At 33.4% G+C, this 72,089-nt stretch overlaps 2 long non-coding RNA genes across 2 annotated transcripts; one reads left to right on the plus strand and one right to left on the minus strand.

Annotated features, from left to right (window-relative positions):
* Positions 1-10,675: 10,675 nt before the first annotated feature.
* Positions 10,676-53,595, minus strand: LOC309636728. Its single transcript, XR_014250182.1, has 2 exons — positions 53,391-53,595; positions 10,676-11,000 (listed from the first exon to the last, which is right to left on the minus strand). It is a non-coding gene; the product is annotated as an uncharacterized lncRNA (long non-coding RNA).
* LOC309636713 lies at positions 17,841-24,456 on the plus strand. Its single transcript, XR_014250167.1, has 2 exons — positions 17,841-21,193; positions 22,655-24,456. It is a non-coding gene; the product is annotated as an uncharacterized lncRNA (long non-coding RNA).
* Positions 53,596-72,089: the final 18,494 nt, after the last annotated feature.

Raw genomic sequence — 72,089 nt, forward strand, 5'->3', positions numbered from 1 at the left:
ATTCATCATTGAATTCGTAGCACAGCGCCTTGAACAAAGAACCCTAATGAATATTGGGTACAGGACTATCTATAAACGCGTGTCAACTTCTAAACTGTAGGGAAAGATAATGCGGTTTATATATAATAACAAGTTGCAAGACAGATCAAAGTTTATGGGTAAAAGACCTAGAATTACTTGTCATCTGCTTGGTAAAAGCCTGCCTCAAAGTGCTATTGCATATAAAGCAGGAAATATTTCGTTTTCATTATGATTAGGTTAATACCCAAAGGAAAAACAATCCTTTACTCAAAACATGGTGGCTTTGCACTTAAAAAGTAAGCGCTTTCTTATCACTTGTGTGGAGGAATTTCAGGAAAGCAAAATTACTCATGTAATTAAGGATACATTGAAGTGATCATCGAAGAATAACCTAGAATAATTATGAATCACTTTGGATGAAATACTGGGAGATAACTGTACTTAGTCCATGAGAAGAGTCATTAAGATCCACGAGTATTCTCTGAGAGTGAAAGAGTTACAGTGTAATTAATACTAATTTTCAGACAATAAAAGTGATACTTAAGGTTTCAGGGATCTAATGCTGCAGAAACTTGATATAATATTAAAATCATTTATTGAGCCCTGCTCAATTTTATTGATGAAAATCAAAATATCTATTTTCAAAACAGGGCTAGAATAAACTCAGGTGTATGGAAAACTTTTAAATATTTCCTGTCCTTCCTTCCATCATTTCTTCTCCTGAGCAAAATTATTCTATACTTATAATTTCTTTCCTTTTGATCCAGTTTTTGTGATGAGTATTTTCTTTAGAATAGTCTTGCTATATACATATATTAGTCCCTACTGTCCCACTAATTTTCACACCAAATATAAATTTTATCAAGAGTTCCTTTGGGTAAGACAAACATGCAGATGTAGACTGTCCATGGAAATGTAGGAGAACGATTACAGAAGGCTAGAGAATATAGAATAGTATTGAAAACTGTAAAGTCTTTGATACTTTTTCCTTCTCTGAGTCAAACTTGAGAAACATTCATGATATGATAAATGCTGAAATTAATAAAATGTCCTTTTTCTGTGATTCAGAGCATCTCTGTGTTTTGCAAGTGACTCCATGAATTTAAGGAGCCAAGGATATATGCTAGTCTATGAATAGAAATCTATAACAATATTAGAAAAGCATCCAATCTACTCAGGATAGCTAGTTCCAGGGAGACATCAACTATTAATATGTAATTAGTATGGCTAAGCGTGTTAACCTAAGCAATTGACAATGAAACAGGTTCAAACGAGTCTGGAATAGAAAACCCAAGCTATATTAGTTTGATAGTGATTGTCTCGTACTGGTTAATAGGAATAGACTCAGGGAGTCTAGCTTATTAAAGAGGTAGGCATTATTGTGAAACTTCTTCAATATTTAGATGAGATAGGCCTACTATCTAACCATCTTTGATGATTCCACATCCACAATTTTAAATGTCAGTGTTCTTTTACCTGTAAAATTGCTTCCATAGTTTAATCTATCTCATAGCCTTATGAGAATTAGAGAAGATGGTGCATATAAAGGGCTTAGCACAGTGTCTGAGAAACCCTTGGTAAATGGTAATTATGTACTCATAACATGCTAAAAATAATTTACCATATATTTATTAGTAGTAGTAGTAGTACTGATACTACTTTACTGATACTACTTTACTGATACTGTAAATTTACTGATACTATAAATTATATGAACTCTATTGCACCGCATTTGCTATACACAACAAACCTATGGGATACATATCTCTATTTTACAAACGTGGAAACACATATTAATTCAAAGCTGGCTGAATCCAAAATTCTTCATCTTTATTGCATGTTGCCTGATATGTACTAGAGAGTACTCTAACAGATAAGAGCATTCCAAGCATTAGATAACTATATCTACTTCCTGCTTTAAAAAAATATATGAAAGGATTTAAGAAAAAATTTAGCCATTTGTGTTCAGCAAGTGATTCCTTAGAACAAATTCAAGCATCACATGGGTGATTTAACATATAACTTTAGAGTGTCTCCCAATCCTGGTATTAAATATGTGTGTAATTGTGTGGTCCACAGATTTTTCTTGAGTGGATATAAAACTCTGGAAGATATTAACCAAGGATATAGCCCAGGCATGGCAAGCTGTTTTACAGTGTTTATTGAGTGCTGAAGATGGACCAGGCAGGAAAAGAAAAAAAACATAATAAAATAAAAAAAATCGAAAGTTTCTGGTTTGTGTGTGCCAGATACTGATCTGAGTCTAATCTTATTTCTAAAACCTCTCAGTAATTTCAAGAAGTTCTCATGAATACCATTTACTAAAAAGAAAACTAACTCCAGGAGGTAAGTAAACTTTCCAAAGACAGAATTACTGCCAAGGAATTTAATGACCCATATTATCTCCAAGTATCTCCAGAGTAGGCACTCACCTTTTTAATGATGTATACTATATGGAGAATCATAGAATAAATATGCTGTGCTTTCTTGAACTTGAATTTTATTTTATATGATGGTAAAATGTCTATCATAACAAAGTCAATTATCAAATTAATAATTGTCAATGATATTTAAGATCTAAAAAGTGAGATATTTTCCATTGATCTGTGAAATAGTTTAGCTTATGCCCAGCACACTCTTTATGTGTCTCCTGATTTTAATGCCCTTGGCAGAAAACTGGTAAAATATATGTTAATATAACATAAACAAAATTACATTACTATAAATCTATCAGTAAGTGTAAGGCAAGCATTTGGGATACCTTCAAAAGTAACTTGTTAACATTGAAACTAAAATTGTTATGCATATATCATTATTACTTTCATAAAAGATGTCACAGCTAATGGCAAGCTAGGAATCCAGAACCAGGAATTAATTACTTCACTGCATAATTTACAATATTTATATATTAAATTATAATTATTGCATGTATGACATTGTATTTATATAATTATTTACATTTTCCAAAGTAACTTTTACATCTAGATGTATTTATGCTCCCTGCAGTGAAATGTAGATTGCATTTTTCTTTTAAACGAAGAGTCAAACATAGAGAAAATTACAAAAATTCATTGTCTAAATCTCAAAGATAGGCAGAATGTTTGTGTTGTTTTTCATTGTTTTATTTTTATTTTCCTATATTCTGAATATGATTAAAATAATTGTTCCTACTTAAGAAGCCATCAGAAATTTCCCTAGGAAAAACACTGATTAAAATGAAACCAGAATAAAAAATGTCAGGTACTCAAATCTTTATGAACTACCTTCATTATGTGTCATAGTTAACTACCAGTCCAAAGGCCTTTGGCGTTTATAATCATTATCATTTCTCTTTTAGACATGCCTTTTAACCTATTCTGTCTACAAAGTAGAAACTATTTGATCTCGTATTTAATACAGAGGACAAATTACCATGTCCCTTAAAGTAGGGGTTAATGCTAGTGGATGAACCAAATACAATCCATCTCTTCCTCTCCCTTCTGCTGCTTAAACTTATGATGACCCATTGTTCCTGGAGGTTAGAGAGTTTCCTATAAATCTAGAAAAAAAATTTACATTCCCACAATAACTTCTAACAGTCTTTCAGTCAGTCCCCTTCTAAGAATTCATCTACTTTAGGAGTTTGGGATTAACATATACACACTACTATATATAAAATAGATAACCAACAAGGACCTACTACATAGCACAGGGAACTCTACTCAATATTTTGTAATAACTTATAAGGGAAAAGAACCTGAAATATATATATGTATATAAAACTGAATCACTTTGCTGTATGCCTTAAACTAATACAACATTGTAAACCAAGTATATTTCAATAAAAAATAAATAAAAGAAGAATTCATCTACAGGATATATTTTGCTTCATTTAAATATGGTAGTGAATTAGAGTATTTCCATATCAGATACTTCATTTGGAATAGTGATGTAGCAATTGGGAGCGTCTTTAATTCCAGTAGACTTTTAAAGATACTGACATTTTGATTTATATTGACCCAAGATCTCTTATTGAAACCCTTTGGGTATATATTTCCAAGTGAGAAGTTTTCAGATTTTGGAAATATACTACAGTTTACCTGATAATGCATACTATTCTCAGCATGGGCTTGGAGAGCAGTTCCTACTTATATTAAACTGTTCAAAAATATTAATTAAAATATTAATTATAAAGATAGAATTCAAATAGTCATATTTCAAATTATGTTTTCCACCAAATGAGTTTAGGCAAGTCAGATTTTGCATTGAAAGGAATTTTTTAAAGTTTTTCTGCTTTGTCAAAGAAAATTTTAGAATTTAATATTGAGGATGAGAGATTTTATACTATGTATAAATATTTGATATGTGGTCACAAGGTCTAAAACTCAGTTGCTTTTTAAATGCAAAATAACAGCAACCAAACAACAGCAACTAAATTACCAGTCAATACCCTAACAAGCCCTACCCTGTACCCAGGAATTTCCAAAGTGTACTTTTTTACAATACAAGGAAAATGCTAATTGACTGCCAAAAGAAAAAATCTTTTGTCTTTCAAGAATTGCGTTTAGATCTACATTTCATCCAGAGTTTTAAAATTTGAGTAATGCATCTGTCATAAACAATTGAGTTTTATTTTGTTGTTGTTGTATTTTTGGGTTTAGAGTATAGAATACTTTTGTATGCACTATATTATTCATCTTCCTTTTTGCCCTATGTGTCAGGTAACATGAATTATGTGTCCGAGTCTTAGAAAGACTGTAACCTTTCCAAGTCTATTCAGTCATTACATAAGAGAGTCAGAATTAGAAATGCCAGAGAACTGAATAAATGTATTTTTCAGTCTTATGCTTTACCTATAGTATTAGAATATAAGGAGGCAAGGTAACATGGTTTAAAAAATAAAAATAAAAAATAAGAGGAGGTTGTGGAGTCATGATTACCTGGATTTGAATTTAGATCTATATCTTTGAAACTGTATAACCTTGGTTAAGTTACTCCTGCTCACTTTATCTTATTCTGTTCCTTCCTTTTACTCTTTGAACATTTTAATCACAACCTATTTTAAAATCCCCTTCACATGCTTTTATTATATATCGTCCCTTCCCTTTTAATTTTCTCATTTCTTTCAACTTTCAAATTTATTTCATATCTGTGGTTTCCTGATGTGCTTTGTCATTTTATCTGTGAGATCAGCAACGTGGAAGTTGCTCTCTGATGAAGAAATTAGTCCTTCCATAAGTCATCACTGCAAATCAGTAGCTAGAAGGAGAAATGATTGGATGTTAATGTTTCACTGGACAAAACCCGAAATCTTTACATCGTGCTATTCAAACTCCTTTCAAATAGCTTTTTAAAATTTTGCTAAATTAGGCTGCAAATCCGACCCTCTCCTCACTTGTTGACCATCCCTAAATCTTCTTCACTCTACCAAAGTTTCATGAGGTTCTTTCTTCTTTGCTGACCCCATGGCAATTTGTTGAGGATATTCTAGGTTGTACCTATATATAAAAGAAAAGCTGCAAATGTAATAAAGGAAAAGTTTCAATTCACTGATTTGTAAGCATGTTTATCAGTTTTCTTATGCTATTCATTTTAAAGTAAATATATATGTAAAATTAGGAGTCTGTGGTTTTATTTTCCATAACACTTTCATGGGAGTAAAGCATATATCATGAGATGTGAAGTTTTTGGCCTATAGAAGTTACTTATTTCATATTTATTTTGCAAGATTCTACGGGTTTCATGAGTTGTGGATCTCTCTCTTTCTCTCTCTCATTTATGGATTGTTTTGTTTGTGTTTTGGTTTTGACTCAGAATTTCTGTGCTGGCAAGTGGTAATCAGGATTCAAAAGCTATTCAAAGAGTAGACTTGGAGTTCCTTTTTCTTCTTTTCTTTAACTCTTTATTTGAAAGAAAATCCAACTTACAAAAAAATTTTGCAAAAACATCACAAAGAACACTTTTTTCTTCTACCATTTTCAAGTAAGTTGCCAACATAAAGCCATATCATTTTCAAATATATTTTAGTGTGTAGTTCTTAAGTACTAGGACATTATGCTGCATAATCAAAATGTAAGCAACAAAGCCAGGAAATTAATATTGATACAATACGTCTTCACAGATTTTCCCAATAATGTCTTTAAAACAAAAGTATCCAGGCAAGAATCACGTTTGTATTTAGTTTTCATGTCCTTGCGTCTTCTTTAAATATGCAATAGTTTCTCAGTTTTTTGTCTTTCATGATCTTGACAGTTTTACTGGTTACAGGCTACCTGTAGAATATTTCTCAGGCTGGTTTGTCACAGTTAGACACAAATTTTGCATCTTTAGCAGTAACATCACACAATGATGCTGTATTCTTCTCATTGCATTATATAGGTAGCATGAGATTGTGTATTTGTTTTTATCCTATTATCAGTGTTAATTTTGAAGACTTGATTTGGCAAATATATTCACATAGTTCAAAAAGTACATTATAAAGGTTTCCCATAAGATGGTTATCTGCACAGGAAGAAATCTGGGCATCAAATGTCCTTTGCTCACTCAGCAGGCTTTGAATTCAATCATCTTTTTCCTACTTACAAGGCCCCCAGATTCTTCTGCTAATCCAGGTAAAGATTTGTGATTGATCTAAACCGCTTATGCTAATACATATATCTAGGCATGAACATGTGATTTGATTCTGGCTAATAAGAAGTAAGAAAAGGCTTCTTGGCAGGTATTTTGGGAAAGTTCTTGCTTTCTTGAAAAAAGAAAGGTAAGGAGCACAGCATTCAGATTTTTCCCTTCTCTCTTACTTTCTTCCTGTTTGGAAGGCTTATTTCATGGTTGGAGGTGTAACAGATGTCTTGAAACATTGACCAAGGAAACCAATAAGGTTGTAGAGCAGAAAGACAGACCTTAAGACCTCTCTGAAATCAATGTTTCATATCTACCTGTGATAGTTCTAAACTTGTTTTTACAAGATTCAAACACTCAAAAAACATCCACAAATAATTATTGAAAATTTAAATGAGCTAATCCACTTAAATTGAATTTTCAGTGTACTTGACACATGCTACATAATCAATATATGTTAGCTGTTGTATTATTGTTGTTATTCTAGCCTATGAGTTATCATAAATAGAATAAATAGCTTAAAAGACTAACATTCCATAGAAATATCAGAAATGAAATAAAATGCACAAAAATATAATACTTGCCCTTAATGAACCACAATTTAATGAATATTGATTGGAATATTTAAATCAAATTATAAACAGTTTTCTTTCTTTCACCCATACTTCTGTTTGAGGCTACCACTTCTACTGATATTACCTGTTGTTGGTTCATAGTTACCCAAAGGTCATATTTTGCCTAAAGCATTTTCTTATAGAACTATAACATCTTCCAACTATACAACGGGATGAAAACTGCTGTACTTACAACCTAACACTTCCTGACTTTGCCATAGAGTGGGCTGTTGATTTCAACATACTTTGCTGTATTTTTTAAAATTTTACATCTGAACTTAACACACCAAAGAATTTATCAGTAATCCCAAGCCCCCTTAGTAGAGGTTTGCCAGGCAACCTACCCCATCATCCTGACTTCTAATACTATCTATTTTTATAATACATACAAATGGAATTACGGAATTTATATTTGTTTATATCTGGCTTCTCTCAACATCATGTTTGTGAAATTCATTCATATTAGTGCAGGTAGTTGCTAATTCATTCTCATTACTATATAAAGTCCGTTTTCTAAATGCACACAAAATGTATCCATTCTACTCTTGATGGATACTTGGGTGGTTTCCGCTTTTCAGATATTGCAAATCCTGTCACCATAAACATCCTAGTACACCTCTCTCAGTGAACATATGCTTGCATGTATATTGGATATAAGAATATTTAATGTATTCATATATATACATACATATATTCATATACATGGAATTGCTAGGTCACAAATTTATATATATTACTGTTTAATAGACACTGCTAAACCCTTTCTTAAGCAGTTATCAATTTATCCTCCAATGAATTGTGTATGAGGGTTTTAGTGTCTCAACACATTTGCCAACATTCGAGGTTGACAGCTTTTATAATTTGATTTTGTTTTTGTTCATTCCTATTTTTTGTTCTTTGACATTGTAGTTTTAATGTGCATTTTTCTAATGATAAAATATTAAAAGGTTAAAAAAATGACAGGGACAATTACATAGTGAATGTATGTCAAATACTTTATTATTTTTATTAGTTAATGAGGGAAAAAGTAGACTATTGAAACCAGTTCAAAGTTCATTTGAGCTGCACTGGTAATCTAATAAAAAATATTAGGATAAAATTAGATTTTTAGATCCAAAACTGGTTGATGTCATTTAGGACAATGTACTATAATCTTTAGACTTATCTTTTTTAGCAGACATACATTTTTTTGTATCTTTACCTGTAAATAATCTAGAAAATAAATCTGCCTTACAGAAAGTAAAATAAGCCAGTCAGCAGAAAATCAATCAAAAGTGGAAGACCAGAAATGTCCTAAAGGAATAACTAGTAATCTCCTCTGTTATTTCCAGAAAAACAGAATTAAGAGAGTTGTCAGAGAATATATGATCCCTTGATGAAGAATCATGAGTGCAAATGAAAGCACTTCATTGTAATAAAAGTGAGTCAGAATCATTTAAAATAAAAAGAGGAAGACAACATAAATGTTAGAAAACTTAGTTTTTGATAGCAAGGACACTTTGTTCTGTGCTTTTTGTTTTACAAAAAAATTAAGGAAATGGTAAGGTCAACACAAGCAGATAAAATTATCCTTCTGCTGAGATATAGAATCTTTGCTATCTGGACAGATTATACATAAGGGTTACATAAAGTATTACATTTTACTTCCCCTGAATTAAAAGCTCTGTAACCAATACATCATTTTAACAAAGAGAAAACTAAATTCCAATTTTACACTATTATACTATTTGACAGGAAAGTTGTCCTTAATTACATAAACTTGATTTAAAAGTATTTCTGAGCTAGTGGTCTTAATAAAAATATATTTTTCTTTCAAGTCTAGCAAATTTAATATTAAAGGTTTAACTTTCTTATTTTCTGTTACTTTGAGGAATGTTAAATTTATATACCCACTGATTTATTTCTATAAACATATAGAAATCTTTTAACTTAGACATATAAAATTTAATTTATGAATACTCTCCATAGATAGAAAAGACTTTACATTGAGGTTAAAGATTTTCTGAGTTGAAAGCAGAGACAAACAGAAACTTAAAATGCTTGTAGCTTCATTTCTACAACTTCAGTTGATTTCAAAAGTAGAAACAAAAATGCAAAAGCTCAAGATTCCAGATACCAAAGAACTATTCTAATTGAGCACAAAATGTTTTCTTAATTGATTTCTGTTCACAAATATACAAAGAAACAAACAAAAAGACTAAAAAGTAGATGTTCTATCACCTCTCACTTGATAGGGTATAGATCTTCATCATTCATATAACAAAAATCTCCAAATTATCAGACTAAAAACCAAATTCTGAATCACACCAACATTGGGAAATAAGTTACTGGCGTGCGTCAACTAGCAGCAAACAACAAAAGAGAAAATCAATAGTAGTAAGGATGGTAGAGGGAAACAAGGAGATAGGTAGAGCAAAATTCCATTTCTTCTTGGATTTACTTCTGGAAGCCAAGAAAGAAATGATGTCTCTGAACTTAAGTGGCCTATGAGGTGCTCTTTTTAAGCAACAAATATTACTTAACCCCATCAGATAACTCCATTATGGTAACTAAATAGGATATACAAAACTGAAGACATAAAATGAACGTGTATCAAAAATTTTATTTAAATAATGTATTAATAAGGGAGATGTTAAAACCAGTTAAAATGTTCAAATGTTCAAAATCAATGTTTTACAATTTTCAGAGTTTAGATCTTTCTTCTCCTTGGTTAAGTTTATTATTAGGTAGTTTATTCTTTTTGATGTGGTTATAAATGGGAGAGTTACTTTAATATCTCTTTCTGATAGTTCATTATTAGTGAATAGAAAAGCAAAAGATTTCTGTATATTAATCTTGTATCCTCCAACTTTACTGAATTCATTTATTAGTTCTAATAGATTTTAGGTGGAGACTTTAGGTTTTTTATGTATAGTATCATGTCACCTGCAAATAGTGAGAGTTTTCATATTTCCCTTCTGATTTGCATGCCTTTTATTTATCCAGTAAAGAGCTGGATATTTAGAGATAATTCAATAAATGCATATTGAGACAATAAACAATAATAATTTAGATTATATTTCCAAGTGGCAGAAAATATTTGAATTTTGTTTGCTTGTTAAAAATTTAAAACTTAACTCTGATTCTATTGACTTATAAAATATGTAAACCTATCAAAGTTGCAAACACAGTATTGCACTTCACTTCAAGAAAATTGAACAATGTCTTTGGCTTATTTCCACATTTCAGATTATTTTTCAGGCAATCTTTTTATTAAATTACTGTTTATCAATTTATCCTCCATGAAAAAGTGTCCAAGGTTTTTGTCTGTTATATTTCAGTTTCAGTCTCTATATTTTTCATATTGATTTTTAGAATGAATATATGTGTACATGTATGTATATACATTTCTTTTTTGTTTGTTTTTGTTTGTCCTTTTCCTTTCATTTTTTTTTTCACACACACACACACACACTGTATTTTATTTTTACAAGAGATAAATAGACTGACACCAAGCATTGTACATGGATGAACACAACAAAATCAACAATGATTGCAATTACCAAACATGAAACACACACTCATACTATGTCATAATATTGACATTCAGTCCAGTAATCCTCCACTGTAACAGCTCCTTTACTTTACAGTGAAAATTGATTTGTATATTCTTTGCCTCTGATTCCTTGTGGGATTTTTTTTTTTAATTCAGACAGAAAGTCACAAAAATTATACTCATTCTCATCAGTTCACTCAGTCCCATGTAATTAATTTTTTTTTCATCTTGATCTTTTGTTAGCACTTTTATGAGTTCATCAGTTTTTCATTAGAGTTCTGAAAATGCTTATTCATTCAGTTCAGCAGTACAGTCAGTTACCAGAAACCTGTACTTGCCAGAGTCTTTTCCATGAATTTCTTGAAGATGAAACCCTTTTATAGGAACATATTTGCAAAATCATCAGAGTACACCCAGAACTGTCTGTAAATGACAAAAGACTTAAAAATGACCACTGTTAAAGATTTGATGAAAGTTCATAATAATGCAGTTGACAAGAAAATTAGTTATTTCTGAGATATACATTTTAAAGTAATAACTAGGATTATTACATATAACATTATACCAGAACATATAAGATTTTTAGAAATTTCATGTAATGTCTGAAACATATTAACATATTTCCATACATATTTCCATACACATACAAATATAAGATTTTTAGAAATTTCATGTAATGTCTGAAACATTTATATTAACATATTTCCATACAAAATCTGTACCATTTTTCTAGGTTCCACATACATGCATTAATATACGATATTTGTTTTTCTCTTTCTGACTTACTTCACTCTGTATGACAGTCTCTAGATCCATCCACGTCTCAACAAATGACTCAATTTCGTTCCTTTTTATGGCTGAGTAATATTCCATTGTGTATATGTACCACTACTTCTTTATCCATTCGTCTGTTGATGGGCATTTAGGTTGCTTCCATGACCTGGCTATTGTAAATAGTGCTGCAATGAACATTCGGGTGCATGTGTCTTTTTGAATTACGGTTTTCTCTGGGTATATGCCCAGTAGTGGGATTGCTGGGTCATATGGTAATTCTATTTTTAGTTTTTTAAGGAACCTCCATATTGTTCTCCATAGTGGCTGTATCAATTTACATTCCCACCAACAGTGCAAGAGGGTTCCCTTTTCTCCACACCCTCTCCAGCATTTGTTGTTTGTAGATTTTCTGATGATGCCCATTCTAACAGGAGTGAGGTGATACCTCATTGTAGTTTTGATTTGCATTTCTCTAATAATTAGTGAGGTTGAGCATCTTTTCATGTGCTTCATGGCCGTCTGTATGTCTTCATTGGAGAAATGTCTATTTAGGTCTTCTGCCCATTTTTGGATTGGGGTGTTTGTTTCTTTAATATTGAGCTGCATGAGCTGTTTATATATTTTGGAGATTAATCCTTTGTCCATTGATTCATTTGCAAATATTTTCTCCCATTCTGAGGGTTGTCTTTTCGTCTTGTTTATGGTTTCCTTTGCTGTGCAAAAGCTTTGAAGTTTCATTAGGTCCCACTTGTTTATTTTTGTTTTTATTTCCATTACTCTAGGAGGTGGATCAAAAAAGATCTTGCTGTGATTTATGTCAAAGAGTGTTCTTCCTATGTTTTCCTCTAAGAGTTTTATAGTGTCCAGTCTTATATTTAGGTCTCTAATCCATTTTGAGTTTATTTTTGTGTATGGTGTTAGGGAGTATTCTAATTTCATTCTTTTCCATGTAGCTGTCCAGTTTTCCCAGCACCACTTATTGAAGAGACTGTCTTTTCTCCATCGTATATCTTTGCCTCCTTTGTCATAGATTAGTTGACCATAGGTGCATGGGTTTATCTCTGGGCTTTCTATCTTGTTCCATTGATCTATGTTTCTGTTTTTGTGCCAGTACCATATTGTCTTGATTACTGTAGCTTTGTAGTATAGTCTGAAGTCAGGGAGTCTGATTCCTCCAGCTCCGTTTTTTTCCCTCAAGACTGCTTTGGCTATTCGGGGTCTTTTGTGTCTCCATACAAATTTTAAGATGATTTGTTCTAGCTCCGTAAAAAATGCCATTGGTAATTTGATAGGGATTGCATTGAATCTGTAGATTGCTTTGGATAGTATACTCATTTTCACAATGTTGATTCTTCCAATCCAAGAACATGGTATATCTCTCCAACTGTTGGTATCATCTTTAATTTCTTTCATCAGTGTCTTATAGTTTTCTGCATACAGGTCTTTTGTCTCCCTAGGTAGGTTTATTCCTAGGTATTTTATTCTTTTTGTTGCAGTGGTAAATGGGAGTGTTTCCTTAATTTCTCTTTCAGATTTTTCATCATTAGTGTATAGGAATGCAAGAGATTTCTGTGCATTAATTTTGTATCCTGCAACTTGACCATATTCATTGATTAGCTCTAGCAGTTTTCTGGTGGCAGTTTTAGGATTCTCTATGTATAGTATCATGTCATCCGCAAACAGTGACAGTTTTACTTCTTCTTTTCCAATTTGTATTCCTTTTATTTCTTTTTCTTCTCTGATTGCCGTGGCTAGGACTTCCAGAACTATGTTGAATAATAGTGGTGAGAGTGGACATCCTTGTCTCATTCCTGATCTTAGAGGAAATGCTTTCAGTTTTTCACCATTGAGAATGATGTTTGCTGTGGGTTTGTCATATATGGCCTTTATTATGTTGAGGTAGGTTCCCTCTATGCCCACTTTCTGGAGAGTTTTTATCAGAAATGGCTGTTGAATTTTGTCAAAAGCTTTTTCTGCATCTATTGAGATGATCATATGGTTTTTCTTCTTCAATTTGTTAATATGGTGTATCACATTGATTGATTTGCGTATATTGAAGAATCCTTGCATCCCTGGGATAAATCCCACTTGATCGTGGTGTATGATCCTTTTAATGTGTTGTTGGATTCTGTTTGCTAGTATTTTGTTGAGGATTTTTGCATCTGTATTCATCAGTGATATTGGTGTGTAATTTTCTTTTTTTGTAGTGTCTTTGTCTGGTTTTGGTATCAGGGTGATGGTGGCCTCATAGAATGAGTTTGGGAGTGTTCCTTCCTCTGCAATTTTTTGGAAGAGTTTGAGAAGGATGGGTGTTAGCTCTTCTCTAAATGTTTGATAGAATTCACCTGTGAAGCCATCTGGTCCTGGACTTTTGTTTGTTGGAAGATTTTTAATCACAGTTTCAATTTCATTACTTGTGATTGGTCTGTTCATATTTTCTGTTTCTTCCTGGTTCAGTCTTGGAAGTTTATACCTTTCTAAGAATTTGTCCATTTCTTCCAGGTTGTCCATTTTATTGGCATAAAGTTGCTTGTAGTAGTCTCTTAGGATGCTTCGTATTTCTGCAGTGTCTGTTGTAACTTCTCCTTTTTCATTTCTGATTTTATTGATTTGAGTCCTCTCCCTCTTTTTCTTGATGAGTCTGGCTAATGGCTTATCAATTTTGTTTATCTTCTCAAAGAACCAACTTTTAGTTTTATTGATCTTTGCTATTGTTTTCTTTGTTTCTATCTCATTTATTTCTGCTCTGATCTTTATGATTTCTTTCCTTCTGCTAACTTTGGGTTTTGTTTGTTCTTCTTTCTCTAGTTTCTTTAGGTGTAAGGTTAGATTGTTTACTTGAGATTTTTCTTGTTTCTTTAGGTAGGCTTGTATAGCTATAAACTTCCCTCTTAGAACCGCTTTTGCTGCATCCCATAGGTTTTGGGTCGTCGTGTTTTCATTGTCATTTGTCTCTAGGTATTTTTTTATTTCCTCTTTGATTTCTTCAGTGATCTCTTGGTTATTTAGTAACGTATTGTTTAGCCTCCATGTGTTTGTGTTTTTTACGTTTTTTTCCCTGTAATTCATTTCTAATCTCATAGCGTTGTGGTCAGAAAAGATGCTTGGTATGATTTCAATTTTCTTAAATTTACTGAGGCTTGATTTTTGATCCAAGATGTGATCTATCCTGGAGAATGTTCCGTGCGCACTTGAGAAGAACGTGTAATCTGCTGTTTTTGGATGGAATGTCCTATATATATCAATTAAATCTATCTGGTCTATTGTGTCATTTAAAGCTTCTGTTTCCTTATTTATTTTCATTTTGGATGATCTGTCCATTGGTGTAAGTGAGGTGTTAAAGTCCCCCACTATTACTGTGTTACTGTCGATTTCCTCTTTTATAGCTGTTAGCAGTTGCCTTATGTATTGAGGTGCTCCTATGTTGGGTGCATATATATTTATAATTGTTATATCTTCTTCTTGGATTGATCCCTGGATCATTATGTAGTGTCCTTCCTTGTCTCTTGTAACATTCTTTATTTTAAAGTCTATTTTATCTGATATGAGTATAGCTACTCCAGCTTTCTTTTGATTTCCATTTGCATGGGATATCTTTTTCCATCCCCTCACTTTCAGTCTGTATGTGTCCCTAGGTCTAAAGTGGGTCTCTTGTAGACAGCATATATATGGGTCTTGTTTTTGTATCCATTCAGCCAGTCTATGTCTTTTGGTTGGGGCATTTAATCCATTCACGTTTAAGGTAATTATCGATATGTATGTTCCTATGACCATTTTCTTAATTGTTTTGGGTTTGTTTTTGTAGGTCCTTTTCTTCTCTTGTGTTTCCCACTTAGAGAAGTTCCTTTAGCATTTGTTGTAGAGCTGGTTTGGTGGTGCTGAATTCTCTTATCTTTTGCGTGTCTGTAAAGCTTTTGATTTCTCCATCAAATCTAAATGAGATCCTTGCTGGGTAGAGTAATCTTGGTTGTAGGTTCTTCCCTTTCATCACTTTAAATATATCATGCCACTCCCTTCTGGCTTGCAGAGTTTCTGCTGAGAAGTCAGCTGTTAACCTTATGGGAGTTCCCTTGTATGTTATTTGTCGTTTTTCCCTTGCTGCTTTCAATAATTTTTCTTTGTCTTTAATTTTTGCCACTTTGATTACTATGTGTCTCGGCGTGTTTCTCCTTGGGTTTATTCTGTATGGGACTCTCTGCGCTTCCTGGACTTGGGTGGCTATTTCCTTTCCCATGTTAGGGAAGTTTTCAACTATAATCTCTTCAAATATTTTCTCTGGCCCTTTCTCTCTCTCTTCTCCTTCTGGGACCCCTATAATGCGAATGTTGTTGCGTTTAATGTTGTCCCAGAGGTCTCTTAGGCTGTCTTCATTTCTTTTCATTCTTTTTTCTTTAGTCTGTTCCGCAGCAGTGAATTCCACCATTCTGTCTTCCAGGTCACTTATCCGTTCTTCTGCCTCAGTTATTCTGCTATTGATTCCTTCTAGTGTAGTTTTCATTTCAGTTATTGTATTGGTCATCTCTGTTTGTTTGTTCTTTAATTCTTCTAGGTCTTTGTTAATCATTTCTTACATCTTCTCAATCTTTGCCTCCATTCTTATTCCGAGGTCCTGGATCATCTTCACTATCATTATTCTGAATTCTTTTTCTGGAAGGTTGCCTATCTCCACTTCATTTAGTTGTTTTTCTGGGGTTTTTTCTTGTTCCTTCATCTGGTACATAGCCCTCTGCCTTTTCATCTTCTCTATCTTTCTGTAACTGTGGTTTTTGGTCCACAGGCTGCAGGATTGTAGTTTTTCTTGCTTCTGCTGTCTGCCCTCTGGTGGTTGAGGCTATCTAAGAGGCTTGATGGGAGGCTCTGGTGGTGGGTAGAGCTGACTGTTGCTCTCCTTTCATTTTTAAAATTAAAAAAAATGTTTAATTGAAGTAGTTGATTTACAATATTATATTAGTTTTAGGTATACAACATAGTGATTCAATATTTTTATAGGTTATACTCCATTTAAAGTTATTACAAAATAATGGCTATATATCCCTGTGCTGCACAATACATAACCTTGTTGTTTCTTAATTTTATACATAGTAGTTTATGTCTCTCAATCCCATACTCCTATTTCACCCTTCCCCCTTTCTTTCTCCCCACTGGTAGCCACTAGCTTGTTCTCTATAACCGAGTCTCTTCGTTTTGTTATATACATTCATTCATTTTTTTTTTTACACTCCACATGTAAGTGTTAATACAGTATTTGTCTTTTTCTGACTTATTTCACTATAATAATGATTTCTAGGTTCATCCATGTTGCAAATGGCAGAATTTTAATTTTTTATGGCTGTGTAATAGTCCATTGTGTGTGTGTGTATCACATCTTGTTTATCCATTCATCTAATCTAGGTTGATGGGCACTTAGGTTACTTCCATACCTTGGGTATTATAAATAATGCTGCTATGAACATTGGGGTACAAATATCTTTTTGAATTAGTATTTTCTTTTTTTTCTAGATATATACCCAGGAGAGAAATTGCTGGATCGTATGGTAGTTCTATTTTTTTTGTTGTTTTTGAGGAAACTCCATACTGTTTTCCTTAGTGGCTACACCAATTTACAACCCCACCAACACTGGACTAGGGTTCCCTTTTCTCCACATCCTCACCAACATCTATTATTTGTAGGCATTTTAATGATAACCATTTTGACAGGTATGAAGGGAATATCACGGTGCTTTTGACTTGTATTTCTCTGATGATTAGTGATGTTGAACATTTTTTCACATGCCTGTTGGCCATCTGTATAACTTCTCCAGAAAAACGTCTATTTAGGTCTTATGCCCATATTTTAACTGGACTTTCTTTTTTTTGATATTGAGTTGTATGAGCTGTTTATATATTTTGGATATTAACCCCTTATGTGTCATATCATTCACAAATATTTTCTCTTATTAAGTTGTCTTTTTGTTGTGTTGATGGTTTTGATTTCTGTTTTGATTATTGTAGCTTTATAGTTCCATGTAAAATCAGGGAGCATAATACCTCCAACTTTGTTCTTTATTCTCAAGATTTCTTTGGCAATTCGGGGTCTAGTGTGGTTCCATATAAATATTAGAATTATTTTTTCTAATTTTTTGAAGAATGCCATAGGTATTTTGAAAGGTATTGCATTAAATCTTTAGATTGCTTTGGGTAGCATAGATATTTTAACAGTATTAATTCTTCCAATCCAAGAACACAGGATATTTTTCCATATCTTTGTATTATTTTCAAATTCCCTCATCAATGTTTTACAATTTTCAGAGTTTAGATCTTTCTTCTCCTTGGTTAAGTTTATTATTAGGTAGTTTATTCTTTTTGATGTGGTTATAAATGGGAGAGTTACTTTAATATCTCTTTCTGATAGTTCATTATTAGTGAATAGAAAAGCAAAAGATTTCTGTATATTAATCTTGTATCCTCCAACTTTACTGAATTCATTTATTAGTTCTAATAGATTTTAGGTGGAGACTTTAGGTTTTTTATGTATAGTATCATGTCACCTGCAAATAGTGAGAGTTTTCATATTTCCCTTCTGATTTGCATGCCTTTTATTTCCTTTTCTTGTCTGATTGCTGTGCTAGTATTTCCAATACTATTTTAAATAGAAATGGCAAGAGTGGGCATCCTTGCTTGTTTAAGATTTTAAAGGAAAAGCTTTCAGCTTGTCACTGTTGAGTATGATGTTAGCTGTGGGTTTGTCATAATAGCCTTTATTATTTTGAGACATGTCACCCCTATACCCACTTTGATGAGAGTTCCTGTCATGAGTGAATGTTGAATTTTGTCAAAAGCTTTTTCTGTATCTATTGAGTTGATCATGTGATTTTTATCCTTCCTTTTGTTAATGTGCTTTATCATATTGATAGATTTGTGAATATTGAACCATCCTTTCATACCTCAAATAAAACCCACTGATCATGGTGTATTATTTTTTTAATATATTGTTGAATTTGATTTGTTAATATTTTGTTGAGGATTTTTTGCATGTATTTCCATCAAAGATATTGGCCTGTAATTTTCTTTTCTTTTTTTTTTCTGATAGTGTCTTTGGTTTTGGTATCAGGGTAATTGTGGCCGAGAGCCGAGTAGAACTAATTTGGGATGGTTTCATTCTTTTCAATTTTTTGGAATAATTTGAGAAGGATAGTTATTAGCTCTTCTTTTTATGTTTGGTAGAATTCCCCTGTGAAGCTGTCCAGTCCTGGACTTTTGTTTGCATGGAGGTTTTTAATTACAAATACAATTTCACTACTAGTGTTTAGTCTGTTCAGATTGTCTGTTTCTTCCTGATTCAGTCTTGGTAGGTTGTATGTTTCCAGAAATTTGTCCATGTCATCTAGGTTGTCCAGTTTTTGGCATGCAACTGTTCATAGTATTCTCTTCTGATTTTTATGTATCTCTGTGGTACTGGTTGTTATTTCTCCTCTTTCATTTCTTCTTTTGTTGATTTGGGCCCTCTCTCTTTTCTTCTTGATGAGCATGACTAAAGGTTTATCAATTTTCTTTATCTTTTCAAAGGAACAATACATGGTTTCCTTGATCTTTATATTGTTTATTTTGGCCTCCATTTCATTTATTTTCTCTCTGATCTTTATTTCCTTCCGTCTGCTGACTTTGAGCTTTGTTTGTTCTTCTTTTTCAAATTCCTGTAAATGATAAGTTAGGTTTTCAATTTGAGATTTTTCTTTTTCTTGAGGTAGGCCTTTCTCACTATAAACTTTCCTCTTAGAACTGCTTTTGCTGTGTCCCATGGATTTTGGAAAGTTGTGTTTTGTCAAGTTGTTTCCTGATTTCCCCTTTGATTTCTTCATTGGCACACTAGTTTTTTTAGTAGCATGTTATTTGGTCTCCACGTGTTTGTGCTTTTCCCAGATTTTCTTTCTGTAATTGATATCTAGTTGTATACGGTTGTGGTTGGAAAAAATGTTTGATGTAATTTCTATCCTCTTAAACTTGTTGAGACTTGTATTGTGGCCTAGCATGTGATCTGTACTGGAGAACATCCATTTTCAATTGAAAAGAATGCGTATTCTGCTGTTTTTTGATGGAAGGTCCTGTAGGTATCTAATTAGTCCAACTTGTCTGTTGTGCCATTTAAGACCACAGTTGCCTTATTGATTTTCTGTCTAGATGATCTGCCCATCAATAAAAACGGGTGGTAATGTCCCCTATTATGACCATATTATTGTCAATTTCTCCCTTTATGTTTGTTAATATCTGCTTTATAGATATACTTGTTCCTGTATTGGGTTCATTTATGTTAAGGAGTGTAATATTCTCTTCTTGTATTGATCCCTTTATCATAATATAAAGAAGACATACAGATGGCCGACAAACACATGAAAAAATGCTCAACATAACTAATTATTAGAGAAATGCAAATCAAAACCACAATGAGATATTACTTCACACCAGTCAGAATGGCCATCGTCACAAAATCTACAAACAATAAATGCTGGAGACGGTATGGAGAAAAGGGAACCCTCTTACACTGTTGGGAATGTAAAATGATACAGCCACTATGGAGAACAAGATGGAGGTTCCTTAAAAAAACTAAAAATATAACTACCATGTGTCCCAGCAATCCCACTACTGGGCATATACCCTGAGACAACCATAATTCAAAAAGACACATGCACCCCAATGTTCACTGAAGCACTGTTTACAATAGGCAGGACATGGAAACAAACTAAATGCCCATCAACAGAGGAATGGATAAAGAAGAGGTGCTACATATATACAGTGAAATATTACTCAGCCATAAAAAGGAACAAAATTGGGTCATTTGTAGAGACGTGGATGGACTTAGAGACTGTCATACAGAGTGAAGTAAGTCAGAAAGAGAAAAACAAGTATCATATATTAACACATATATGTTGAATCTGAAAAAATTGGTATAGACGATCTTATTTACAAAGCAGAAATAGAGACACAGATGTAGAGAACAAATGTATGAATACCAAGGGGGAAAGGGGATGTGGGATATATTGGGAGATTGAGATTGACATATATACACTATTGATACTATGTATAAAATAGATAAATAATGAGAACATACTGTATAGCACAGGGAAATCTACTCAATGCTCTGTGCTGACCTAAATGGGAAGGAATTCCAAAAAAGAGGGGATATATATATATGTATAGCTGATTCACTTTGCTGTATGGTAGAAACTAACACAACATTGTAAAGCAACTGTACTCCAAGAAAAAATTTTAAAATATAACAAAATTATAATGCCCTTCTTTGTGTTTTGCTATAGACTTCATTTTGTCTGATATGAGTATTACTACACCTGGTTTCTTGTCATTTACGTTTGCATGAAATAACTTTTTGCATCCCCTCACTTTCAGTCTGCATGTGTCTTTAGTTCTGAATTGAGTCTCTTGTAAGCAGCACGTAGATGGTCTTGTTTTTTAAACCAATGCACCACCCTATATCTTTTGATCAGAGAATTTAGTCCATTGGCATTTAAAGTGATTATTAATGTATGTACCTATTGCCATTTTATTACTTATTTTTTGTAGTTCTTCCCTATTCTTTTTTTCTTCTTTTAGTTTCTTCTCTTGTGGGTTGATGCTTTTCTTTAATGATATGCTAGTGTTCTTCTCTTTCCTGTTCTGTGTATCTATGGTAGGTTTTTGATTGTGGTTATCACGGAGTTTATATATGTTGACTTATAACTATATCTATTTGTTTTAAACAGATAATCCTTTAAGTTCAAACACATTCTAAAGTATCTACTTTTTTACTCCCTTCCCTGACATTTTGATGTCATATTTTACATCTTCAGGTTTATCCCTTTACTTATTATTGTAGTTTTATCTAATTTTACAATTTTTTGTCTCTTAATCTTTGTACTAGGACAGCCTAGTACAAACTGGGTGGGTGATGCACAGCCTTTATACATAGTTTAAGTGGGTGATGCACAGCCTTTATATATAGTTGTCTTTATATATATTTGTTTACTAGTTGATTTTTCCTTTCCTATAAATACTTTCTTGCCATAGCCTTTTCTTAGCCACTTATTGAAGACCATTTAACATTCCTTTTAGAGTAGGTTTAGTACTGATGAATGCTTTTAGTTTTTGTCTGAGAAGTTCTTTCTCTCTTCTTCAATTCTAAATGATAATATTGCAAAGTAGAGTATCATAGTTTTCAGGTTTTTCCTTTTTAGCTTTTTAAATATTGTGCCATTGACTTCTGGCCTGCAAAGTTTCTGTAGAAAAATCAGCTGACAGTCTTATAGGATTCTTTGCATATGACTCATATATTTTTTTTTCTCTTGCTGCCTTTAAAATTCTCTCTTTATATTTAACTTTTGCCATTTTAATTATGATATGTCTTTGTGTGGGTCTGTTTGGGTTCCTCTTGTTTGGTCCTATTTGTGTTTACTGTACCTTGATATGTTTCCTTCTTCAGGTTTGGGAAGTTTACAACCATAATTTTATCAAATACATTTTGGATATCCTTCTCTCTATCTTCTTTTTGGATCCCTATAATGCTAATGTTGGTATGTTTGATGTTATCCCAACAATCTCTTTAAAACTGTTCTCATTTTTAAATTTATTTATTTATTTTTGCTGTGCTGATTAGTTAATTTCCATTACTCTATCTTCCAGATCACTGATGTGTTCTTTTGTATCACCTAATCTGCTGTTCATTCCTTCTAGTGTGTTTTTCATTTCAGTTATTGTATTCTTCAGTTCTGACTGGTTCTTTTTTATATTTTCTAGTTTCTGGTTAAAATTCTCACTGTATTCATCTATTATTTTCCCTAATTCAGTTATTATTCTTATTACTAATGCTTTGAATTCTTAACTGGTAATTATTCATTACTGTTAAATAGCTGCTTTTTCAGTAGTTTTCTCTTGCTCTTTCAATTGAGACAATTCTTCTGTCTTCTCATTTTCTTTATCTTTCTCTGTCTATATGAAATTAGGTGAAATGGTTACCCAGTGCATTCTTGAAGGGGTGTCCTTCTGTGAGAGCACCCCTATACAGTCTGCATGAGCTCAGTAGCTGCTGGGAGAGCTATATTTGATGTGAACACTAGTTACATATTTCTTTAGTGTGTGCTGGCAGCTATCATCTTTGTTGGGTGTGGAGCTGAAGATGGAGGGGCTAGGACAGAGCCAGGTGTGAGCTGGGGTTCCCTTTTGCTCAGTGGCTGTCACTGCCCTATTTGGGGCATGGTCAGTTCCAAGTTTCTGAAGCAGAAGCTCTGAGGGTTGGATCAGAGCTGGCTCAGTTCTCTTAAGTGTGTGCTCTTCCCCTTCCCAGTATTGGCACTCTTGTCCCAGAGGGGAGCAGTACTGGAGCAAGAGTGGCTGTTGTGGGTATTTTGCAAGGGTCTGAGGGTGGGCTGTGGTGATCTAGCTGCCATCAGTGATCCAGACTGCTTCTGATGTGCTGCCTGTACAATCAATCACCAGTAATGGTTGCCTTCTACCTCCTCAGATGCTGCTTAGGTTTTGAGCTGTCTCAGCACCTAATGGGTGAGATTTTTCCTAGGTTGTGGCAGCACTTGCTTCATTATGGATCTGTGACATGAGGCAAGCAGTGCAGGATCATTCACTGGGTTCAGGCTGGGTCACACACTAGGGTGGTCGCAGTAAACCCATGTTGTTTCAAGCCACTTTCTCTGCCCTGCTTTGGGTGTAAGCAAGCATTCTGCACTCCTCATGAGAGGAATCTAGATTTTCCACAGCTCTCCTATTAGTCCCATCAGCCCTCCAACCAGTCAAGGGAGCTCATCTTCTCCTTGTTGGATCCCAGGGCTGGGTGCCCAAGATGTAGCCTGAACCACTCACTCCCCAGGAAGGGTTTCCACCCATACATTCTCTCGTTTCCTCTGATTCCCTTCCTGGGGCACAGATCTGAGTCTCTTCCCTTCCTACCCAATTCTGTGTGGATCTCTCTTACAGCCTTGGTTGTACAGGAGTCTGTCTGCTAGTATCCAGTTAATTTTCAGTGAGCATTGTTCCACAGGTGGATGTATTTTTAATGTGTTCGTAGGGGGGTGGTAAGTTCTACATCCTCCTATTCAGCTATTTTGATTCAAGTCTTTTCCTTTCATCTTTTATCTGTGCTATAATGCTCTGCATAACTGCTATTTTACCAAGTTTTCATTTCTATTTCTGATTGATTGTATAGTATAGCAACAGGATACTAGACTGTCTGATTTATAGAATACTAAATAAGAGACAAAGAGAATATTTCTTATTCCAGCTAATCCAACAAAGCAGTGTTAACACAAGTGTTCAGACTTGTATTTAGTGTATCTGAGTCTTGTTTTAATATTATGACAGTATATTGAATAGCTCTATTCTCTGAGTTTTTACATAGTCAATTATACAGGAGGGGAAACTATAAATTTTATAAGCTATTATAATTTTAAATTCAATTTACATTAAGAACTGGGAAACGAAAAGTCCCATGTCATGTTTATAGGTTACAGCTTCATATAATTCTACCTCTTAAAATTCCATTTTATCTTAATGATTAAGGGAATATATTTAATGTCCTTTTCTCATAGCAATACCAAAGAGAGATATATGGTAGAATATAAAAACAAATTAAAAATGCATCATTGTGAGGAGAATAAAAAGTAATGAGACAAAGAGAAATTATGCAGGTGCTGTTCTAAATATCTATTTAGTGTTAAGTACTACTAACAATGCCAATATATTACTTGTTACTATTTTAGAATTATAAGGGATCCAGATAATCAAGACAATATGAAAATTAATGGGTCAGTAAATACATGTGAAAAAGTCAAGCAAAAATTGTCAGAGTATAGGACATGATAATAGAAAATTTTATTTGGTCTACTGTCCTAACAACATGTCTTCTAGAATGGCTGAAAATAATAACAGTGTTCTAAATTCAAAGAGAACTTTACCATTTATAATGTAATTTCATTGTCATTTTTTATTTATTTTTGTCTCTGTTATCAATCTAAATTTAATAACCTTTTGGACTAAAGAAGATGCTGTGGTAAGAACAAACTAGTCTAAAGAGATCAGTAATAGTATCTAATTAGCTTAATTTTACTTAGTTTTTTAGTAAATGACCTACAATTGAACTTTTTTATCATTCAACACAATCAAATACCACCAGGTTATAATTTTGGTAACAAAAATTCTTTAAATAAAAAAAACTAGAGGTTTGACATATAATTTTTCTTGTGTATCCATAATATAATGCCAAATAAATATCAATTCATACATAGATGTGTGCATGGGACAAAATAAAGCCACACACAAACTGTATTTCTCTAATTCAATATATTCAAGTATCTTAGAGATAACTAGCTCCCAGATAAGTATGTGCACGTATGCATTTACAGCAGTCTTCTTTAAAGGTTCTGTAAAATACCATTGCACTTTTTTATTCAAAATATTTATTGAGCCAATATTATTATTAATTGGGGAATACTATACTATGAAACAAAAAGAGGAATAAAATGAAAGTCTTCTTTTCAAGAAACTTATAATCTCTTACATATGCACACACACATAAATAAATTTATTAAAACATGAGATCATGTGTCAGCATTTACCAGAATGGAAAAGACATTTAAAATCCAGAAGATGGAGTATTGTTTTGGAAGGTTGGTTTATTTCATAAAGAACATATAATTTGGAGGACCTTCAAGATGGTGGAGGAGTAAGACATGGAGATCACCTTCCTCCCCGCAAATACATCAAAAATACATCTACATGTGGAACAACTCCTACAGAACACATACTGCATGCTGGCAGAAAACATCAGATTTCCCAAAAGGCAAGTAACTCCCCATGTACCTGGGTAGGGCAAAAGAAAAAAGAAAAAACAGAGGCAAAAGAATAAAGGTGGGACCTACACCTCAGAGAGGGAGCTGTGAAGGAGGAAAAGTTTCCACACACTAAAAAGCCCTTTCACTGGTGGAAACGGGGGGTGGGGGTGGGGAAGTTTTGGAGCTATGGAGGAGAGCACAGCAACAGGGGTGCAGAATGCATAGTGGAGAGGTTCCCGCACAGAGGATCAGTGCCAACCAGCACTCACCAGCCTGAGAGGCTTGTCTGCTCACCCTCCAGGGCAGATGGGGGCTGGGAGCTGAGGCTTGGATTTGGAGTTCAGATCTCAGGGAGAGGACTGCTGTTGGCTGCGTGAACACAGTCTGAAGTGGGCTAGTGTGCCAAAGCTAACCAAGAGGGAATCCAGGAAAAAGTCAGGAACTGCCAAAGACTCAAGAGACCTTTGTTTCAGGGTGCATGAGGAGAGGATATTCAGAACACCATGTAAACGAGCTTCAGAGACAGGCATGAGCCGCAGTTATCAGCACGGACACCAGAGACGGGCATGAAACGCTAAGGCTGCTGCTGCAGCCACCAAGAAGCCTGTGTGCAAGCACAGGTCACTATCCACACCTCCCTTCCTGGGAGCCTGTGCAGCCTGCCACTGCCTGGGTCCCGTGATCCAGAGACAACTTCCTCAGGAGGACTCACGGTGCACCTCAGGCTGTTGCAACATCATGCCGGCCTCTGCCACCGCAGGCTCACCCCACATTCCGTACTCCTCCCTCCCCCTCACCTGAGTGAGCCAGAGCCCCCTAATCAGCCACTCCTTGAACCCCATCTTATCTAGGTGAAGAACAGATGGTAGAAGGTGACCCATATGCAGAGGTGGGGCCAGATACAAAGCTGAACCCCAGGAACTGTCCGAAAAAAGAAGAGAAAGGGAAATTTCTCCAGGCAGCCTCAGGAGTGGTGGGTTAAATCTCCACAATCAACTTGATGTAGCCTGAATCTCTGGAACACCTGAAGAGACAACGAATCATCCCCAAATTGAGGCAGTGGATTTTGGGAGCGACTGGAGAATTGGGGTTTGCTGTCTGAGACAGACTAGTTTCTGATATTTATGTTTTTCTTAGTATAGTTTCTAGCACTTGTTATCATTGGTGGATTTGTTTATTGGATTGGATTGGCTGCTCTCTTCTTTTTTTTTTTAAATCATGTTCTTATTTTTTTTTATTTTAATAATATTATTTTTATTTTTTATTTTAATAACTATTTTATTTTATTTTATTTTTTTCATTCTCTCTTTTTCTTCTGCATTTTCTTCTGAGCCATGTGACTGACAGGCTCTTGGTGCTCTGGCCGAGTGTCAGGCCTGAGCCTCTGAAGTGGGAGTGCTGAGTTGAGGACAGTGGACCACCAGGGACCTCCTGAACCCTTTTAATATCAATTGGTGAGAGCTGTCCCAGAGATCTCCATCTCAATGCTAAGACCAAGCTCCACTCAATGACCAGCAAGCTTCAGGGATGGACACCCCATGCCAAAAAACTAGCAAGACAGAAACACACCCCCATCCATTAGCAGAGAGGCTGCCTAAAAACATAATAATCTCAGAGACACCTCAAAACACACACCGGATGCGGTCCTGCCCACCAGAAAGACAAGATCCAGCCTCATCCATCAGAACACAGGCACTAGTCCCCTCCACAAGGAAGCCTACACAAGCCACTGAATAAACCTTACCCACTGGGAGCAGACACTAAAAACAATGGGAACTACAAACCTGCAAGCTGTGAAAAGGAGACCCCAAACACAGTAAGTTAAGCAAAATGAGAAGACAGAGAAATATGCAGCAGATGAAGGAGCAAAGTAAAAACCCACTAGACCAAACAAATGAAGAGGAAATAGGCAGTTTACCTGAAAAAGAATTCAGAGAAATGAGAGTAAAGATGATCCAAGTTCTTGGAAATAAAATGGAGAAAATAAAAGACACATTTAACAAAGAACTAGAAGAACTAAAGAGCAAACAAACTATGATAAACTACACAATAAATGAAATCAAAAATTCTCTAGAAGGAATCAATGGCAGAATAACTGAGGCAGAAGAATGGATAAGTGGCCTGGAAGATAAAATAGTGGAAATGACTACCACAGGTCAGAATGAAGGAAAAAGAATAAAAAGAATTGAGGACAGTCTCAGAGACCTCTGGGACAATATTAAATGCACCAACATTCGAATTATAGGGGTCCCAAAAGAAGAAGAGAAAAAGAAAGGGACTGAGAAAATATTTGAAGAGCTTAGAGTTGAAAACTTCCCTAATATGGGAAAGGAAAGAGCCATACAAGTCCAGTAGGCACAGAAAGCCCCTTACAGGATAAATACAAGGAGAAACATGCCAAGACATATATTAATCAAACTATCAAAACTTAAATACAAAGAAAAACATATTAAAAACAGCAAGGGAATAGCAACAAATAACATACAAGGGAATCCTCATAAGGTTAACAGCTGATCTTTCAGCAGAAACTCTGCAAGCCAGAAGGGAGTGGCAGGACATATTTAAAGTGATGAAAGGGAAAAAGACTACAACCAAAATTACTCTACTCAGTAAGGATCTCATTCAGATTCAATGGAGAAACTAAAACCTTTACAGACAAGCAAAAGCTAAGAGAATTTAGCACCACCAAACCAGCTTTACAACAAATTCTAAAGGAACTTCTCTAGGCAGGAACCACAAGAGAAGGAAAAGACCTACAAAAATAAACCCAAAACAATTAGAAAATGGTAATCGGAACATACATATCAATCATTACCTTAAATGTAAATGGATTAAATGCTCCAACCAAAAGACATAGACTGGCTGAATGGATACAAAAACAAGACCTGTATTTATGTTGTCTACAAAAGACCCACTTCAGACCTAGGGACACATACAGACTGAAAGTGAGGGGATGGAAAAAGATATTCCTTGCAAATGGAAATCAAAAGAAAGCTGGAGTAGCAATTCTCATATCAGACAAAGTAGACTTTAAAATAAAGACTATTACAAGAGACAAAGAAGGACACTACAGAATGATCAAGGGATCAATCCAAGAAGAAGACAAAACAATTTTAAATATTTATGCACCCAACATAGGAGCACCTCAATACATAAGGCAAATGCTAACTGCCATAAAAGGGGAAACTGACAGTAACACAGTAACAGTTGGGGATTTTAACACGCCACTTTCACCAATGGACAGATCATACAGAATGAAAATACATAAGGAAACACAAGCTTTAAATGATACATTAAACAAGATGGACTTAATTGATATTTATAGGATATTCCATCCAAAAACAGCAGAATACACTTTCTTCTCAAGTGCTTATGGAACACTCTCCAGAACAAACAATTTCTTGGGTCACAAATCAAGCCTTGGTAAAATTAAGAAAATTGAAATCGTATCAAGTATCTTTTCTGACCACAACACTACGAGACTAGATATCAATTACAGGAAAAAAACTAAAGAATACAAAGACATGGAAGCTAAACTATACACTACTAAATAACCAAGAGATCACTGAAGAAATCAAAGAAGAAGTAAAAAAATACCTAGAAACAAATGACAATGAAAACACAAGAACCCAAAATCTATGGGATGCAGCAAAAGCAGTTCTAAAGGGGAAGTTTATAGCAGTAAAATCCTACCTCAAGAAACAAGAAGCATCTCAAATAAACATCCAAACCCTACACCTAAAGCAATTAGAGAAAGAAGAACAAAAAACCCTCAAAGATAGCAGAAGGAAAGAAATCATAAAGATCAGATCAGAAATGAATGAATAAGAAATGAAGGAAATTATAGCAAATATCAATGAAACTAAAAGCTGGTTCTTTGAGAAGATAAACAAAACTGATAAACCATTAGCCAGACTCATCAAGAAAAAAGGAAGAAGACTCCAATCAACAGATTTAGAAATGAAAAAGGAGAAGTAACAACTGACACTGCAGAAATACAATGGATCATGAGAAATTACTACAAGCAACTATATGCCAAAAAATGGACAACCTGGAAGAAATGGACACATTCTTAGAAAAGCACAACCTTCCAAGACTGAATGAGGAAGAAATAGAAAATATAAACAGACCAATCACAAGCACTGAAATTGAAACTGTGATTTAAAATATTCCAACAAACAAAAGCCCAGGACCAGATGGCTTCACAGGCGAATTCTATCAAACTTTTAGAGAAGAGCTAATACCTATCCTTCTCAAACTCTTCCAAAACAGAGCAGTGGGAGGAACATTCCCAAACTCATTCTACAAGGCCACTATCACCCTGATACAAAACCAGACAAAGATGTCACACAAAAGAAAAGTACAGGCCAATATCACTGATGAACACAGATGCAAAAATCCTCAACAAAATACTAGGAAACAGAATCCAAGAGCACATTAAAAGGATCATACACCATGATTAAGTGAGGTTTATCCCAGAAATGCAAGGATTCTTCAGTATATGCAAATCAGTCAATGTGATGTACCATATTAACAAATTGATGGATTAAAAACCATATGATGATTTCAAAAGAGGAAGAAAAAGTTTTCAACAAAATTCAACACCCATTTATGATACAAACCTGCCAGAAAGTAGGCATAGAGGGAACTTACCTCAACATAATAAAGACCATATATGACAAACCCACAGCCAACATCATTCTCAGTGGTGAGAAAACTGAAAGCATTTCGACTAGGATCAGGAACAAGACAAGGTTACCCATTCTCACCACTGTTATTCAACATAGTTTTGGCAGTTTTAGCCACAGTAATCAGAGAAGAAAAAGAATAAAAGGAATTCAAATTGGAAAAGAAGAAGTAAAACTGTCACTGTATGCAGATGATATTATACTATAGATAGAGAATCCTAAAGATGATACCAGAAAACTACTGGAGCTAATCAATGAATTAAAATTAAGGAAAGACTCCCATTTACCACTGCAACAAAGAGAATAAAATACCTAGGAATAAACCTATGTGAGGGGACAAAAAAACTGTATGTAGAAAGCTATAGGACACTGATGAAAGAAATTAAAGATGATACAAACAGATGGAGACATTTACCATGTTCGTGGATTGGAACAATCAACATTGTGAAAACGACTATACTACCCAAAGCAATCTACAGATTCAATATAATCCCTATCAAACTACCAATGGCATTTTTCACAGAACTAGAACAAAAAATTTCAAAATTTGTATGGAAACACAAAAGACTCCAAATCGTCAAAGCAATCTTGAGAAAGAAAAAAAGAAGCTGGACGAATCAGGCTTCCAGACTTCAGACTATACTACAAAGCTACAGTAATCAAGACAGTATGGTACTGGCATGAAAACAGAAATATAGATCAATGGAACATGATAGAAATCCCAGAGATAAACCCATGCACATATGGTCACTTTATCTTTGATAAAGGAGGCAAGAATAAACAATGGAGAAAAGACAGCCTATTCAGTAAGTGGTTCTGGGAAAACTGGACAGCTACATGTAAAAGAATGAAATTAGAACACTCCCTAACACCATACACAAAAATGAACTCAAAATGGATTAAAGACCAAAGTGTAAGGTCAGACACTATAAACTCTTAGAGGAAAACATAGGCAGAACACTCTTTCACATAAATCATAGCAAAATACTTTTTGACTCACGTCCTAGAGAAATGGAAATAAAAACAAAAATAAACAAGTGAGACCTAATGTAACTTAAAAGCCTTGCACAACAAAGGAAACCATATACAAGATGAAAAGACAACCCTCAGAATGGGAGAAAATATTTGGAAACTAAGCTACTGACAAAGGATTAATTTCCAAAATACACAAGAAGCTCATGCAGTTTTATATCAGAAAAACAAACAACCCAGTCCAAAAATGGGCAGAAGACCTAAATAGACATTTCTCCAAAGAAGGTAGACAGATTGCCAGCAAACACATGAAAGAATGCTCAACATCATTAATCATTAGAGAAATGCAACTCAAAACTACAATGAGGTATCACCTCACACCGCTCAGAATGGCCATCATCAAAAAATCTACAAACAATAAATGCTGGAGAGGGTGTGGAGAAACGGGAACCCTCTTGCACTGTTGGTGGGAATGTAAATTGGTACAGCCACTATGGAGAACAGTATGGAGGTTTCTTAAAAAACTAAAATAGGACTACCATACGACCCAGCAGTCCCACTACTGGGCATATACACTGAGAAAACCATAGTTCAAAAAGAGTCATGTACCACGATGTTCATTGCAGCACTATTTACAATAGCCCTGACATGGAAGGAACCTAAGTGTCCATCAACAGATGAATGGATAAAGAAGATGTGGCACATATATACAATGGAATATTACTCAGCCATAAAAAGAAGCAAAACTGACTTATTTGTAGTGAGGTGGATGGACCTAGAGTCTGTCATACAGAGTGAAGTAAGTCAGAAAGAGAAAAACAAATACCGTATGCTAATACATATATATGGGAAAAAAATGGTTCTGAAGAACATAGGGGCAGGACGGGCATAAAGACGCAGATGTAGAGAATGGACTTGAAGACACAGGGAGGGGGAAGTGTAAGCTGGGACGAAGTTAGAGTGTGGCACGGACATATATGCACTACCAAATATAAAATAGATAGCTAGTGGGAAGCAGCCTCATGGCACAGGGAAATCAGCTCGGTGCTTTGTGATCACATAGAAGGGTGGGATAGGGATGGTGGGAGGGAGACACAAGAAGGAGGGGGTATGGGAATATATATATACGTATAGCTGGTTCACTTTGTTATAGAGCAGAAACTAACACAACTTTTTAAAGCAATTGTACTCCAATAAAGATGTTAAAAAAAAAAAAGAACATATAATTCAATCCAAGTCTTGTTAGTTTAGTACTGATTTTGTATGTAAAATGCAGAGGACATTTGAGTAGGGGAAAGAAGCTAAAGAAAGACAAAAGGCAATAATAGCAAGATGGGATATTTGGGTAGTGGTGAGAAATGGCAATCCCTCCTTTTCAAGTTTTCAAATTCAACATAATCTACTTCATGTGTATTGAGAATATAAGACAGGGTTTAAGTGTATGGGATTTTGATAAAATTGTCTGGGTTGAAATCCATCTTAACCAGCCCCTAACTGTTGTATATATTTGAGCAAGTTATTTAACTTCTCTGTCCCACAGTCCCTTAGATGTAAATGTCACCAATGCTAATATTTATATCACAATTTATTGTGAAGATTAATTTGGTTAATATATGTAAAGCATTTTAGATAATGCCTAGCACAAAGTAAATGCTATATGTGTGATTGCTGTTGTTATTAGTATATCGTTACTATTGTTCTGATAGAGAAACAATACACATAGACATCTGCAAGTCAAATTCATAAACATACATTATTATGGGGAAATATTCAGAAAATAAATATGAGTTAAAGTTATAAATAGACTTCTCCACACATAAGGCTGCAGATATAAAACATTAAAAGCTAAAACATGAGCTTATACAATAAAAAATTTTGTATTTTACTAATTAATTGAATAAAAAGTTTATTTCCTTTCTCAGCAGCTTTGTTCTATTCATGCAACATTTATACCCCTATCAGTGTCTGAATGAGTATTGTGTGGCTAGAGCTGTGGTACTTCGTTTGTTCCCTTAACAGAGTTCTACAAGAAACCAAGGTTCTTCTCAGTTCTATGAAGACGTGTGAAAACAAATTCCATTAATATATAATTATTTTAAAATAAAATTTAGAGTTTTTAGAGTTTGTAGTGTTACTAAAATTATTTTTGGCAATTTTATTTTATAATAGTTCTTTGTGTATTAAATGGATTACATATAAACCTACTTATTTTAGTAGGTGTTTTATAAGTTAGAACTAATTATAGTGGATGAAGAATTAGATTGGGTGCTCCCTAGATGGCAGAATTTAGGGACACAATCTTGTAGTATTTTTAATATATAGCTTTCAACAGTAAGTTATGGGCAGATTAGTATATGGCTGTCATTATAATCATATTTTTCTTACACATTACTCAAATTTTTAGTTTAAAAGATTATTTTTTAAAGCCTTGTTGATATGTAATTCACATACCATGCAATTCACTCATTAAAGTACATAATTCAATGGCTTTTAGTATTTTCACAGAATTATGCAACTATTGCCACAATTTTAGAACATTTCATAACTCTGAAAATAACTCTATGTCCATTAACAATCATGCCTCATTTCCCTCAAAGAAAAAGATTTTCAAATACTTAATTTGCATTATTCATTGAGTGTTTTGACAAAGAATTATGTTGGTTCAATCCACACCCCTGAACTCTCATCTCTTCTCATTGCTAGCTCATGAAAGTAAAATAATTATTCCAGTTTTTCTCCTTTTTCTTTTCTTATTTCATTTCTCTCTTAGGGAAAAGTATCAATCATGAGGCAAAATCACATGTAAGACAAATGCAAAAAACTTGGTGATTTTAAAGGATCAGCAAGTAAACATGAAAGGTAATATTGGCTAGTACAAAAAGAAGTGTGACTTATTAAAAGACTGGTGAACAAAGGCCAAAAGATTAAAAAAAAACAAAGAGAGTATAAGGGTACAAGTTGAAGGCAGTGAGTATCGATGTCATGGTGGAAAACATACTATGATCTTATTGAAAGTGAAAAATGTGATTACTAATTTTCTGAAAGATCAGACATTCTCACAGCAAAGGATATTTTATAAATACATCAACAAAAATATAAACTTCCTGTGATATATCCATACATTCCTTTCTAGGTAATTTTTTGGCAAAAGCCTACCCACTCCTATACATGATGCAAATATGTAACAAATTCATCTTTTTTTTTTTGTAATTTATTTTTATAATGGGGTATAGCTGATTTTCTTTTCTTTTTTTAAATTTAATTTAATTTTTTTTATACAGCAGGTTCTTATTAGTCATCCATTTTATACACATGTCAATCCCAATTTCCCAATTCATCACACCACCATTCCCACAACAAATTCATGTTGAGACACTTATTTCCTTCAACATCTTGTTCTTTTTTCCATACAAACATTTGATCACATTATGCCTTGAACATATATTTCTTACATAAACACTTCACCTACTTTATTTATATTTGTCCTCAAATACTATTTGATATTTTGATATTATTTGCTGCAGGAAGGCTCCCCATCTTTCATTCCAGAATATGTTAGTCCTGTTATGGGCTCTATTAACCCTGGTACTTTACCAATTGTTAAATTTATCCCACGCTTCCATAATTTCTCACTTAACTATTTGTCATCCTGATAGACGTTTTGATGAAAGAAGTGATTATTTTTGTTCAGGTTTGATATAATTGCAGTGCATACTAGTTGGTTAAAGTGAGAATTTTACTAATGGTATGTAACTTTTAGCTGTGTGTAAAAATGCAAGTGTGTTTATTTCTAAGGGCTATTGGGTAGATAAAAGATGCTTTAATCAAGCCATTGTTTGCCAAAGACTGTTGCTACTTAGGTTAGAAATTGCTCTATGATCTTCTTGCAAATTCTCATTTTATCTCATCTGAGACCTATACTATCTGTTGCTGGTTCAATAACTCCAAAAGCCCACAAAAGGATGCATAGAGAATTTGCACATGAAAGTTGATCAAGTGATCTACAGATATCTAAAGTGTTGTTTCAATCAAATAAACATTTTAAATATTCTAGTAATTATAAGACATGGATTTTGTTAAAGGAAGTATGGAGCATAGTCAATAAATATTTCTTTGGCTTATACAGAAGATCTAGAACAGTGTTAGCTGCTGTAGAGAAATTAAAGGAGTAAAAGTCTTGCATCCAAAAATGTTCAATTATTTGATAAAATTGTATAGTACACTCATGAATGTGTTCTTATTGCGATGGTGTGAAATACAAAGGTATAGTATTCAAAAAGAAAATATAGAAAGAGACTCCCTATAAGCTTCAAATTATCATATTCAATTAAATTTCAAAAATACTTGACGTGGACTTAACTTCTTTTATTAACTCTCTATAATAACGGCACCTTTTAAAAGTGGATTATCAAACAGCTCATAAAATGAGATTGCAAGATGATCTCAATTTGGTAACCTTAAACTCTGTCTCAGGATGAAAATAATAGAATTCCATTTATTCTCAGTTATTAAAAATTCTTGGTTTAATGCAACAGAGAATTTGAAGTTTTATTAGACATCATAAAACGAAAGTAATTTTATTTCTTTGGTGCTATATTCCAAACATCATTGTGAATGCCATTACTTGAACATTATTATTAGGAAAATAACATTTATCATTTTCACCTTTTAAATATTTAATGTTTTTTAATAACTTACTTTATATTTACCACTTTATATAAGTTGTTGACTACTCTGTGCAGTTCAACATTCAATAACTTAAATTATTGTCCAACTTAATGGCATTTAGAAAGAAACAAAATCAAGTGACATAAGATAATTATATTACCTAAAGTAGAAAGAGCAAAAACAATATACATAGAAATACTGATACTTTGATAGCTAGTCACCCAAGTTTTTCAGAAGGGAACATACCTAGATATAAAGTAATCCTACTATTATGCATTAGGAAGATATATAAAACTAAAAAAGAGATGAAGTATTCTTGTTGTCTGGGCCCACGATTTTTCATATACATTTCAAGGACAAGTTTTGAACATAAAACAAGGAAATGCAAATTTAATAATAAATCTCTACATAATTGATTATTTCATATGCCAGGTTAGAGATGTTGCTTTTCTGATAACTGTCTTCAAATGAGTAAGGAGACAATTAAGGATTAACTTCCTCATCAGTCTAATCACTAACTAACAGAATAGGTATTTGAAGGGACTGGGTATTTCATTTGAGAACAGAAAGAAATAAGCCTTAATTAAGTTTTAGTAAATTAATTATAGAACTTCCAGGTAAATATAGTACTTTGAAAATAGTCATTGAATCCCTCTCTCTTTCTGAATTCCTGGGACTAAGTTAATATACAAACAATGAAAAGAATCAAGCAACCTATTCTGATATTTATTCACATAGGTTACCTTAAAATCACAGTGTGATGTAAGGAGTCTGGACCATGCAGTGAGACCAGCCTTGATTGAGGTCTGGATTTCTTACTTAATGAAAGTATAACTGTAGTTAGGTTACATAATAAATCTGCTTCTGAATCTCTGCATCAATAAAATGCTGATATATGACTTGCAGACTAACTCAGGGTTTTAAATGAGTTCATATATGCATAGTACATAGTACAAGGTCTGGCACATAGCAGGTATTTAATAAATGAATTTCTTGTACTAGTATTAAAATAATCCACTGGAATTTGAGTGCTACAAATACATGAATGCAAAAATGACATTTGACTCAAATGTTAGACCATGGATAACAAAATAAGCTAAATAAACATAAAAGAACAAGAATAATACTCTACACTAAAATGCTGAAACCCCTCAACTATTTTAGGAAAGGAATAACATCAATGTTACAAAAATACTTCAGAAAATAGGTGAGAAGGAAACAACATATCTATCCAAGAATTTTCTATGAGATTGATATAACCCTGACACCAAAATCTAACAGATATTATAAGAAGGAAAATCATGAAAATTTTTGAAAAAATATTTCATAAAATATAAGCAAATCAAATCTAGCAACATATAAAAACTAAATATATAATAATTGAATTGGTTTTATCCTAGGAAAATAATTTGGTTTAAAGTTTGAAAATTAGTGAATATAATCACTATATCAAATTTTAAGCAAAAAAAGTTAAGGTTATATCAATTAATGAAGAAAAGGTATTCAACATCTTTATATCCCATTTCAGATAAAACTCACAGCAAAGCAAAAATAAGAAAGACTTCCTGGACCTAAAACCTATAGCTAACCAACAACCAAACTATAGCTAGCACAAATTTTAATGGGAAAATACTGGACACTTTCCTCATGAAATCACAAAGAGAGTAAGACTGTCCACTCTCACTATTTCTATTAAATGTTGTCCTAGGAATCTTCGTGAAATAAAAGAATTTTTATAAAAGCACAATTTGAAAAAAGAAGTAAAACTCTCTGTATATACAGACATTTTTAATACCAAAACTTTACAAAATCTTTATTAAAATAGATAAGAACTAATAAGTGAATTTAGCAACAACATACAAGGTCAAGTATGAAAATCAATTATTTCCATATATTAATTATATAAAATTAGAAATACATCAATTTAAACTAGCTTTAATTTCTTTAATTGGAAAAATTCTTAAAAGGATCATCTAAAGGGAACCTACAAAATAATGTCAAGAAAAATCAAAGAGGCCTAAATAAATGAAAGCTATACTATTTTCTTTGATGGAAATCTAACTATTGTTAAAATATCAATTCTCACCAAATTGATCAATAAATTCATCATTATTTTAATCAAATTTGGCAGCCTTCTTAAAAAAATAGAAATTATCAAGCTGACTTTAAAATTGATGTTATGTCAGTTAACTAAAAATGTCTTGAAAAAGAACAACAAAGTTGGATGTCATAACTACCCGACTTCAACATGTACTACAAAGATATCATAATCCAAATAGTACAGTATTGGTACACTAATAGACAAATACATAAATGGAACAGAATACAATTCACAAATAGACCCATGTTCATATGACAAACTGATTTTATTGGGGCTAAAATAATTCAGTGAATAAATAAAAATATTTGAAGCAAATAGTGTCAAAACAAATAAATATTTGTACAGATAAAAAATAAACCTCGGCAACTACCTCATAAAATACAGAAAAAATAATTTAAGATACATCAGAGGCCTATACATAAATGTATAAAAGATATTTTATAAGATGATAAAAATCCTTAGACATTATACAGAAAAAAACATGAGAAAATAGCAATTAAATCGAATTCATCAAAAATTTTTAAATATTATTAGAACAAAACTTTTACTCATAAAAACAGCTTAAGTAAAGTTGTTATACAAACCACTGAAAGAAAATATACATGTAATGAACATTTGACTAAGTTCTTGAATCCAAAACTTATTTAAAAAAATTCTACAACTCCATAATAAAACACAAACAACACATTAAAATGGGCAAGATTTTGAAACAAATACTTCATAAAAAATATATGAAGGGTTAGTAAACATAGCAAGAATTTTTCAATATCATTATTCATCAGGAAAATGCTAATTAAAACAAAAATGAGAAAATACTATCTCACATTCTCACAAATATGGAACAACTGGAACTGTCATATATTGTTGTTGTGAATGTAAATAGTAATACCATTAGAAGAAAATTTAGGAAATTTTATCATAAAGTTATATAATAACACTTCTGGTTTTTATCCATGAGGAATTAAAATATACTTCCACAAAACTTGTATAAGAATGCTGATTTCAGCTTTAATAATAGTCAAACATGAAACAACACAAATATCTGTTAACAGTAAAATTGATAACCAAATTGTATCACATCCATAAAATGTAATACCACTCAGAAACAAAAAGGAAATGGACTGCAGATTTATGCAACAAATTTGATAAACCATACGGATTGTGCTGAGCAAAAAAATAATCCCATTTATAATATGATACAGAACTAAAGAAGCATGACAGAATTTGACTGGGAAGTAATATGAAAGAGCTATTTAAAAGTGATTTTATATCCTATATCTTACATTGGTATTTAATTGTCAAAACTTATCAGATTTCATATTAACATTTGTGCTTTTCATTATGTGGAAAAATTGCATCAAAAAATAAACTGTAAATAAATATTGAAATGAAATATACTAAGACATTATTTCACTTATAAATGTTGTATTGGTGAATTGATGCTAACTTTCCCACTAAAAAAGTGGGAAAACATCAACTAAATTATAGCCATGTTCAGTTTTTGTTGTTCTTGCTTCAGGGCACTATAGTAGCAAGAACTATATGAACTGATATTACAAGAAGAGAAAACTTTTCTAAATTTATTTAAAGGTTGATAAGAAGAGAAAAAGGTCATCTTCATTCTCTGTGAAGTAATGATGAAATTAGGGAATAGAAATGCACCTGGAAATGTGATTGCAAATTCCTAATGGGGACCCAGACTTTCCCCCCCCCAAAAAAAGATAAACAGAAGGTATTTTATTTTTTTAGAATAAATATACTTGAGTTTCATGTTTTGAGCTATCCCATTTATAGCAAACTATTTTTGTTTTTCTATGTTTTTATTTCTTTTTTAAATTAAAAAACTCTTGATAGAACTAAGGAATGAAAGATCACCAGTGGAAACACAGTGAATGCAGGCAAATGGCATAGACCTTATTAATAACTTCTCACCATGTCCCTGTAGCACAAGTCTTCCTGGGGAGCTGAGGCAAAGAGTACAGCACACTTTGGCCAGTGATTCTCAACCCTGGCTGCATACTGGATTTACCCAGAAACTTCTAAAAAAATTCTTATACCTCACCACATACCCAGTAATCAGGAATTTCTAGCTGTGAGACCACAGATGATTTTAATATTCAGTCAGTGTTGAGAACTACTGTCTTAAACTCTTGTCGTTCATCATGTGCCCAGGTGCTCAATCTCTCAGCTTTAAACATGCTTTTTCAAGATCCATACACAATCAAAAGAGGTCAACAATACCTTGAGGAGATAGATAAATGAGTAGTTCAAGTTCAACGACATGCATGCTGGTCATGCAAATTCTATGAGACCACCCTGTCTTATTTCTCTTATAATATTCCATTGTGGGTGTATACTACATTCTTTTTTTTTTTTTTTAACTGAGGTACAATAGTGTAGACAGTTATATAAGTTTCAGGTGGACAACATTATAATTCAACATCTGTACCCATTACAAAGTGGTCATCCCTAAAGGTCTAATTACCAACCATCACTGTACATTTGACCCCCTTCACCTTTTTCACTCTCCCCTCAATAACTAGCAATCTCTTCACTGTATCTGAGTTTGTTTCTGCTTCTGTTTTGTTTGTTTAGATTCCACATATGAGTGAAGTCATGTATTATTTGTTGTTCTCTGTCAGATTTATTTCCCTTAGAATAATACCCTCAAAGTCCACCCATGTTGTCACAAACGGCAAGATTTCATTATTTTTATGACTGAGTAGTATTCAAGTATATATATATATATATATATATATATATATACTATATCTGTATCTATATCTATATAGTATATCTCTATATATCTCTATATATCTATATCTATATATATATCTATATATCTATATATAGATATATATAAAAGATTTCCAAGTACTTTCACGTAACTTTTAAAAAATATGATCCTCACAAAAAGCCCATGAGGTAGAAAGGAATTTTTATCATTATTTTATAGTTAAGGAAACTGTGTCTGAGCATTTCCGCAACAGGCTTAGAGCCCTACAATTGATAACAAAAAAGCAAGGACTTGAACCTGCCCTCCTCTAGTTCTATCAGTCTATCACACTTTCCATAATAGCTCACAGTTCTGTGAGTACTTGCTGATAACATTTGAAAGAGACATTTAGAGCAATTCATATCAGTATCCTATTGCTAGTCTGTCAGAATCCAAACAAAAATCTACCTTTATTGCTACTTACCTAGTATAATCTTACTGTGGTGTCTTTTCCTTCTTATGATTATGCATTATTTTCTCCTAGGAATTGAAACACTTTGCAGACATTATCCAATTAAACCTCACAAATTTCCCTTTGAGGTGATATGAAGTAACTGTTAATCATTTTTCTCTTCTATATTTATATTTCTATTAAGAGCTATAGAAGGCTTAGTGAACTAATAGTTTATAATTAGCCTTCTTGAATTTAAAAGGGAAAAAAATTCTCATACCACTAGGGCAACCTCCATTAAATTTATATAATAGCAATAGAAAGGGAGAAGATTGGAAATTACATAACAATACAAAAGATGAGTTTGGGCTCCTACTGTGAGCTCTAACATGAGGAGAAAATTTCACTGTTATTGCTGGCTATCATAGAAGGCTTATACTTTTTACATCATATTTTTCTTTTAATGCAGATTTACAAATACAAAAAACTTACAGTCAGTTTCTTCAAGTGTAGTGGGTACTATGGAACGTTCTGACACTTGAAAAATTGTAACATGATTTTTCTAATACTACAAATAAAGCATTATTTTAAAACATTTCATATTTAAACATCCTATGTCCTATCTTATAAATATGAAATGACAGCATACTTATTTTGGGAATATTATTATTCCAAAAAACAAACTAGTTATTTAACTACCAAACTTTTAAATATTCAGTTTAGCATTTCATATCTTGACTATGTCTATATATTTTTTGGTTTGCTGTTGTTTTTTGTCCTAAAGCAGATACTATTCCCAGAAATCTATACTACCACCACTTCATCACCTTCTCTACTCTTCCCTTTTCTAATCTATCCTCTATTCTCTGTTACCTAATGATGTAAATTTTCTTCAAGGTCATTTTATATGTTAAATCTGAATGTATCTGTCAATATATAAGATTTCAAGCTATTAACTGTATATTGGAATATTTAATCATGAACTTATAGGAAATTATTTTGTTGCAAACAAATAAGATTCAACTCATCATTTATAAGAGTATTATCCTTCCTCACTTTTTTCCACTTTGACAATCCACAGTATCTTGGGATGTTATCTCTACTTAATAGCAGAGTAAACCCAAAAACCATAAGTTTAAAGTGCCAGGCCCACTTTAGACCTGAAGAAACAAGGAAGAGAACAGTTCCTGAAACCTAGACAAAATAGTTGTTTGAAGAGGGCTGTGAAATTCTGTACCTAGATGCAACAAACCTGTGACAAACTACCAGGGATGGAAACAGAGTTAATGTCCCATCCCCTTTCCTCCCCACCAACCCGACCCCTGCTGTTGCCTTACATTGATAAATTCCAGCAAAATCATATGGTTAAAGAAGCTTATTGATATATCCCAAGTGAGTCATTCCTCAGGGGCATATAGCATGAGGTGGAAAGGTGGAGTGTGAAAATGGAGTAGCAAACAAGAAATATACAAGGGATTTTAATGTATCTTTATTATGTCTTCTGCTGTCATGCCTGAGCTACTACATATGAAACACATCTTATCTTTTGATTTACTTCTCTATTATTTCTCTTTTATGCTTCTATGGCTTCATAGTGATTTTTCTTAATATGTGGATATAAGTAGGTTATATAATCTATGAAATACTTTAACAAGATGTAAAGAGAGTGCCACAAATTAATGGGGCAGGTAAGATAAGAGCTACATTTTGCAGGGTGTTATTAAAGCTACTTTGTATAAATAATTTCAGAACCTCAAGTTGAGAATTTTTTCACTGGCTTTCAAGGATTTGAATAATCTAGACCACAACTGATAAGACTTTGCTCTAGTCATATGATCTTCCTATCCTTCAGGGTGTACACCATTATCTTTCTGTGACTTAACTCCATGGAGCATTTCTTCTTCCTCTAGGTTTGAATTCTGTTTTGTTTTGCTCTGTTCTTGAGATTGATTTCCTCTAGAATACATAGTAAATATCTTGAGTCTCTCAGACTATTGATCCTTTATTCTTCTGAATCTTTATTTACAGCTGTATTATTTTACTCCCCCTGTACCAGATAATTTCTACCTCTGCCAGCCATGGTGTCTAACCTATTAGAAATGACAACATTTCAGTCATCTCAGATACTGTAATAGATTTCTCATTTATTTTCAATTCTCACAATAATAACTGAGGCATTGTACATTGTCTGTTTGTTACTTCTCTTTGGCTCTGATCTCTATATCTTCCTTTACATGTTTCCCTAGTCATCACCTGAGTCTAGAACTATGAAAACTACATTTCTCATACTTTCTTGCCATTTAATGGGAGTCACTGAAGAAAGATTTGGAGGTGAGAGAAAGAGAGAGAATTATGTTTTTATGTTCTGGTTCTGTTGATATGTCCTGTAGCAGCAACAGCAGCTTCTTGCTTGGGCAGTGTGCTATCAATAGAGCAGCTGAAGGACCTCCCAGAAGCCTCAGCCAATAGCATAGTTCCCATGGACTCAGTTCAGACAGTGGCAGCAACAACAGTGAGCACAGGAACCTCTGAGCAGAGTACCCATTGGCTGGCTTATGCAGTAACAATAACAGTAAAAGCTTTGGGCAATTTGAGAAAAAAAGGCCTGATCAGCATAGTGGATTGGAGACTTCTGGCTCCTGCGAAGCTTTAACAATGGGATTCCAACAGCCACAGCATCCATAGATGCTCCAGAAGCCTCAGTGGCAGGAATCCTTCGTTGTGGCCAGCATTCCTATTATTTTTCCTTCCCTGAGGGAAGGTAGTTTTCCCTACAGCTTTTCATCCTCACTTTTTACACTTACATATTTTCCAACACTTTTATACCTAATTTTATGCATTAAGATCTTTCTATAATGCTTAGAGTGATATCTGCTTTCCTCATGGTATATTGACAAATATATCTTCTTTAATCCTCCCTTTATTTGATTATTTTACCTGTATTTAAAATAAATTTTCATTACATAATGTTTGTTATATAATTTTAACACAATTTAGTCTCTCTAGAATTATCTTCCCTGAAGAACTTGAAACAACTGTCTTCTCTTTGCTCACATTTGATCAAAGCACCTTTTTATTTTCTCTCATCTGTGAATTCAACCATTTCCCTACGTATCCTGGCCTCTTGCTAATAATTTAGAATGTATTTTAATGTATTGTTGTATTTTCCATCACTCCCCAAGTTAGGAGTTTCTTTCTCTCAAAATTTCTGAGCATAAATGTATATTGAAATTATTGTATCATAATCCTAGATCATTTATCAATGAAGATGTTATTAATTGTTAACAGTATTGGTAAATAACAAAATTAGTCTCTCTTCTTTAATAAGTATTCACACACGCAAATTTGCAAAATTTCTCCTACTTTTATCCACTGTAATTGTGGCATTCCTCCCATTCAATGTTCTCTGAAATTGTTTTAAATATCCATATACTCTAGCCTGGGTAAAAACTTACTGCAGACTCAAATGCACTTGAGAGTACCAAGGGTAAAATTATTTGCAGATGAATTATGTCTAGAAAAAATAATCAGTGTGAATTCTCTCACTCTCATTTTTACTATACACTTTGTTAATGTAATTTTCTCACACCTGCCACTACCACACTTGTCTCACACATATTATAGGTTTTTTAATGTGCTTTATAGAATTCTATTATTCATAGAAAATCACCACATCTATGTTTGAACTCACATGGGACTGAAACAACAGGATCAGCCAAATCTTCCTTTGTAATTTGTATACATCATAAAAGTTTTATTACAGTTAGAAAACTAAACTTACAGATTTTGAAACATTGGTTTATATCCAAACTCTTCCCTATAATTCACTTACTTCTTTCATTTGCTAACCCTCATTGCGTTTCTATGGATTCCATTCAATTTCCTAATTCCTCACAAAATCAATCTTAAGCTCCATCTTATCTTATTGGTGTATTATTTCAAAACCTTTCATGGATAAAATGATAAATTGCTACTCCTAGTAATGCCTGGTATTCTATATCTCAGTCATTTTTCTCCTGCATTATATAACTACAAATGGCACAATTTTGCCATAGCAATAACTGTTAACGTACAGCTGAATGCACTGCCATCAGCATACAGGAAACATTCTGTGATATAATTTATGCAAATGGAAAATCTAACAGAGTACTTCATTGCTTCCCTTCCCCATCCAATGATTTCACTCCTTCAATTTGTTATTGTTATATACAAATGGGCATTTATTACTGTGTATGTTCTTCTGTTATTTTAGTATAACCCTCCTTTGATAGCATAGTTTATCTGAGATAACCCACAAACATTTTATGCAGATAGTGAAGTACTATACTTTGCCCATAGAATTGTATGTTTCCTTAACATTTAAAAATTTTACATTAACATTTTACTTTCACTAAAGGATTCAGTAGTCTCTAGAGGTTTGCTCAAAGTTAGGCAAAGATGATTTCACTTTATGATGTATATATTCAATTCACTTGACAATATAACTACACAGTGTAGACAATGAACTTGTTTTATCAGCCACAGGGTAAATGCCTCAAACTTATCTGTAGGTCAGCAGTGTCACCAAATACTGACTTTTCCATTTTTTTTTTACAAGAAATAAGGTTAAAAGGAAAATAAAAGCAAAATGGTGCATATGAAAAAAAAAATTTTCAGAAAATATTTTATCATAAGTTAGTACAAAAAAATAAAGAGAAAAATATAATTATATCAAACATATAAAGTTAAAAAATTAATATGTCCAAACAACCCTTGGTTGTGAATTTGTCCTACTATTGAAAATATATTCAAAGACTATGCAAAGATGTTTATTTCAATAACATAAGGGGTATAATATAAAGATTAGAAACAGCTTCTATCTACCATTCATTATTAAATTTTTATTATTTATTATTCTGTATTTTTTTTTCTTTAATTCTTATATTAGTTACAATAGGTTGATTTCCTGGTATAATACCTTCAAATAGAATTTGATTTTTGTGAATTTTTCAAGTCTTCAAACTCTGGTGGTAGCTTTAACACTACAAAATTACAGGTGTGGTATCTAAAAGAGTGAATCTCTCATCTTTCTGAATGCTCAGAGACTTAGTTTTTCTCCCAAATACCATCATTCTCTAAGATCTAGACATAGAGGTATTTCTTGTCTTCCTTTAAATAAGCATACAGGTCTTTCCTCCCTTAAAAATATTTTTGGTCTTGCATGTTTTTGGAACAAATATTTTAGGTCACTGCAACATAGAGGTCAGACCACCCGGTTTAAGTCTAAGTCCTTCTAATACATGCTATCACAGGCAATTTATTATTCTCTCTAAACCTAATGTTCTCATCTGTGCAATGAGGACAATAATAAATCTACCTTTGGATTTGTTATTAGAATTGGATTAGGTAATGTATGTAAAGTGTTTATCAGAGTACATTTATTACATATTAGCTCTAAGTAGTCTTAAGTTTATATTACTCTCTGATCCACATAACATTTTACCTTTTCTTATGCATACTACAAAATTTGATGAATTTTAAGCTCATTGATAATAGTAGTTTATTCTTTATTCAACTTTTTAATTTTCATTATGCCTAAAATTGTTTTATAAGTATTATTTTTATTAAACAAATATGATTATTCTTTACATGTGCAGTGTACCATAATGAGAACACACTACAAAAAATGTGAGGCTTTAGTTTTATATGTAAACATAATCAACACTTAAATATCTCAGTAGAGAAAAGCTATTTGATACAACTGGTTATGGATCATTTAAAAAAGTGTAATATTTGGTCTCTTCAGGTTTATCTTGACTACTTCTTTTTAGTGATTTGTATGTAATTTAGCAGAGCTTAAGCAACTAAATTTAGAAATATCACTGTGAAATCAAAGTGCTTTCACTTATTTGGTGATGTGGCTTACATGCTTAATTATCACCTGTAGAAATATATTGATTTTGGAGATTAACCAAGATGGCGGAGTAGAAGGACGTGCTCTCACTCCCTCTTGCGAGAGCACCAGAATCAAAACTGGCTGCTGGACAATCATTGACAGGAAGACCCTGGACTTCACCAAGGAGGATACCCCACGTCCAAGGACAGAGGAGAAGCCACAGTGAGACGGTAGGAGGGGCGCAATCAGAGTAAAATCAAATCCCATAACTGCTGGGTGGGTGACTCACAGACTGGCGAACACTTATACCACAGAAGTCCACCCACTGGAGTGAAGGTACTGAGCCCCATGTCAGGCTTCCCAACCTGGGGGTCCAGCTACGGGAAGAGGAATTCCTAGAGAATCAGACTTTGAAGCCTAGTGGGAATTGATTGCAGGACTTTGACAGGACTGGGGGAAACAGAGACCCCACTCTTGGAGGGCACACACAAAGTAATGTGTGCATCGGGACCCAGGGGAAGGAGCAGTGACCCTGGGGGAGACTGAACCAGACCTACCTGCTGGTGTTGGGGGGTCTCCTGCAGAGGCGAGTGGTGGCTCTGTTTCACCGTGGGGATAAGGACACTGGCAGCCAAGGTTCTGGGAAGTTCTCCTTGGCGTGAGCCCTCCCAGAGTCTGCCATTAACCCCACCAAAGAGCACGGGTAGGCTCCAGTGTTGGGTTGCTTCAGGCAAAACAACCAACAGGGAGGGAACCCAGCCCCACCCATCAACAGTCAAGTGGATTAAGGTTTTACTGAGCTCTGACCGCCACAGCAACAGTCAGCTCTACCCACCACCAGAGCCTCCCATCAAGCCTCTTAGATAGCCTCAACCACCAGAGGGCAGACAACAGAAGCAAGAAAAACTACAATCCTGCAGCCTGTGGACCAAAAACCACAGTTACAGAAAGATAGACAAGATGAAAAGGCAGAGGGCTATGTACCAGATGAAGGAACAAGAAAAAACCCCAGAAAAACAACTAAATGAAGTGGAGATAGGCAACCTTCCAGAAAAAGAATTCAGAATAATGATAGTGAAGATGATCCAGGACCTCAGAATAAGAATGGAGGCAAAGATTGAGAAGATGCAAAAAATGATTAACAAAGACCTAGAAGAATTAAAGAACAAACAAACAGAGGTGACCAATACAATAACTGAAATGAAAACTACACTAGAAGGAACCAATAGCAGAATAACTGAGGCAGAAGAACGGATAAGTGACCTGGAAGACAGAATGGTGGAATTCACTGCTGCGGAACAGACTAAAGAAAAAAGAATGAAAAGAAATGAAGACAGCCTAAGAGACCTCTGGGACAACATTAAATGCAACAACATTCGCATTATAGGGGTCCCAGAAGGAGAAGAGAGAGAGAAAGGACCAGAGAAAATATTTGAAGAGATTATAATCGAAAACTTCCCTAACATGGGAAAGGAAATAGCCACCCAAGTCCAGGAAGCGCAGAGAGTCCCATACAGAATAAACCCAAGGAGAAACACGCCGAGACACATAGTAATCAAAGCGGCAAAAATTAAAGACAAAGAAAAATTATTGAAAGCAGCAAGGGAAAAACAACAAATAACATACAAGGGAACTCCCATAAGGTTAACAGCTGATTTCTCAGCAGAAACTCTGCAAGCCAGAAGGGAGTGGCATGATATACTTAATGTGATGAAAGGGAAGAACCTAAAACCAAGATTACTCTACCCGGCAAGGATCACATTTAGATTTGATGGAGAAATCAAAAGCTTTACAGACAAGCAAAAGCTAAGAGAATTCAGCACCACCAAACCAGCTCTACAACAAATGCTAAAGGAACTTCTCTAAGTGGGAAACACAAGAGAAGAAAAGGACCTACAAAAACAAACCCAAAACAATTAAGAAAATGGTCATAGGAACATACATATCGATAATTACCTTAAACGTGAATGGATTAAATGCCCCAACCAAAAGACATAGACTGGCTGAATGGATACAAAAACAAGACCCATATATATGCTGTCTACAAGAGACCCACTTTAGACCTAGGGACACATACAGACTGAAAGTGAGGGGATGGAAAAAGATATCCCATGCAAATGGAAATCAAAAGAAAGCTGGAGTAGCTATACTCATATCAGATAAAATAGACTTTAAAATAAAGAATGTTACAAGAGACAAGGAAGGACACTACATAATGATCCAGGGATCAATCCAAGAAGAAGATATAACAATTATAAATATATATGCACCCAACATAGGAGCACCTCAATACATAAGGCAACTGCTAACAGCTATAAAAGAGGAAATCGACAGTAACACAATAATAGTGGGGGACTTTAACACTTCACTTACACCAAAGGACAGATCATCCAAAATGAAAATAAATAAGGAAACAGAAGCTTTAAATGACACAATAGACCAGATAGATTTAATTGATATATATAGGACATTTCATCCAAAAACAGCAGATTACACGTTCTTCTCAAGTGCGCACGGAACATTCTCCAGGATAGATCACATCTTGGGAAACAAATCAAGCCTCAGTAAATTTAAGAAAATTGAAATCATACCAAGCATCTTTTCTGACCACAACGCTATGAGATTAGAAATGAATTACAGGGAAAAAAAACGTAAAAAACACAAACACATGGAGGCTAAACAATATGTTACTAAATAACCAAGAGATCACTGAAGAAATCAAAGAGGAAATAAAAAAATACCTAGAGACAAATGACAATGAAAACACGACGACCCAAAACCTATGGGATGCAGCAAAAGCGGTTCTAAGAGGGAAATTTATAGCTATACAAGCCTACCTAAAGAAACAAGAAAAATCTCAAGGAAACAATCTAAAGAAACTAGAAAAAGAAGAACAAACAAAACCCAAAGTTAGCAGAAGGAAAGAAATCATAAAGATCAGAGCAGAAATAAATGAAATAGAAACAAAGAAAACAATAGCAAAGATCAATAAAACTAAAAATTGGTTCTTTGAGAAGATAAACAAAGTTGATAAGCCATTAGCCAGACTCATCAAGAAAAAGAGGGAGAGGACTCAAATCAATAAAATCAGAAATGAAAAAGGAGAAGTTACAACAGACACCGCAGAAATACAAAACATCCTTAGAGACTACTATAAGCAACTTTATGCCAATAAAATGGACAACCTGGAAGAAATGGACAAATTCTTAGAAAGGTATAACCTTCCAAGACTGAACCAGGAAGAAACAGAAAATATGAACAGACCAATCACAAGTAATGAAATTGAAACTGTGATTAAAAATCTTCCAACAAACAAAAGTCCAGGACCAGATGGCTTCACAGGTGAATTCTATCAAACATTTAGAAAAGAGCTAACACCCATCCTTCTCAAACGCTTCCAAAAAATTGCAGAGGAAGGAACACTCCCAAACACATTCTATGAGGCCACCATCACCCTGATACCAAAACCAGACAAAGACACTACAAAAAAAGAAAATTACAGACCAATATCACTGATGAATATAGATGCAAAAATCCTCAACAAAATACTAGCAAACAGAATCCAACAACACATTAAAAGGATCATACACCACGATCAAGTGGGATTTATCCCAGGGATGCAAGGATTCTTCAATATACGCAAATCAATCAATGTGATACACCATATTAACAAATTGAAGAAGAAAAACCATATGATCATCTCAATAGATGCAGAAAAAGCTTTTGACAAAATTCAACAGCCATTTCTGATAAAAACTCTCCAGAAAGTGGGCATAGAGGGAACCTACCTCAACATAATAAAGCCCATATATGACAAACCCACAGCAAACATCATTCTCAATGGTGAAAAACTGAAAGCATTTCCTCTAAGATCAGGAACGAGACAAGGATGTCCACTCTCACCACTATTATTCAACATAGTTCTGGAAGTCCTAGCCACGGCAATCAGAGAAGAAAAAGAAATAAAAGGAATACAAATTGGAAAAGAGGAAGTAAAACTGTCACTGTTTGCGGATGACATGATACTATACATAGAGAATCCTAAAACTGCCACCAGAAAACTGCTAGAGCTAATTAATGAATATGGTCAAGTTGCAGGATACAAAATTAATGCACAGAAATCTCTTGCATTCCTATACACTAATGATGAAAAATCTGAAAGAGAAATTAAGGAAACACTCCCATTTACCACTGCAACAAAAAGAATAAAATACCTAGGAATAAACCTACCTAGGGAGACAAAAGACCTGTATGCAGAAAACTATAAGACACTGATGAAAGAAATTAAAGATGATACCAACAGATGGAGAGATATACCCTGTTCTTGGATTGGAAGAATCAACATTGTGAAAATGAGTATACTACCCAAAGCAATCTACAGATTCAATGCAATCCCTATCAAATTACCAATGGCATTTTTTACGGAGCTAGAACAAATCATCTTAAAATTTGTATGGAGACACAAAAGACCCCGAATAGCCAAAGCAGTCTTGAGGGAAAAAAATGGAGCTGGAGGAATCAGACTCCCTGACTTCAGACTATACTACAAAGCTACAGTAATCAAGACAATATGGTACTGGCACAAAAACAGAAACAAAGATCAATGGAACAAGATAGAAAGCCCAGAGATTAACCCACGCACCTATGGTCAACTAATCTATGACAAAGGAGGCAAAGATATACAATGGAGAAAAGACAGTCTCTTCAATAAGTGGTGCTGGGAAAACTGGACAGCTACATGTAAAAGAATGAAATTAAAATACTCCCTAGCACCATACACAAAAATAAACTCAAAATGGATTAGAGACCTAAATATAAGACTGGACACTATAAAACTCTTAGAGGAAAACATAGGAAGAACACTCTTTGACATAAATCACAGCAAGATCTTTTTTGATCCACCTCCTAGAGTAATGGAAATAAAAACAAAAATAAACAAGTGGGACCTAATGAAACTTCAAAGCTTTTGCACAGCAAAGGAAACCATAAACAAGACGAAAAGACAACCCTCAGAATGGGAGAAAATATTTGCAAATGAATCAACGGACAAAGGATTAATCTCCAAAATATATAAACAGCTCATTCAGCTCAATATTAAAGAAACAAACACCCCAATCCAAAAATGGGCAGAAGACCTAAATAGACTTTTCTCCAAAGAAGACATACAGACGGCCACGAGGCACATGAAAAGATGCTCAACCTCACTAATTATTAGAGAAATGCAAATCAAAACTACAATGAGGTATTACCTCACTCCTGTTAGAATGGGCATCATCAGGAAATCTACAAACAACAAATGCTGGAGAGGGTGTGGAGAAAAGGGAACCCTCTTGCACTGTTGGTGGGAATGTAAATTGATACAGCCACTATGGAGAACAATATGGAGGTTCCTTAAAAAACTAAAAATAGAATTACCATATGACCCAGCAATCCCACTACTGGGCATATACCCAGAGAAAACCGTAATTCAAAAAGACACATGCACCCGAATGTTCATTGCAGCACTATTTACAATAGCCAGGTCATGGAAGCAACCTAAATGCCCATCAACAGACGAATGGATAAAGAAGTAGTGGTACATATATACAATGGAATATTACTCAGCCATAAAAATGAACGAAATTGAGTCATTTGTTGAGACGTGGATGGATCTAGAGACTGTCATACAGAGTGAAGTAAGTCAGAAAGAGAAAAACAAATGTATATTAATGCATGTATGTGGAACCTAGAAAAATGGTACAGATGAGCCAGTTTGCAGGGCAGAAGTTGAGACACAGATGTAGAGAATGGACATATGGATACCAAGGGGGGAAAACTGCAGTGAGGTGGGGATGGTGGTGTGCTGAATTGGGCGATTGGGATTGACATGTATACACTGATGTGTATAAAATTGATGCCTAATAAGAACCTGCAGTATAAAAAGCAAACAAAACAACTAATACTAAACTTTCATTGGGTTATTTGTATGAAAATATGTTAATATAAATGTTTCAGATATTACATGAAATTTCTAAAAATCTTATATTTGTATTTGTATGGAAATATGTATGGAAATATGTTAATATAAATGTTTCAGACATTACATGAAATTTCTAAAAATCTTATATTTGTATTTGTATGGAAATATGTATGGAAATATGTTAATATAAATGTTTCAGACATTACATGAAATTTCTAAAAATCTTATATGTTCTGGTATAATGTTATAAGTCATAATCCTAGATATTACCTTAAAATGTATATCTCAGAAATAACTAATTTTCTTGTCAACTGCATTATTATGAACTTTCATCAAATTTTTAACTGTGGTCATTTTTAAGTCTTTTGCCATTTACAGACAGTTGTGTGTACTATGATGCTTTTGCAAATATGTTCCTATAAAAGGGTTTCATTTTTAAGAAATTCATGGAAAAGACTCTGACAAGTACAGGTTTCTGGTAACTGACTGTACTGCTGAACTGAATGAATAAGCATTTTCAGAACTCTAATGAAAAACTGATGAACTCATAAAAGTGCTAACAAAAGATCAAGATGAAAACAAAAAAATTAATTACATGGGACTGAGTGAACTGATGAGGATGAGTATAATTTTTGTGACTTTCTGTCTGAATTAAAAAAAAAAATCCAACAAGGACTCAGAGGCAAAGAATATACAAATCAATTTTCACTGCAAAGTAAAGGAGCTGTTACAGAGGAGGATTACTGGACTGAATGTCAATATTATGACATAGTATGAGTGTGTTTCATGTTTGGTAATTGCAATCATTCTTGCTTTTGTTGTACTCATCCATGTACAATGCTTGGTGTCAGTCTATTTATCTCTTGTAAAAATAAAATACAGTGTGTGTGTATGAAAAAAAAAAAAGTAATATGGCTATAGTTGGGGAAGATTAAACAAATAATGGTGTTTGGTAAAAAAAAAAAAAAAAAAAGAAATATATTGATTTTATCTATGGTTCAACTGAATAAATGTGATATGTGACAGATGCTTTCATGGATTTCATCCTGGTAGAAAATACTTTTTGGTGAGCTCTCTTTAGTAAATATGTAAGTAAGTATGCAAACTTTTAAAATGTTCATTTTGCAAGGGCTCATTATTTCATTGGGTTCAAATATTTCTGACATCCAGATTTTGAAGTCATTAATTTTATTTCTACATGATTTTTTTAAATTAATTAATTTATTTATAGCTGTGTTGGGTCTTCGTTTCTGTGCGAGGGCTTTCTCTAGTTGCGGCAAGTGGGGGCCACTCTTCATCGCGGTGCGCGGGCTTCTCATTATCGCGGCCTCTCTTGTTGCGGAGCACAGGCTCCAGATGCGCAGGCTCAGTAATTGTGGCTCACAGGCCTAGTTGCTCCACGGCATGTGGGATCTTCCCAGACCAGGGCTCGAACCCGTGTCCCCTGCACTGGCAGGCAGATTCTCAACCACTGCGCCACCAGGGAAGCCCTCTACATGATTTTAAGGGCTTATAATTTATATTCACAACCCAATTGCTTTTGGAGCTTACTCCTTTATAGTGTATGTGTGTGTGTGTATATATCCCAGTAATGTCCAAATCATTGGGATGTGTAATTTATCACACTATGACATATTTCTGGTGCTCTTTCCTATAGTATGCTTTTCACTATGTCTGGCTGCTCTAATCTATGACACTAAGATAATAAAATATTATTACATGATCAGAAAATGATGGCCAAACTATCCAGGTAGTATGTTTTCATAGACATTTGGAAGATAATGCTTAAATGTAAGTGCTTGACTACACTGGCCAGTATTAGGTGCTATGAACAAGATATCTACAGGGAAGGAAACATACTATAAAGAGAAAATTATAGTTTGCATATGCTTTCAGCAAGTTCTTCATTTATGTATTGAACTCATATTCATTGAGTGTCTGATATATACCAGTCACTGTTTTAGACACCAGGAAAAAAAGCGATAGGGTGATGAAAATCTCTGCTCTCATCAGACTGAACTTCCAATGGGTAAATGCCAACAATAAAAATAAGCATAACCAGGATTTCTCTGGTGGCCTTGTGGTTGGGATTCTGGGCTTTCACTGCTGTGGCCCAGGTTCAATCCCTGGTTGGGGAACTGAGATCCTGCAAGCCACATGGTGGGTCCAAAAAAATAAAATAAAATAAGCTTTATGTTTAAAAGAGGTCTGTAAGAAGGGAATGAGTGATATTATGGGGGGAAAGTGCAGAGAAAAGGGGATCAGAACAGAGAAAGGAGGCTTAGAGTATTGTCAGGATAGCTTTATTGAGAAGCTGACATTTATGCAGAAGCTTGAAGAAAGTGAAAATGTTAACCACGTGGGACAAGAGCATTCCAAGCAAAGGGAACACATTTTTACGCCTGATATATTTCAAAAACAATAGAGAGGACAGGTTAGTCAAAGGGAATGTTGAAGAACATAAGATCAGAGCACTAAGAAAAAACAAGTTATTCAGAGCTTTGCAGGCATTTTAATTTTTTGTTTGTTTTTACTCTCAGGAACATGGGAAGCCATTGGAGATTTCTGAGGAGAGAAATGATAGTCACTGATAGAGATTTTAGAAGGATCCCTCTGACAAATGTGTTGGGTATATACTGTAGGAATGTAAAAGTGGATGATGGAAAGCTAAATTGTCTTTTGCAATATCCCAAGGGAAAGATTATGGTGCTTGGATGGCTGGTATTGCTGGAGATATTTAAGAAATTACATAATTTGTAATTTATTTTGAAGGTAGGGCTAGGAGAAAGTCTTAATTGATTGAAGAAGAGATGTGAATTGAAGATGAGAAGTCAGAAGGATGCCAAGGACTAGGAACTGTAAGGAGGGAGTTGTAATCAACTGTGATTGGGAATTCTACAGGTGGAGCACATTGGGGGAGTAGTTGAAAAAAATCAGGTTAGTGCTGCAAATATAAATTTGGAAGTTTTTGGCATTCAGCTGGCATTTGAAGTTGACAATATCACAAAGAGAATGGAAATAAATAATAAAGGCAAGAGATCCAAGTAGTGAGCTCTGGGAATTTCATCAAGAGGTAAAGAAAAAGAGGAGGATCCAGTAAAGCTAAAACTACCCTGAAAAGTTCCAGATTTAAAGGGATTGAGTGGAATTTACTTATCTATAGTCCCTATCTCTAAATTATTCATAACCAATAGTTGAGTCCAATCAGTATAGACATTCTTAAGTCTTAATGTATATGTATATCAGCACATTTTATTTCAGTAAATTCATGTTCAGCTAAAATGATAGTAATTATCAAATATCAGTTTCATAAGATTAATATTATTGCTTTTTTGGGGAAAGGAAGAGAGTGAACATTGAACAAAAGGGTTGTTTCTAAGTACTATAGTAAAATGTGAGGCCAGATCTTGATAAAGAAAATGACTTGCAGGCTCTCTATTTTCTGTGATCTCAAGAACAAGTAACAGACCTTCTGTACCAGCATGAGCTTTTTGAGTCCTCTTTAGAAAATTTTTAATTGGCACGAGGTGGTTACTTTCAGTTATAACTTATATCTTCAAGGTTGTCTTTTCTTTGACCTCAGCAGTCTTTCAGAGGATACTCGTCACTAACTTTCATCTAATTATTTAGTTTGGGAAACTGAATATTGACTTAGGGAGAGAAATAGTTTTAAACTAAGGATGGGTGCCCAAAGACAGCATCATTATGAAATCCAACTTTTAATTTTTCTCTCAAAAATTTTTTCTTCTCAACTTGAAGACATGTTTTGTCCCCTTTTTCTCATATTTTATTTGCATTTAGTCACCAAGTCCTAATGTGTCTATCTATAAAATATTTTTCAAATTTGTTCAGGCATTTGCATTTCAATCAAATCATCTTAAAATTTACTAAAGACTCTTTTTTGAAATTTGTGTATCTCTAATTGTCTTTGAGCTCTTTGAAATTGGGTACTTTCTTTTCTTTTGATTTTATTTATTAATTTTTATTGGAATATAGTTGATTTATAATGTGTTAGTTGCTGCTGGACAACAAAGTGAATCAGTTATACATATGCATATACCCACTCTTTTTTAGATTCTGTTCCCATATACCTCATTACAGAATATTGAGTAGAGTTCCCTGTGCTATACAGTAGGTTCTTATTAGTTACTTATTTTATATATAGTAGTATGTATATGTCAATCACAATCTCCCAATTTATTCCTTTCCCCCTTTCCCCCTTGGTAACCATAAGTTTGTTTTCTACATCTGTGACTCTATTTCTGTTTTGTAAATAGGTTCCTTTGTACCATTTTTTTAGATTCCACATATAAGTGATATCATATGATATTGGTCTTTCTCTTTGTGACCTACTTCACCCAGTATGATAATCTCTAGATCCATCCATGTCAGTGCAAATGACATTATTTCCTTCTTCTTTATGGCTGAGTAATATTCCATTGTATATATATATACTACATCTTCTTTATCCATTCCTCTGTCGATGGACATTTAGGTTGCTTCCATGTCCCAACCATTGTAAGTAGTGATGCAATAAACACCAGGGTACATGTATCTTTTTGAATTATGGTTTTCTCCAGATATATGCCCAAGAGTGGGATTGCTGGATCATATGGTAGTTATTTTAAGGAACTTCCATACTGTTCTCCATAGGGACTGTACCAATTTACATTCCCACCAACAGTATAGGAGGGTTCCCTTTTCTCCACACCCTCTCCAGCATTTACTGTTTGTAGATTTTTTGATGACAGCCATTCTGACCGATGTGAGGTGAAACCTCATTGTAGTTTTGATTTGCATTTCTCTGATGATTAGTGATGTTGAAGATCTTTTCATGTGCCTCTTGGCCATCTGTATGTATTCTTTGGAGAAAAGTCTATTTAAATCTTCTGCCCATTTTTTGATTGAGTTGTTGTTTCTGATTGTTCTTTGTGATGCAACTTCCAGTGAATGTCTTGGCATGTAGTAGATGTTGAGGGAAATTTTTGTTGAATGAATTATAGTCTGACCCTTACCATCAAAAGTGGGATTATTAAGATATCTCTCTAACATGCTTTCCAATCATGTGTTTTATTAGAATTGTCTTAAGCTCCACCGCACGTTCTACTGGATCACTTTTCACACCAGACATTGAGACAAAGACAGCTTTTAAAAGGCACCACCTGACAAAATTTCTCATCAGTTAAGGCACTTGTCTCATGTTCCACACTAGTGCTTCTCTGAGTCATTGTGTGGGATGTCACTAAGAACTAACTTCATGGCACTCATCCAAGTGCATCTTAGAAGCATGGTAAATGTGTCATGGCTCAGTGATCACACAATGATGAAAAAGGTGAATGTATGTTCCCACCTTCTGTTGCTCAGATAGGAAGTACTAAAACAAATTATGCATATTACTTCGTAAGATTTTGGTGGAATCTGGCCTCAGTGACCCATTGTGGTGATCAAATTTGGGAATATAAACTTGCATCATTTTTCCTTCTTCCTTGTCTTTCTCTCTCCAGACTTCACTTATGCTCCATGGAATCTCTTCACAAAATGAACTAGGGGATTTATGCAGTCTCTTGTTAGAGGCTTTCCTTTTTGAGGGGAATATAAACTAAGACATGTGAGCTCTACTTGTATACACATGATCCATTGTATTTGTACTGCCGGATCACACTTCAGAAAATGCAACATTCACTACGTCTTTTTTCAGCCTAGAAAATGGTTGGGCTCTCCTCCTCCATCAGAATTGATACCATGCCTTCATGTGTACACAGATATTAAAACAAATTTTAATATGTATGACTAGTTATGTCAAGCTTGCAAATGTTATTTAAGTACTTTTAAATTAAGGTTAGATTTTCTCTCTAAGGTGGTAATTTCCTTAAATGCGAGAAACTAATTCATTGATTAAAAAATATCTTCCTCTCAGTGCCTAGCAAAGTGCTGTCATATATTAGACACCAAATAGTTCTTGATGTGCTGAATTAAATGTCAACCTTTGGAAGACTCCTACAAATTTCTAAATCATACTGAAAACCTGTTGTTTTGTGAAAAACAACCTTGAAAAAAGATAATAACATTGTAAATGCCACCTCATAACTCTAGGACATTTTAAGCTCTTTCCTTTGAACTTACATTTATTCTTGGAGGTGCATAATAATTAGAAGCATCACATCAAATATAGGAGATTGCAATAGGAATATCATTGTTTTTGGAGCCATGTGATGTGCATTTACGTTTTGTTTGTGGTTTGCTGAATCATCTCTTTTAAATCCTCATTTCTCCATCCCTGTAATGGGGAATCAAAAACTGTCTTTTCTACTAGACAGGGTTCTATTAATTTCAAAAGCAAAAATGTTTGCAAAATAATTCTGTGATCTGTAAATATGTAAAATGTAAATTATTATACATAAAAGATTTCCTCAAGATTTGTTTGAGAATTCACTTACTATTAGTTAACAATTAATCTTTAAAATGCCTGACCATCTCTAGGTATTGTACAAAAAAGAAAGAAACACAATTTTTTAAATTATCTTTTCTCTACTTAAAAATCAAAAGTTTCACTATCAAAACTTTTGAATTTAACACATGGACACTGCAGGAAACAAAATAACTTCAACTTTAGTTTTACTATAAATATTTAAATTCAAGAATGTATTCCCCTAATAACTGAAAAATAGAAAAATAAATAACAAATTTTAAAAAATTTATATTTGGATATTATGCTGACAGAATTAGTTGGATATGGTTTACAAACCATACAGAGCCTGTGAGCACAAATAATTGTAATATTTGTAAAGAGGAAAAAATAAATTTGACAAAAAAATGTACATGGATATTTTTATTTTAATTTTTTAACTGTCAATTTCTGTTTGGGAGCAAGTAGTATACAAATATGTAATAATAATAATAGCAGTATGACAATAATTAGTTCTTTGCTGTTGGATTTTTATGGAGTTTAATTCATATAATTTAATTATATATCTTCTTGCCTTAAATTCATTGTGTTAGTTGTCATTATTGTTTTTCCTTTTTATAACTCATAGCTCTATTTTTAAATACCAATGAAAGGAGAAAAGAACCTTTTCCAACAGAATAAACTAAGTTCTGAGATTTCATGTTAACCACAAACTCATTTGGTACTTTGGACATTTTTGATATTTCTTCAATGGGGACCTGGGACATGAGTGAGTCAGTGGACAAAAGAAATATTGAGCAAGCCTGAGCTGCCTGCCTGACCATAGGGAGATAACTGCAGTAAACGAACGTGTTTAATCATGAGACAGAAGGTAATAAAATCTACTAAAGAATAAACAAAACAATAAGCTTTTTCTTAATTGAATGTTCTAAAATATTGATTTTTTCAGTCCTTCTTTCAATCAGACTCAAATATAAGACAAAAAAAAAATCCATCATGTCTCATAAAATGGAAATGTCCAACTCACTAAAGTCCTTGAAGAAAATGCTCCAAAATTAGATAGAAAGGAGAACTGTACAACTAAAGATATCAGGGTGTTTGCAAACAAGGCTATCTTCACATTCCAGGCACCATAGTTCAGTAAAGTTTGAAATAAACTTATACACATTTTAAAAAGTTAGAAAGTGAAGAGTACACATGTCCTCAAACATGGAAACATGATAAAATGTGAAAATTCTGGATATATGCATGTGCATAAATCTTCACAGCAAGAAATGTCATCTTTTACATTGTAAAATTTGCTAAAAAGCCAATTACACCAATGTGGCAGAGAAGTTAGTTTTAGATTCTCTGTCAGTTGGAAATATGATGTCTTAAAAGGTGATTGTTAAGTAGAATGGGCTGAAACACAGAATTTTTCAGTCAAAGGAAAATGGAAAAACCTAAAATCCTTAAAAAATATGAACTCTTTATTCACATCTTCACTACTGAAACACCTCAGTGTTTTTTATTATGTTACAAAAAGGTTATACAAAACAGGTTTCTGCCGTTTGTATATCACAGATTCTGTGATGTTAATATGACCTGGTTATTCAACAATCCACATTCAAAATAATTTTTTTTAACTACAACTGTTCAACAAATATATATTGTGTGCCTATGATATTCTTAGTACTGGCTTGGTCCCTAGTTGTCATATGAGCAAAACAGAAATGATCAGTGTGCTAGCAGTACTTATAGTCCAATGGAGAGACAGTTATTCATTGAACATTCAGACAAAAAATTTAATACAAGAAAGTACCATGGGAGGATTTAATACAGGAAAGAATCAGGACTATCTGACGCTAAAGCCTAGGCCTGTAACTAGTATTTCTTTGAATCCTGGAACTTTACTCCAGGGTCTGAATTTCAATTCGATTAAGATTTCTGACCTGGTTCACTCACTTAAAGGAAGTGCCTTGATTAGAAACAAGTCTTTTTTTTTTTTTTTTTTTTCATTCTGATATACTGACTTCTTATTGTTAGGCTTTCTTTATAGGCTCCTATATATCTATTTAAGATAAGATTAGATCATATTTTGTTATTTTGTTTTTAATACCTAGGTGTACGGACAATGATCAAAACATATTCTCTTAACAAAGAAGGTATTTCATCAGATATCTTGACATTTCAAGGAATAAATACAGAAAGAAAATGAATTGGATGATTTATAGAATGCTTGCAGTTGTACTGGTCTATAAGAATTTGTGTATATATATAAATAAATAAATAATATATAAATAAATACATATGTATGTATCTATATTTTTACAAAGTATAGTAGCAGTCCCCAACCTTTTTGGCACCAGGGACTGGTTTCATGGGAGACAATTTTTCCACGGACTGGGGAGGTGGAGGGATGGTTCAGGTGGTAATGCAAGCGATGGGGAGTGAGGGAGAGCAGCAGATGAAGCTTTGCTCGCTAACAGGTCGCGGGACCGGTAAGGTTGGGGACCCCTGAAGTATAGCATCTTTTTTTTAGGAAAATATCCTAGAGATACGTACTAATTAGGCAATTTAATTTTTTAAATCTTCATTTTTACTCTAGTATATTTCTGTGATTGAATAAAATATTAAAGTAGAGAGATTTAGAAATTTGTCCTGAGTCCAAAACAGTCTTGAGTAAATATTTTATAAAACATGGAGTCTACTAGAGAAGAACTCACCATTGACAGTGACATGTACAAAATAGTTTAACATCAGAAAATACACATTTGGAAGTTTGAAAAATTAAAATACAGATGTATCATTAAGTAAAGTCCGTGGAATGTGCATAGTACATTTTGTTTCCTTCCTTGAATGATTAGCCTCTGTATTTCTGTGAATGGTTTTTGTTTTTGTTTCATTTTAGTTTAAATAAATTGAATTTAAAAAACCTATGGGTAAACAAAAATGGTCTCTGGGCTAAATTAAACCCCAAGTGACAAGGTTCTTACCAGGTTCTTAGCCCATGTGTGGCCCAGGGAAGAGAGTACAGATACAAATAGTGTGATATCTTCATTAATATTAAAATATATATTTTTAGATTTTCAGATTCAGATTTAAGGAATAGTCAGTTAATACCTACTATGCTCCAGGCACCAGATGAGGCCCTCCCATATACATTTCATGTGCATATGATAGGGAAGGAAAAAGTATTAAATTCTGTAGAAAAACTTTTAATATACAGAATTATGTGTTTATTACAACTTTGAAACCTACTGAGCTTTCAGCGGAATATATGTTGTTTGCTTCTTTGAATCTCAGTCTTATTTAAGCCTTCAGAAGATTATGTAAATGTCTAACAATTCTGATCAGAAGTTGTAGATGTTCTCCTCTTCTAAGAAGAGAGGTAATGATGTTTGAAAAGCTTGGTATTAACAATAAAAAGACACTATATTCTGAAAAAAGGGACAGCACCTCTCCTTTCATCTCTTTCAAGAAACAAACAAACAGACAAACAAGCAAACTATTGAACATGACTGCAATCAAATTGAGTTCATAAAACATTTCAGCAATCCAAAACAATTTGGTCTTCCTGAGTTTTGCCCATTAAGATAGGTAGGAGTGAAAGAGAACATTTTTAAACCAAACATGAAATATGTATTTAATTCACTGAGTTTTTTACTTAAATGCAGATATTGTATAAATCACTACTGCTCAACACATAAGGAATATTTTATGATGAACTTTCAGTATCATTTTTTTTCTTTATGGCAAAAAGTGTTTATATTGGAACGAATAAAGTGTATACTTAACTACATTGAATTATATAAAGGATAGGGCATAATTCATGAATATAAGCACACACATACACACACACACACACACACACACACACACACAGTCATGTTTCCTGAATTTAAAAAACATTATCAGTGAAACTGCTGTATTTGTAACTATACATTATGCCCATTATATATAAGCATTTATTAGTTTTCAATAAAACAATCTCCTATCTGCATTTGTCTCTCCTTTTGCATTGATGCATCAGACATTCATATTTACTTAGTTTAGTAATGCCTCAATAAAAAGCAAATATATTTTTATCTATGTATATCTTTATCATATGTGTTAATAGAAAAAAAACACTGCATTATTTAGTTGTCAGGGCTGCTGATTTTTGCTTATTTTAAAACCATGTTACCTCTGGTATCATGACACCAAATCATCTTTTTCTTCAAAGACCCATTACCTTACACGTCTTCTGCCCTAAATTGTTTATCAAAATGGCATTGTCATGTCTTGAGTATATCCTTAGCAAATTTGGCTAAATTCTATATCATTCTCATTAAGCTCACTCTTCAAAAATTTCTGATTTATATTAGAAAGATGACCAATAAGAAGAGGAAATAAAGAAGTAACTTATTGAAATATGTAAGATTTTTTTAAACGGATGAAGAATAATGATGACATATGTTCATTTGAGAGAGAGTATAGTTTAGAGGATCAGAAAGTGGGTTATAGAAACAGACTGCTTAGTTTCAAAGACTGAATGTTTTACTTAATAGCTACATAAGTCACTGCACCTCAGTTTTCTCCCCGTAAAATTGTTATCATATCCCATTTCATATAGGTTTGTGGGGATTCAATGAACTTGTATTCCTAAAGCACTTAGTAAAGCACCTGGTACATTGTAATAACTCAAATACTACTGAAAGTTTTCATTATTTTTTCCCAGCTTTATTAAGATGTAATTGACAGATAAAATGGTATATATTTTAGATGTACAATGTGATGATTTGATACATTATGAAATCACTATCATAATACAGTTAATTAACACATCTGTCACCTCAGATAGTTACCATTTTTCAGTACACTTAAGATCTACTCTCAGCATCTTTCAAGTATAAAATATTATTAATTATAGTCACCGTGCTGTACAATTGATTCCCCAGAACTTATTCATCTTATAACTAAAAGTTAGTACTCTTTGACCAACATCTCCCCATTTCCCCCACTCTTAGCGCCTGGCAATCACCTTCTACTCTGTTTCTATGAGACAGACATTTTTAGATTCCACATATAAGTGAGATCATAAAGTATGTGTCTTACTGTGTCTGGTTTATTTCACTTAGTAAAATTCCCTCAAGGTTCATCCATACTGTTGCAAATGTCACGATTCATCTTTTTATGGTTGAATTATATATGTATGTGTGTATGTATGTATATATGTGTATATATATATATATGCATATATATATGTATATGTATACATAGGTATACATATACATGTATATATCTCACAGTTTCTGTATCCATTCATCCATAGGTGAAAACTTAGTTTATTTCCATATTTTTGCTATTACAAATAATGTTGCAATGAACATGGGGATGCATATATCTTTTCAAGTTTGTGTTTTAGTTTTCTTAGGAAAAATACCCAGAAGTAGGATTGTTGGATCATATGGCAGCTGAATTTTTGATTCTTTGAGAAACCTCCATATTGTTTTCTATTGTGGCTGCCCCAGTTTACATTCCTATCACACAAGGGTTCCCTTTTTTTCCCTCACCAACACTTGTAATTTTTGCCTTTTTGATAGTAGAAATGTTAACAAATGTGAGGTAATACTCATTGCAGTTTTGACTCATTTTCCTGATGATTAATGATGTAGAACATCTTTTCATGTAACTGTAAGTCATCTGTATGACTTCTTTGGGAAATTCATATCTTCTGCCTATATTAACCCAATCCCTTATCAGATATGTGATTTGAAAATATTTTCTCCTAGTCTGTAGGTTGCCTTTTCATTTTGTTAATGGTTTTCTTTGCTCTGCAGAAGCTTTCTAGTTTGATGTGGTCCCACTTGTTTATTTTTGCTTTTGTTGTCAAGTCCAAAAAATCATCGCTAAGATCAATATCAAGGAGATTTGCTCCTATGTTTTCTCCTAGGACCTTTATGATATCAGAGCTCAGATTCAAGTCTTTAATTCATTTTAAGTTAATATTTTTGGGTGATATAACGTCGTGGTCCAGTTTCATGCTTTTCCAGGTGGCTGTCCAATTTTCCCAAAACCATTTATTAAAGAGACTATCCTTTCCTTGTTGTATAATCTTGGCTCATTTGTCATAAATTTATTGACCATAGATGTGCGGGTTTATTTCTGGGTTGTCTTTTATGCTTCATTATTCTATGTGTCTTTTTAAATTATTATAGCTTTGTTATAGAGTTTGAGATCAGGGAGCATAATACCTTCAGCTTTGTTCTTCTTTCTCAAGATTGCTTTGGCTATGCAGTGTCTTTGTGGACCCACACAAATTTTAGGATTATTTGTTCTATTTATGTGAAAAATAGAATTGGAATTTTGACAGTGATTACACTGAATCTGTATGTTGTTTTTTTTTTTTAGTTTGATGTAGCACATTTTTCTTACAGAGAATTGTACCATAGTAGTTCATAATTAATTTTTTATTGTTTGAAGAAACAAAGTTAAATAATACTTAGTTCTTACTCCCAGTAATAAACAGTTGGAGAATAAATAGATAAAAAACAAACACATATGCTTATATTTTTAAGTTCTATGATAAGGATATATTCAGGATGATGATAAGAAAGATCAGAGTAGGAGACCTAACCCAGGCTTTGTAGTTAGAACCTGGGTCTGCAAACAGTTCCCAAAAGGCTCTCCTTGAAGAGATTTCTTACTTGTGTCCTTTCATCCCACCTTAGTCATTTTTTTTTTCTTTTATGCAGGACCCATAATATCAATAGTTCTATGTAAATCTGAATGCTCTTTTAAACATTTTTTTCACATTCAGATTATAAAATTCCATGAAACAGAAAATATGTTTTGGGAGTTTATGTTTGTTTGTTGGTTTTTTAACTTTTGTGTCAAGAGAAAATAATATAGATGTTGGCAAGTGTTAAAGTCTCAGCAAGTGGATGGTGAATGAAAGAGATAATTACATGAGATAAGTGCTAATGATCAGTAGAAATTACCAGGGCAAAAAGTGGGATATAAATATTCATATATTCAGTGAATGTGTGAAGACATGGAGGTATGAGAAGAAAACAAAAGATAATAATAAATAAAAAGTATCTCATTGTAACTAAGGTTTAGGGATGAAGTGGGAAGGAGTATGTAAAGACAATATCAAAGACAGGTGAAGCAACCAGGTATTAAATCGAGTCCATGTATTTGCCCATATTCAGGATTGCAAGGAATGGAACTGTGCAATATAATTATTAGAGAATTTTCTCATTATTAGAGCAATAGCAAACGCTCACAGAATCAAGGGGAAACTGAAGAATCAAACTTGGAAAACAGAAACTAAAACTGCTATTTAAGGCCAAAATGAAGGAAGAATAACCTATTCATTTTAAGTAGAAAAATTCTATTTAGTGTACTGTCAATGCTGTAGGACATATAGAACACACTACCATTGACAGACAGTGCTGCCTATTTCTCAGGGGATTTAAACAATTATTTAACCCCCTGCTCCTTGCTTTAAATTTAAAGCCACAGGTGTGACTGGTTATTTAATAGAGTCTAGTTTTCATAACTGGGTACTAGTGACCAGGTGTTGAAGAAAGAAAATAACCCTACTTTAACTGTTGTAGTGGTAGATAGAGCATTTTAACTCATCAATATTTCAAACAAATGTGGATTCTTCACAAAATCATGGTAACTAGAGAGTCAAATTTATAGAAAAATTAATTAAAGACTTTCTAAGGAGTTCATACTTTATACCAAAAAAAAGTCACTGGAGTATTTTAAGCGCGAGAGTAACATGATTATGTTTATGATCTAAAATGACTATATGAATATACTGTGGCTAATACACTGGAGGGAAGCAAAAAAAGGAATTGTAAAGACAAATAAATTAAGAGACTCTTGCAGTAATCCAAGTAAGAAAAGACATGAAATAAATTAAGATTAAGGTGAAAGTAGTAGACATGAGAAAATATGTTATTGACATGGAATAAACAGAATGTTAGAGTTTAGGGCAATGGATAGGATTTCAAGATTTCAAGTATGGCTTCCAGATTTCTGATTTGAGAAGAAACATAAGGTTGGTTTAACATCCAAAACCCAATTAATATAATATGCTATAGTGGCTACTACTACACTAAACTGTGAAAGGCTGAATTTTTGCTGCTCAGATGAGGAATTAGATTAGGATGCCCATTCTCATCACTTATGGTAAATGTTAGACTAGATGCTCTAGTCAGTGGAGGCCAGAATATAGAATGGAGCAAAGACAGTCTCTTCAATAAGTGGTGCTGGGAAAACCAGACAGCTACATGTAAAAGTATGAAATTAGAACACTCCCTAACACTATACACAAAAATAAACTCAAAATGGAATAAAGACCCAAATGTAAGGCCAGACACTATAAAATTATTAGAGAAAAACATAGGCAGAACACTCTTTGACATAAATTGCAGCAATATCTTTTTTGACTCACCTCCTAGAGTAATGAGAATAAAAACAAAAATTAAAAAACAGGATCTAATTAAATTTAAAAGCTTTTGCACAGCAAGGGAAACCATAAACAAGATGAAAAGACAACCCTCAGAATGGGAGAAAATATTTGCAAATGAAGCAACTGACAAAGGATTAATCTCCAAGATATACAAACAGCCCATGTGGCTCAATATCAAAAAAACAAACAACCCAATAAAAAAATGGGCAGAAGGCCTAAATAGACATTTCTCCAAAGAAGACATACAGATGGCCAACAAACACATGAAAAAATGCTCAACATCACTAATTATTAGAGAAATGTAAATCAAAACTACAATGAGATATCACCTCACACCGGTCAGAATGGCCATCATCCCAAAATCTACAAACAGTAAATGCTGGAGTCGGTGTGGAGAAAAGGGAACCCTACTACACTGTTGGTGAGAATGTAAATTGGTGCAGCCCCTATGGAGAACAGTATGGGGATTCCTTAAAAAACTAAAAATAGAACTACCATGTGAACCAGCAATCCCACTACTGGGCATATGCTCAGAGAAAATAATTCAAAAAGACACATGCACCCCAAAGGTCATTACAGCACTACTTACAATAGCCAGGTCATAGAAGCAACCTAAATGCCCATTGACAGATGAATGGATAAAGAAGATGTGGTACATATATACAATGGAATATTACTCAGTCATAAAAAGGAATGAAATTGGGTCATTTGTAGAGACGTGGATGGACCTAGAGACTTTCAAAAATAGAAAAACAAATACAAGTAGTATTCTTGAAGCCTCCCTATTTTGTCTTTAGTCAAAGTAGGGAAGAGAGAGGCAGAGTACTCACATTTGGGACCACAGCTCAAGATTACTTTAAAGGTTTTTGTTTGGGTAATGTTTGGGATTATCAGACTGTGTACAATCAACTTTGAATGAGCATTAAGGGAGGTGCCTGCAACCAACATATTGTAGTTTTTATTGTATCTCTATAAAAGGAGATGTTTAAGATCTCATTTCATTTTTTTTTTTCAGGTTTAGGCTACAATTGACAATTGTAGGACAAGAAAAATAATCTCTCCATACAATATCTTACATATGTATATGAATGGTGATGTGTAAGATTATTTTTAAGTGATACAGATGAGCATTTTTAAATTTGTAACATTGCTATATCCATTTAAATGCAGATTATAGTAAATATAACTGGCATAGAAAACTCATGATTTCAAAGACACTATAGCTTAGAATGAACCTAACTTTTAAAAGAATAGTTGACTTAATTTCAATTTTTAAAAAATGTTAATAAAATGTTAATAGAGGTAGTAATTAAATGTTACAAAAATTATAATGTTGGCATATGAATAAATGAAAGCCAATATCCCACAAGTCTCTTTTAAAGTAAATCCAAAAACAAGATTTTATGTTTTCCACTGGGGAAATAAGCCACTTGAGCTACCACATTTTTAATCAGGCAAACCATAAACATATTATCTCTTAATCCAGGTTGTAAATGCATCCTCATTTTTTAGTGAGAATAGAGTAATAGTTTATGGTAATTCATACGATTTAATATCTCAAGTTAAGACTAACCACAAGTTTTCTCTTGCAAATCAATTATAACAGAGATAAAGTATAAAATGTTATTTTTATGTTACAGTTTTTCAATTAAAAATATTCAATAATTTTTATAGGTTATGACCAGTAACTCAAAAGTTAGTAATGTGGTATCGTCTTTATTTTTACAAAGATTCAAGTACACTTATAAATGTTACTTAAACAGGCATTCGTGGGTTATCTCTGATATGCAAAGCATAACTCTTGACACTCTGAAAATACAAACATAAATGACACAGGGCGTTTGCCATCAAAGGTGTTTATAATCTTACAGGAAAAGAGACAAGATTAATAAAATGGCATAAATGAAAGAAACATCAGATTACAGTGGGCTTATTGAAACTAAAATGTACAAATGGAGCACTAATACTATTATATGTTTTGCATTTATATTCCATTACAAGAAAGTGATTGACATGTGATGCAGCTGTCTTTTGTGTAAACACACATAGAGTAAAAGAATCTAAAAGGCCATGGTGAAAATAAACTGAGTTGAGCTTGAGAATGGCTTAAAATGAAGGTATGTGGCTTAGAATGACACAGACGATTATAAGACCACTGGCTTCAGGAATTCACACAGATGTCACACAGAAAGAAAATATCAGATAGTTCTTTCTGTATCAGAACCAATGGATGGGTATGAGAAGTTCATGAGCATTTTTAATAATACTAGATCTGTTCTGAAACATAATATTATGTTTTGGGAAAGTAATGAATTCTTTATCAGAAGTAGATTCAAATGGAAAACAAATTACCACAGAAGCATGGGCACAATGTTGCTGGGATGATATAAGCATTAGATAAGAGTGTAGTCTTAATGGCCTCTAAAACTCTATTCATATTTTTGGTATTATGATATCCTATTAGTACAGCAGATAAAATAAAGTAAAATATTTGCATAAAGAGTTCTTGTATGTATTTTTCTCTGGAATGTAGATTGATATTAATATCATAGCCTAATGGTATCAAAATAAGCACTTTTGAATGCAGATAATCAAGACTTAAGTGCTTTAGACAAAATAACATAGAATGGATGTGGAGGTTTAATTTTATAGAGAAATGTATATCTATGTATATACACATATATATGCATGTATATATGTATATATGTGTATTATGTGTATGAATATACACACTCATGCATACATATTCCTCATAATCAGGAAAATAATGTCTTATGAAGCAATATCTGGGCTATTTGGCCACACATGTAGATATGAATATTCATGCCAATTTAGTCATAACCCTTGATAAATCTAAGTTTGAGTTCAAAAAATTTGAAAATTTCCATGAAGAATATAAAGTTGTAGTAAAATGTGTGACAGTTTTTGTTGAAAGATCATAAAGAAAAATTATGTTAAAAGCCATATTGTGAGTTCTGTAAACCAGAGGAAGGAAACTTTTCTGCCAAAAGCATCTGACCTCAATGAATCTTAAATGTAATTTTAAAATAAATTTACTGCAGCCCAAAGAGAACAAGATGCATGCCAGAAAACAAACTCTGTGATGTATGATGAGTAAGGAAAAAAGATGCCAGATTATTCTGAAGTAGTAAAATAAGAATTTTATGTGAACAACTCTCATGAGAAAGTAAAATTAGATTAATACTTTGGGAATAAATAGAAGTGGATCAAGGGTACTGGTTTAGCCTTTGGATGAGGACTACAGTGAAGACAGAGACATGTTCATAATGTCATAAATTAACTCCCTAAACTCTGATTTGTTAAAATGTGTTAGAAGACAATGATTAAAATTAATTTTGTACATCAGAAGTACAATGGCCTTAACCTTTTGTGGAAGGATGTTAGAGAAATAAAAGGAATTTAAACAAAAATTTTATCTTTGTATCAAATAAATCTTACTGAGTTAAAGACTAAGGGATTTGTTCATCTGATTTTAATTAATTTCCCCTCTTTTTGTTATACAATTTAAAACTATTTGGAAATCTACTTAAGTTATTACCATATACAGAGTAGACACTTAACAAATATTTATTATAAAAATAATTGGATGAGTGAATTAATGAATCATTAAATAACAACCTTTTTTTTTAATGGGAGATATTGATGTTCTGTATTTTGACATATCCTTGGAAAGATCTCAGGTTGTTATTTTATTTTTATTTAATTTTATTTAATTTTATTCTATTTTGAATTAGTATAGTTCACATTAGTAAAATATAGAATAGAGTCATAAACTGGTGAAATCTTTTGAAACTATAATTTATTACTATCATTTATACACTTTATGTAAAAGCATAAAGTATAGTCTTTCAAATATATTTACTAAAATATTCCACAGTAATGTATTTCTGTAATAAGTATTATTGAACATTTTATTTACTGCAAGATGCTGTAGCGTGAACTATAGAGGTTAAGAGAGATCAAGACAAAATTCCATCCTTTACATAGGGTATAAAGATTTTATAACACAAAAAATGTTATGAATAAGGCAATATGTTTTTAAGTCCCTATTATGTATATTGTGCAAAAGTGTCTACCTACTTTTTCAAAATTCTGACAGCCTGATGTCTGTGCGACAGTCCCCTGACTGATCCCCCATTGCTTTCTGCCCATCTAGAATTTTCCAATGCTTGTTATCACTCTATTCTATTCTAAACAGGTAATCTAGCACCCTCTATTTTTTTTTCTTTTTTTTAACTAAATGACTTATTTATCTTCATGGAAACTTGGCTTTGTCCTCAAAACTACTTTACATACTTTTCTCCTCCAGATGCTGCTTACAAATCGGTATTATTTTTATTCCAAACTATTATTGTTTCATCTTTCTAAAACAGAATAAAGAAAAGATAAAGAAGGATGGAAATGAAGTAAAGAGAAACTGAGACATAGAGACAA

Source organism: Balaenoptera physalus, assembly GCF_965194825.1.
Source record: "Balaenoptera physalus genome assembly, chromosome: 10".
Lineage (NCBI taxonomy): Eukaryota > Metazoa > Chordata > Mammalia > Artiodactyla > Balaenopteridae > Balaenoptera > Balaenoptera physalus.